Genomic DNA, 72,089 nt, shown 5'->3' with positions numbered 1-72,089 from the left:
AATGCCAATTTAATAACATCCCCCAGAGCAAGCCAATTCTGGAGACAGCAAGAGCAGCTATAATTCTGTCAGCAGAGGAGACCTTTCTTGGTCTCCTCTTGGTACAGTTAATGGCATTTGCTAGAATTATGAAGATATTGGCACAGTTTCCTAAGAGAAATTCTGTTATTATTATGATGGTGACAATCCATTCTAGTAAATTCATTGTGTCTGATCAAACAAAAAAGAAAAATATAGGCAAGCCTTACTTTACTGATTATGATTCTTTATATACATAGATGTAATTGTGTTTGTACTTGACTAAATGTACACTAGAGTTCTTGCTTCATTTAAATCTATGCCAAGCAGAACCCCAGTGTGGTGTGGATAAAGGATGAATTAAACCTCATGTTTATGGAAATTTATATTACCATAACGTCTCTAATTATGTACCTTTGTGCCTGTGCTATAGACTAGTGTATTTCAGTGTTGATATTGGAAGGACACTGTATTCTCATTTGTCAGCAGGCAAATAAATACAAATTCTGTTCCACTGTTGTAAATTTTGTTTCTTCTTTAACCATCCATCAACTGTGATAGTCAGATTTGTTTGTTAGTTAAATTTTAGAAACCAGTATGTAAAAAATGTAAGGGTGCCAGTCAGTATATGAAACTTGGTTCATCTAGAATAATCACCTCTATGGGCTCATTTAGTTTTAATACAAGATTCATGTACAAAGAGTCTCAAATTTACATCTTGAAAGATCCAAGGTTTTCTGAGGAGGATCAAGAAAAGCCAGCATTTCTTTAAAACTCTCTCTGGTAGCAAACACCTGTGTATAACCTGATTCTACATCAGTTCATACAAATGCACATTTATATATGCAAGCATAGATATATACCTTCACACGCATACATGGACACTTCCATGGATGGGAGAATTATTGCCCTGTGGTCTTCAAACCATAAAGTGTACCTCAGGGATGGCACCAATAATTGTAAATCTTTTTCCCCACTTCAATTTTCAGCCCATTCTTAATGTTTAAAAACTCTTATGAAGAGCTTCACAGGGTTACTCTTGAGTTCTGCCCGCTTTCGAGTATTCATTATTTGATTAACCCACACACCTATGAACACCTGATTTTTGACAAAACAGCTAAAATTATACAATGGGGCTAGGAAAGCATCTTCAACAAATGGTGCTGGCACAATTGGATGAGGGTGTGTAGAAGACTGCAGATAGACCCATGTCTGTCGCCATGCACAAAACTCAAGTCCAAATGGATCAAAGACCTCAACATCAATCCAGCCCTATTGAACCTCTTAGAAGAGAAAGTAGGAGGTACCCTTGGACAAATTGGTATAGGAGACCGCTTCCTGAACATAACTCCAGGGGCACAGACACTGAGAGAAAAAATTAATAAATGGGACCTCTTCAAACTTAGAAGTTTCTGTAAGGCAAAGGAAACAGTGGACAAGACCAAACGGCAGCCACAGACTAGGAAAAGATTTTCACCAATCCTATATCCGACAAAGGGCTGATCTCCAAAATATACAAAGAACTCAAGAAACTAGTCAACAAAACACCAAATAACCCTATTAAAAATGGGGTACAGAACTGAAGAAAGAATTCTCAATAGAGGAAATCAAAAAGGCTGAAAGACACTTAAGAAAATGCACCACATCCTTAGCTATCAGGGAAATGCAAATCAAAACAACTTTGAGATACCATCTTACTCCTGCCAGAATGGCTAAATTTAGAAACATCAATGATGACTCATGTTGGAGAGGCTGTGGAGAAAGGGGAACACTCCTCCACTGCTGGTGGGAGTGCAAACTCATACAGCCATTTTGGAGATCAGTATGGCGGTTCCTCAGAAAAATGGGGATTAGTTTACCACAGGAACCGGCAATCCCCCCTTAGGCATATACCCAAAGGATTCACATCCATGCAACAAAGACATCTGTTCAACTATGTTCATAGCAGCACTATTTGTAATAGCAAGAACCTGGAAGCAACCTAGATGCCCCTCAATTGAAGAATGGCTAATGAAGATGTGGCACATCTACACAATGGAATACTACTCTGCAGAAAAAAATAATGGTATCTTGAAATTCATAGGCAAGTGGATGGCACTTGAAGAAACCATCTTGAATGAGGTAACCCAGTCACAAAACGAGGAACACAGTATGTACTCATTCATATATTTATTTTAGACCTAGATCAAAGGATCACCAGCCTATAATTCACACCACCAGAGGAACTAGGATACAAAGTGTATTCTAAGAGATTCATATAAAGTCCCTCACAGAACTGGTAATGGACAAGTCCCCCAGAGCTCAGGGGAAGTGGGGGGGCAGCGAATGGAGAGAGAAGTAGGAGAAAATGAGGAGGAGGAAAGAAAAACATGTGCCACTGGGGAGATTGAGTCCGGTTAGGAATAGAAGACAGGAGAGAGAGACAGAGAGAGAGAGAGACAGAGAGAGAGAGAGAGAGAGAACATAAAATAGGGAGCCAATATTGGTTTGAAGATAAAATTGAACACAAAGAAAAGTCTAGAGAACTACAAGACTGCTGCCAAATAACAATTTGAGCTTCTGTGGAAAGGCTACCATAAATGCCCTTCCCGGAGAGTAAGATCAACAACTAACTTATCCATGGAGCCCTCAACTAATGCCTGTTGGAAACAGGAGCAAACACCCATACATAAACACTGAGTCAAAGTAGAACTCAGATGCAGATGGAGAGGACAAGGCCAGGTGGCAGAAACACATAGAGTCAGCTTACCTGAACAAGGAGGAGATAACGGGCCCCCAGACTGATAGCTGGGATGCCAGCATGGGACTGACTCAGGCCCCCCTGAATATGGGTCTCAGCCAGAAGGACTGAGCAGTCTAAGGGACCTCAGACAGTAGAGCCAGGATGTATCCCTGGTGCACAAGAACACACCCACCATGGAGGGATAACAGCCTTAATCTAGAGACAGGAGAGAAGCCCTAGTCCCTACTTCACATGACCTGTCAGACCTACATGACCCCAACTGGATGGCATTGCTCTACATATGGAATTGGGGTGGGGGGATGGGAGGGGAGGGTGGTTAGTGTGAGAGGGCAGAGAGGGTAAAAGAGAGGAAAGGAGGGAGGGAGGGAGGGAGGGAGGGAGGGAGGGAGAAAGTGAGGGAGAAAGGGAGAGGGAACTGGGATCGTCATGTAAAATAATAAATTAAAAAAAAAAATGCTTTGACTCCAAAATTTAAGTTCAAGGACAAGTTACTGGGGAAAAGGATTTCTACTTTTGTTTCCACAGAAAATGAAAAGCTGTGGATTCCTTCCAGACTAATGTGGTTTGATCAAGCCAGACCACCTGAAACAGAGTACCAGATGATCCTACATTCAAAGCAGCTGGACAAAGCAGCCCTACAGACTACAGCCAGGATTTCTGAATCTTCTTCGAATCCCCCATGACAGCGCCCCTTACCAGCAGGAAGTAGTTTGGAAAGAACAATGCCCAAATTCTCAAATATTGTCTATAAATGTTTGTTTTCATTTAAATGGACTTGGTTATATAAAATAAATAAAAAAATTATTTGAAAGTTTGTAACACTTCTTAGACAAGTAAATAACCTGATTTCCACATTTAGCCATCCAAGTAATGAAAATAAAAACTATACTGAGATTCTGTCTCATTCTAGTCAAAATTTCTGTAATCAAAGAAGTAGAAACTGAGGAAGAGGCAGGAAGATCTCTGTGAGTTCCAGGTCAGCCTGGTCTACAATGTTATAAAGAGAAACCCTGTCTTGAAAAAACCCCCTCTCCAAAAAAAGCAGAAACCAATTTGAACATGATTCCATTGTGATCCCAGCACTGGGGAGGTGGAAGGTAGGGCAATGAAAGTGTAAAAAAGTCATACACATTCACATCTCATCTCATAAAAAGCTGAGGGTAGTTTCTGGAAAAATAGCTCCCTGAACATGCATCAGCTCCTGGTAGTACCCACATCAGCTCAAAACCACCTGTAACTCCAGCTTCATGGTATCTGACACTGTCTTCTGGCCTCTGGTTTTTAGTAGCATTGTTGTTATATTCCATAATCTTACCATAAACAGCCTAGCAAACCTACAAATTGGTGTCTGGATTAATGAATCTATAAGATATGGGTCACATAGTACCGTAATGAGGAACATTACTCATTTATACTGTTCCCTAATCTAGACTAATTCTCTAAAATTTCTGATAGTAAATAAAACATAAAATATAGGTTATTTTACGTCAAATACGCCTAACTCACTGTTTCCCTTGGAAAACCAGTCTACATGTTTCTTAATTCCTCAGAATCAGGAGCACACTATACTCCAAAGATCCCATCTAGTTTAACAGACTCAAATTCATGAGTCCTTCATGAATGTTTATAAATGATAGGAATAAATTATTTACATTATGGTAGGAATGTATGCACATACTAATCGGTGATTGTCAAATACATACCATTATATTATATTTTAAGAAGAATATAAGCCTTAATTGATGATAATATTTTAACAGACTATATCTAGTATGTGGCATGTGTTCTATATTTTAGTTAACCATATCACAATATTTTATGAGCATCAAACTATATCAATTTATAATAGGAACTGAGAGTTATTGTAACTCTGAGTAATAGGCACTCAATACATACATGTTGACTTGTGTATTTAAATCGAATATCAGTTGAATGGCACAATACAGGTTAATAAAATGTGAAAATTTTCAAACACATAGATTCAAAAAGTAAAACAGTAGAAACACATAACTTATATTTATTGTTGGTAAATTTTCAATAAGTTATAACCTTGTTTGTTTATGGAAATGAAAATGTCTTTACTCATAGATAAATTTGTAAAAACATCCATCAAACCGTCAAATTTGACTTAGATATTCTTGTTCATAGTGTTCTGAATTCATCCATATATTCGTAGGAAAATCTGTGTTCCACATTTTATTTCTTTTTTGGAGATATTTTAATAAAAGACAGATTTTAAAAAGTACACATCTGTAATACCACTTTAAAAATACTGTTGTACAATGGGCATGCAATTCCATGGTAGAATATTTCAATAGCATGCACAGGAATTTTGAAGTAACTCATGGGAACAAAAGGTCTTTGTGATACTTATATGGTAGATATATCTATGTTTACTCAGCCTTTACTAAACATACATATTCACAGCAATTACTACCCTGTAAAGCAGTGAGATTCTAAGTTTTTAAGAATTTTAGTAGCTAATGTGTACAGGTGTTGGCAAAGATAAAGGAGTTACCTTCAGAATAGGCAGACACTGTCCTTGATCCAATGAACAGCATCAGCAGCATCCTGAATCCAGGGGACAAAAACAATGTGAAAATAAAAGCAAATTTGTTCTATCACATCAAAAGTTGTCATTTCTATTACATTTACACTGATTTTTAGGTATAAAAAGGATACATGGATCACTGTTTTCTTGATTTCTGACTCAAAAAGTCAGGAGCATTACTGAAAGATCAAAGAAGCTTTGTATTTTTAGCTCCTACTTATGTTTTTTTGTGCATATAGAAGCAGAGTAGCTTCTGTATTTAAGTATGTACTCATCTTACTTTTGACTTCACAATGAAATAATCTAAATATTAAAATACTAAGTAATTGTGATGATAATTTAAATGCAAATGTAGATTGCTGTAGTATTTCAATAACTTCAAGAAGTAAGATTAACAAAAAACATTTTATACAATTACTAAAAATGATGTTAACTTATAACTATAAGCAATAGCTAAGTAGAATACAACATTAGCAATTAGATATTTCTACAGTAATGAAAACTAATAATAATAGCTAGGAAGGTTAGTGCTAATAAGTATTACATTCCATAATTTATTGATATACTTACTTTCATTGAAAAACAAAATTATATAAATAAATATCTGGGGACCGTGGTTCTTGCCTGTAATTCCAGCATTTGGGTTATGAATTTATAATATCTGTTTTAATGTTATCGGGTATTTTTAATATCTGTGCCAGTGTTAGAGTGTCCGACTTTTCTCATTACACATCATAATTCGATATGGTTTTTACAGACCTTAAAAGTACGTGATTGAATGTCCAACAATGTGTATTAAACCATGTTAAATGCTGGCTATTTGTGTGTGTGTGTGTGTGTGTGTGTGTGTGTGTGTGTGTGTGTGTGTGTGTGTGTGCTTGTAGATATCCATCCAAGTTTCGCTGGGAGGTATTTAATACAAGGGAACCAGTAAATTATTTTTTTTTTCTGGTGTTTGAAATAATTTAGGAAATGAAAAACAAATGTTAGATCCAAACATTGAGGGAATACTTTCTGTGAATTCTGGACAATGCTCCATGAAGTACATGATTTTCTGTTACGAATAGTATCGAGTAGATACATTTCCTCACTCTTTATGTCTCAAGGTCAATATTTCCTCCGACTATCCTGGATGGTTAATTCCTGGCCTTAGGAAGTTATCTCATCAGTGCCTATGATTGATGGAAGATGCCATTTGGTAAATATGTTTCTCATGTTGGTTAATGAATAAAGCCCCATTGGCCAATAGGAAGGCAAGATAGGCCGGACTAGGAGACAAGGAGGATTTGGGAAGAAGTAGAAGAAGGTTCAACATGTAGAGACTTGAAGGAGAAGGTCTGGACCCTCTCTCCAGTAAAATAAGACCACATGAAAATACTTAGACTGATAAAAATGGGTTAATATTTAAGACAGAGCTAGCCAATAATAAACGCTAGTAACAGGTAACAACTTTATATCTAATACAGCGTCTCTGCGTGTTATTTGGAGCTGGCACAGCTGTGGGACCAGGCTCATGGAAAACGGCTCCTAACATATGATTATCTCTGCATTTTGGTTCTCTGTGCTATGGACTCCAGCGTCTTAGACTCAATGGTCACATCAGCTCAGGGAATCCACTAGTCTCCTTTTCCTATACCTGGGACTGGGAATGCTCAAGGCTCAGTCACAGGGCTCATGCCATGTTCTTCCATTGCTCAGGTAACAGTACTACTCGCTGCCCAACATCTTAAAAATTTCTCATCATGAGACCTGATGTGCTACATATTTTATCTGCCTGTTGCTGTTTGTTTTATTATTGGTATGTTTCCTACCCTTTAGTATATGAATTGATTTCAAAGTGAACAGAACTTAAATGTACACAGTAATTAGTAATTGGTATATTATTAAATACTTACTGGGGACACAATTCCTTATGAAGTGAATTTCCAATCCAGCTAAAATTCTATGGTTATTAGGAATAAAGACATTCTAACTAATCTCACCAAGCTTGTGTGGAAGTGTTGGAGATTCATTCTGGTAGGTCTGAGACATGTGTTTAATGTGTATGGTATATATTTAGGTGTTTTAAGGTACCCATGAAACAGGAGAGGTAGGTCGTTTGGAGAGGCATTTCCTGGGCAAGAATGAGGACCTGAGTTTAGTTCCCCAGGGCACACAAAAGCTATGAACAGTGTGATTTCCTTTTGATTTCTCTTTTCAGTGTGTTATTTGGGCAACATTAGAATAATGCCGGCTTGTTCTAGTTAGGATAATTATGTGTCAATTGTGTTTACATGATAGTATTTTTATTCATTTGGTCATCTGTTTTGTTGTTGTTGTTTTGTGTTTTCTATTTCTTTTTCTTTTGTGGAAAATAGAATTGGAACAAGTGTCTCCCTTTGTCCTGAGGAAGGTGACTAATGATAGTCTAGAGCAGGAAAGTCAAGAAAAATTAAAAGTTCTTCATACCTGTTCTTTGCATCTAGCTTCTGTTACCACTAGATCCTGTAATATGTCATTTAACATTAACTAAATTAAAAGGAAAGAAAAGAGAATCAACAACAAGATTATGTATTCTAAAGTAAAATTATATTGACAATATATTTTTCCTGAGGTTCTATAAAAAGCAGTATAGCTAATTTCATTTTTAAAATTTATAGATACATCATATAAATGTTAAAGTTGAAATATATGGATTGCAATCAACACATTACATGAGTGTCTGTGTATAAGAAAGCTAAATATATAAACAGAAACTTAATTCTTACCACAATCGTTAAAATGGTCATCTAGGTTGAAAACTAGAAGCTAAGTTAAAGTGGTTTGTAGGTTACATGATTTAACAAAATGCTTATTAAGGAACATAACAAAGTCTGTTGAAAGGTACACATAACTGAAAGTTATTACAAATGTACTCATTATAAATGGCCCAATTCTATGTTTTCAGTAAAATTGATAGCACAAGATTGTACCTCTAGCATCCAAGTATTTAGAAGAATATAAAACATACTTAATTGGTTAACTGTAAAGAAGACAAAATCCTATGTTATAAATGTAGAAGACTAAGAAAAATCCAGGAAATGATAGTAGAAAAAAAGAAAAAGAAAAAAAAAAAAAAAAAAAAAAAGAAAAGCAAAGAAAAGTAACTGAAAACCACAAAGAAACAAGGATGTTTTCAAAGGAAAACAAATCAAACCATTCGGTTTGCTGAATTGAATTTAATTCAAATGCCAATGCCTGCTCTTTGAAAAGCACTACTTCGTGTTTTATGTGTCGCTCAGTGGTAAGCTCTAGCCTGGTGTATATGAGATCCTAGATTTGAACCTCAATAACACAAATAAAACTGAAATCAAAAACAACAGCTATGTAGCACATAAAAAGTTACAGATTTAGTGAAAAGCACAGAATCCTAGATTCCAGGAAAACACTGAGTAGAAAAGGCAGAAAATTTTGAACACAGACCCTGAGATTTCCATTCCACGAAGTCCTTAATTCGTTCGGACAACCGTTCTTAGCATAGTGTAGTTCTGCCCCCTAGTGGACACGTATTGTCTCAGAAAATTCTAGTTGCTAAAATTGGGAGGGTTTTATTGTATGTTAGAATTGGCAGCTCTAGTAAATAAAAGTATAAAAGGTACACGCTTCAATTTTGGCAAAATAATGCAATTTTGCAAGTATTTTTGATATAATTATAACATAAATGCATCATGAATGTAGACCGATGGACTAAAGGCCTCACTATTATGATAAATGAACAATGAATAATTTATTCCTTATCTAAGATTCAAATGGAGTTGGGCATTTTATTTAATCTGCTAACCGTGCTGGGCATATTATTTTCAGTGGTTGGGAGCAGAACACATGCAGGAATTAACCTCCATCTGTATAGAACAATTTTTTTTTTCCCTTGAAGACTTGTGGCCTGAGATGTAGACCCTAACATAGTTCTACTGAGCAATGGTAGATCCTTAAGCATTGGGGCTTAATAAAACGTTATTGGATCATAGAGATGCCAGAATCCAAGATGCCAATACCATTTTACCAGCAAGCCTGTAACTGTATACATTTCCACTCCCACTAGCAGTAGAGGAATATTACCCTGACTCCACATAAGCTGTCCTCGGGTTTTTTGTTTTTTGTTTTGTTTTTGTTTTTGTTTTTTTTTCTTTGTTTCTTTGGTTGGTTTTATTGTTCTTAAGTGTCTTTTGGCCATTTGAGATTATTCTGGTAAGAATTCTGTTTAGTTCTGTATCCCAATTTTCAATTGGGTTGTTTTGTATTTTTATATCTAGTTTCTTGAGCTCTTTGTATGATTTGGAGGTCAGCCCTCTATCGGATGTGGGGTTGGTGAAGATCTCTTTCCATTCTTTATGCTGTCAATTTCTCACATTGACGGTGAGAAAACCTGGTGCTAAGGTAATTCGCAAGAATCTACAAGGATAACATGAGCTAAGACTCCTATCAATAGTGGATAGGATGCCTGAACTGGACTATCCCTGTAATTAGATTGGTGATTATCTCAACTATCATCATAGAGCCAGTAATTGATGGAACTGGATGCGGAGATCTACAAACAAGCACTAAGCTGAGCTCCAGGAATTCAGTCAAAGAGAGTGATGAGTGAATATATGGCAAGGGGGATCAAGATCATCATATATAAATCTACAGAGACAGCTGAACCAAGCTCATGGAAACTCATGAACTCTAGACTGACAGCTATGGAAACTCTAGAGGACCAAACTAGGCCCTCCATATGTGGGAGACAGTTGTGAAGTTTGGCCTATCAGAGGGGCTCCTGGCAGTAGGACCATGACAGAAAGCTGGTACATGAGCTAGCTTGTGGGAGCTCATTCCCTATGGTGTGATGCTATGCTTAATCTTAATGCACGGGAGAGGCTTTGGCCCTGCCCCAACCTATTAGGCCAGAATTTGTTGAATCCTCATAGGATCCTTTACCCATGAGGGGGAGTGGACTGGGATGGGCTGATATTAAGTGAGGAAGGTGGGGGAGGGGTGGGAGGGAGAATTGTGGTTGGAATGTAAAATGGAATTTGAAAGAATAAATAAATTATAAAAAAGAAAGCATTTAATTTGGCTTATACTTCCAGTGGGTTAGAATCCATGATGTGTATGTCTGTTTACTTGAAGGAGAAAGAAACTTCTTATATTATTAAGAGTTTTGTCTCATCAGTTTTTGAGGTATTACACTTATGGGAGTGAAGTCACATGCTTATTTTTTTTAAAAAAAATCTTACTTATGAGGTTATCATCTGAAGAAACAGAATTTTCTCATTTGATAGTTTATTAGAGTACAAAAATAGACTGCTTATCCACCAATCTTATGAAGAATGGAAAAGTCACTGTGATATTGTATTTAATGTGGTCAAAAATAATAAAATGTGTAAACTTTCACAAAACAAGCATTATATCTTGTAGGAAAATCTTGAAAATGCCCATTTTAATTCACTCCTGTCTGTAAGATTGTATTTTCTCTTTACCTATCTTTTTGTCTCCCATTATGTTTATAGTTGCTAAGTACTGAGCCCTGATAATGTTCCCAATCATGCTAAACTAATGATGTATGAACTATAGAAAATCAGTAGCGATCTATCATGCAGACTAACTCATTCAATGCATATGCAGCATGAACTTACATTTAAAGCACAATGCAATGGCCAATCCTCTTCAGGTATGAAAACGTTTAAGGATGAAAATTTATGTTGTGATAAATATGGATGTTCTGACTCTGAAAGAAAAGAATATATCAAATGATGCTCAGGAATGATTATGAATGCAATTAGTTTTAAGCTTTAGTTGTACATCATCATAGTATTCCTTTGAGAACCTGCCATGTACTAATAGAAGACCTTTGAATAACATGGCATTTTTATTATCTAGAATCAAAAGTCATACATCTCTTCAGACGTGCTGTGTTGGTTTTGGCAGTTACAAAATGTGAGTTTCTGGGGAAGGAAACAAGGAAACAAAACCTACACTTCAAATGCAGTATGCCAATTCCCATCATATGACATTATTAAACAAACGACACTACCACACACTTTATCTAGAACACATAATGTATCACCCATACTAATTCGGGGACTGTTTGGTTAAAGAAAATATGGGTGCTGAAATATGACAAGGTGAAGGGAATTTATGATATTGCCACTGTTCTTAAACAGGAGGGGAGAACTCTTAGTTCCAAGAGGGAAAAAAAATTGTGAATTATTCACTAATCATTAGTGCATTTGCACGATCTGCTTTGTGGGAGATCTACATTGGAAAGGGGAACTGCAAGGAGGGACATGCTACATGACTGAGATAGTGTGCTCATAACATTAAAAATGTCACTCACAGAAAATAAATTTCTCAATCCTGTCTGTCAAAACTCAGAAAAAAAACTGTACATTAGGTAGTTTGAAATACAAGTACATGTTCTCATTTACACAATGGAGTACTACTCAGTGGGGAGAGGGGGAGACAATCGAATCTTGAAATTTGCGGGCAAATGGGTGGAACTAGAAGAAACCATCATGAGTGAAGTAACCCAGTCACAAAAAGGCAAGCATGGTATGTACTCACTCATATATGGATTTTAGACATAGAGTAAAGGATCACCAGCCTACAATCCACACCTCCAGAAAAGCTAGGAAACAAGGAGGACCCTAAGAGGGACATGCATGGTCCCCTGTCCCCTGGAGAAGGGGAAAGGGACAAGATCTCCCAAGCAAATTGGGAGCATGGGGGAGGGGAAAGGGAGTTAGGAGAAAGAGAAAGGAAAAAGAGGAGGGGAGAGGAAGACATGAGGGAGAAGGAAGACTGAGTCAGGGAAAGAATAGAGGAGAGCAAGAAATGAGATACCATAATAGAGGGAGCCATTATAGGTTTAAAGAGAAATCTGGCACTAGGGAAATGTTCAGAGACCTACAAGGATGACCCAAATTAACAATCTGAGCGGAGAGGCTTCCTTAAATGTCCTTCCCTGATAATGAGATTGATGATTACCTTATGTGCCATCCTAGAGCCTTCATTCAGTAGCTGATAGAAGCTGAGCTGGACTCCTGGAACCCAGTTGTAGAGAGGGAGGAGTGATGAGCAACGGTGTCAATAACAGGCTGGAGAAACCCACAGAATCAGCCTACCTGAACAAGGGAGAGCTCATGGACGCCAGACTGATAGCTGGGAAACCAGTATAGGACCAACCCAGGCCCCCATGAATAGCTGTTAGTTAGGAGTATTGGGCAGTCTATGGGGCCTCCCATAGATCAGTATTTATCCCTAGTATAGAAACAGACTTTGGGAGCCCATTCCACATAGAGGGTTATTCTTTCAGCCTAGACTCCAGAGAGAGGGCCTAGGCCCTGCTCCAAATGATATGACAGACTTTGAAGATCCATCATGAAAGGCCTCACACTCCCTGATGAGCAGAAAGGGAATGGGATGGTGGTTGGAGGGTATAGGGGGGAGGGGAGGGGAGGGAGAGGGACCTGGGATTGACATGTAAAACAAGCTTGTTTTGAATTTAAATTTAAAAAAAGAAAAAAGTACATGTTTTCTTAACTTAGAAACAAATAAATAATATTAAAGCAATAGAACATAATAATAACCTCTAGACACCAACTTACTTTTATGCTAGCCTCAAACATGGCATGCCAACTGCCTCCTAGACCAATTATTACTTCCGTAACAACATACAACTAGAATTCAGTAAGCTTACCTCCAAAGAGATCATAAAACTAACCACATAAAACAAGCAGGTTGGTTTGAAGGATCAGCTGAATGATCATTGATACTTAATGAACACTCTGTATTGTAAATAACCTTGTTGAGGACAAGTTGCCAAAGCATAAACATTCTATAGTTTGGTAACATATAGTTAGGGAACGTTAAAATCACGTTAAATCGTAGGCACCCACATCATAGTAATGCAGCCAGATTCTGTAGGCAAATCAAGGAAATGCATATGTCTTCAGACCATTGATATAATTTCCAAAACATATCACAAAATTGTTGATTTATTTAAAGCTCACGATGGCATTTCTAATTCAGCTTACCTATCAGGATCTGGAACTGTCCAGAGACAATTCACTTGTTTTGGATGCATTCATTTTTTTCTGATTAAACCACAATTTATTGTTTCAAGCTAATTAATGCTTGACAAAGCTGGAATAAATGAGCTTTCTCTTTTGTTTGTAGAATGTGTCACCCTTCAAGGGAAAGAAGGGAGCTGAATAAAGTGGCACATGCTGTTATTCCAAACACTCAGCAACGGAAGAAGAAACTTGAGTTCTATGCCAGCCTGAGTTACATAGTGAGACTGAAATTGAAAAGTCAAATAAAAATGGCTGGAGGGAAAAACACATAGAAGGGAAAAGAGATCAAGGCAGAGAGAGAGGGGGGAGAGAAGGAAAGAGAGAGAGAGAGAGAGGACAACACGAATCTTTGTGCAGAATAGAAAATGCAATTTATGTCTAATGACAAGTGTAGTGAGAAAACTTTATGAAATTTTCAGTGAAATGGTAATACATCTTCATTCTATTTTGAAAAGATTATCCCGGCAACTTTAAGAACTAATAAAACGTTGAGTTGAGGTCAATAACTTTACCAAGCTCTGCTGGGAACACTAGTAAATCCTCCAAAGAAGAGATAAGCCCTGGAGAGACATGGTATTAGTGTATAGATGGTTCAAGTGGTCATAAGGGGATATTTTGAAAATCAAGCAAACTGTGAATGCTAAAAGACCCTCCTGAGAGAACTTAAGTGTTCAAGTCACTCCTAGGTTTGTGTCCAACAGGATAAAATGGATATAATTAAATGATGAATCACAGAGAATCATCATGGGTGGTATTCTGTTCTTATGTTTTCTGATCCTGTATTGAACTCCTAACCCCTCCAACCATTAAAATATGACTGTATTTGGAAGTGGAAACTGTAATGATGGGATTAAATAAAAATGAAGCAGTTATACCATTCCCAATGCAGTGTGAAGAATATGAGGGCACAGAGGGAAATATAGGGTAGTCGTATGCAAAGAGCAAGCCTGTGTGAGGGCCCAACACAAAAGTCAGCATCTAGAAGACAAGGAGACAGCCACTGAAGGGACTGAATTTCCCACATGCACTAACCTGCCTCTGCAATATTTTAGAAGTCATTCTGTATTACTGTGGTGGAAGCTTTTAGGGTAGAAAAGTCTTAAAGTCTCTTGATGACACGCTAACATTTAAATATGTATTACAAGACAAAGGAATAAATGCTTAAGCGTATAAATATACCTTAAATTTCCATTATGCTTGCTATCATTTTGATCATTGATTGCTTCAACCCTTCCCTTCCTAATAGCTAGCCTCTGTCTTTTAGCTCTTTCACAACCTCCATTTTAGTTTTATTTAGTGGATTCATAAGCAGCACTTTCTTCCATAATACACTAATCTCTTTTAGACATGGCTGACGCAGGAGAAGGTCAGGAAAAGGCCAGAGCTGAGTGATTTTTGGCAGAATCAATGTCCCTGTTAATACACGTGTTCAAGCCCTCAGCTTGGCTGGCTGTGATTTCTGTCCTTACTCCCTGACCTTCCTTTCCAACCTAGAGGTCTGTCATAAGCTACCTCATCAGGACATTTCTCTGACGTGTTCTATTTTATATAGCATCTGAGGAAACCAAGTTGTCATGGCACTAATTAGAAGGGCTTGCCAGGATGAACTGCTACCTACTTCATACAATCAGTGAAAAATCACCAAGTACTGATGGAGTCTCACCTCAGAATATATCTGTGACCATGCCAGAATGGTCAGGTGTAAGGGACCTGCTATGTGGTGTAAACATAGTTGCTGTGAGAACATTATTACATTAGTCAGACACACCCACACAAAGGAGCAACAAAGAAACTCATGTGCCTTGGACAGGTCCTGTTTTCAACAGTTGATGAGGATCCTGACAGTATTTCTAATGATGTGGCCTACCATTTCTTATATCTTACCAAACTGTCAGAAAATTATCATAAGCCCTGCGGAAAAATCAAAATTCATAGGAATACCATATCATTCTGAAGTGATAAGGAAGAAACTAATCTAGATGTTCAATGAGGAAAATAAAACAGTTACCTGAGATTTAACCATTAAATGTAATAAAGAGTAAATTAAAAGACAGTAAGCAACACAATACCCAAAAAGCCCTGATAGAAATGAAATGTTTTATTACCAAATATTTTAAAATCAAAATTGAAACAAGGTAGCAAAGAATGAAATGGATGTTCATTAGATCATTGAAAAGTAGATGCTTTCAAAAAGGTGGAGAAAAGAAGCCAAATACACATGTTGAATAAACAAAGGGGATAATAGATTTAAAATGTAATCTATAAAAACTGGTAGAGAGTAGGGATGAATGAATATCAGAATATTGCAAAGATATTTTCCTTTTTTGTAGGCCAGCCCAAGAATAAAATCACATCTGATTATAAATGACATATACATGACAAAGTAAAAGCAACTAAGATTATTGATGAGGCAACAGGCTACCACGTTCAATTGTATAACCAGAACTAATCAGTGTTTAGTGTTAGTAATTAGCAAACATTCAAAATAACAATTTTCTCAAAGATAAAAGCCCCAAAGTCAATGTCCACAAACATTCTAGAAAAGGGGATGGGGCAGATGTCTGAAAGACATAAGTATCATGTATTATCAGCAAAATTAAAATCTATAATCCTGTGCTGCATGATCTCATAGTGTTTGTTTTAATAACTTAAGAAAGAATACTAATGCAATCAGAATGTTTTAGACCATACCTTCCTTCAACAGCAAGTCTTCCATTATTAAGGACAATCCATATAATCCTAGGCAATCTCCTAGGTTGAGGTAGCAAATATTGTTTCAAAGTCAACCACAGAGACAGGAAGAAATGTCTTCTTTACCACAAAACCCAGAGATGAAAATAATACATATGGGGGGATATATAAAGTATAACCGATAGACTTTGAGTGATAATACTAACCCAAAATCTAAAACTTCTTAAATTTTGGATAAAGGATTAATGACGCAAAACATGAACATATGTACACAAACTTGCCAGTCACCTCTATGCAGTGAATGGCTACATTCACAATTTGCTAAATAGAAAGAAATAGATATAGGAAGGGCAAAATTCAAATATCTAGATTGATTGTATCATATTGGTCCCTCAAAATCCTGCCAGAGTTCCATTCCTCATCACATCCTGTTGAGCTGTAATGCCAAAGAGGAGAGTCAGGGACACAATGCATCCTGTTTGATCAGGAACAAGATCTCCTAGTTGGGGCTCAAAGATGTCATTGTTCCACTACTCCTTATAGAGCCAGTTGCCTTGTTTCCCCCAGCACAGACTTGGGAGCAACTCCAGAGCCTCCTCCAGGATGCTGGTGGTCCTGCTGACAGTGGCCTTGCTGGCCCTGAGCTCAGCTCAACGCCCAAGTGAAGGTATGCAAATATGGATAGGAGGCCCGCGGAGGTATAGGAGACCACACATACACACACACACAAAAAAAAGGGAGGCAAGAGAACAAAACATGACTATAGGGTTTTTAGGTCAACATAAAGACCAATTGAGTCCTTATGCCACTCCAAGAACCTGAATGTTTCTTTTAATTTATTTTGAACATACAATTGAAACTAATATTGCAACTGGTGGAATTAAAAATTGAGATTTGCTCTTACAGACACAACTCTCTGGGCTGCTAAAGGTGTTTAGGCGTCTGGGAAAATTTTGTGACAAAGCTATGACGTGACAGGAGACGTACGTGAGAGACGTCTTGTTACATACTTGGTGGATGCAGGATAAATGAAGGAAAGAAACACACAGGAGGACTATTTCTGGGGAAGGGTTAAACTATTAATTTTAACTTCCAAAGTCTTAGTGGCTTCCTTGTTGATGGAGACATCATATAGAAATTTTCTTCTCTCAGTCTTCAAAGCCTCATAACATATGGCAAGAGAATATGGCCTATACCGTTGTTATTCAGGTTTAAAGGCAAGCTTCTGGATCACAGGAGGTTAGAAATTGAGTGGCACTTTAAAGAAAAGGATAGTGTGGTCTTTGAGATAAAACTTTGTTAGCCTCTCATCACTCAGCTCATCTGTTTATACTCTGTACCCACACAGAATTTGTGGCTTTCAACCACATCACCAGAGAGAGACAACCCTCTCAAGGAAACTTCCAAGGAGCCTCGGGTGATAGTCAAACCCCTGACCTTCAAAACACAGGGGAGCCCCAACAAAAACAGTCTCTGCAGCCACCACAACAGATCCAGCGGCCAGCTCAGCTGCCAAGAGAGTATCTGCGGCCAGCACAACAGTCACAACAGTCTCAATTGCCCGTGCAGCAACAGGGACAGTTGCCCGTGCAGCAGCAGGGACAGCTGCCCGTGCAGCAGCAGGGACAGTTGCCCGTGCAGCAGCAGGGACAGCTGCCCGTGCAGCAGCAGCAACAACAACAACAACAACTACGAGAAAATAACAGGCTCCCTCTTGGAAGTCAGCAGGTTCAAAGGGGTTAGGGATCTTCCCAAGGCTGGTTCATCAGCAATCAAGAAAACATTGTCAGGTATGAGTTCTTTTGTGTGTGTGTTTCCATGACACTCCTAAATTTCAGTATTTTTTAGAAAAAGTAAATTTACCATTTCTTAAACTTAAAATGTTTTGAATGTATGCAGAAAGATTGGGTCTCATTTCATTTATTAATATTCAGATATCCTGACATAGTAGGGGATCTGTCCTATAAAACCTCTAGAAGGTAATGCTTAATTTAAGAAGCATTGTGCCCAAATTTCATTTTGGACCATGACTATCCATCTTACTATGTATTGCTTTGAACCAAAAGAACAATGTTGTCTCTAAGGTAAAGAAAAATGCTGTCTCTAAGTCAAAGAGCAACGTTCTCTCTAAGGTCTGCCTCGACGCTGAGAATCAACAGCAGCTCATCTTACATTTCTGTTATCACTGTCTCATGGAAAATTCAGTTAATAAACCTTATCTAGGTTTCTGTGTATGTTTGCTTGATATACCTGTAGGTGTGTGCATGTTTGAGTATAGAGTATGAATTCCACATGGCTTGCATGTGGAATTCAGACAACAACCTTGGGTGTTAGTCCTCTGAACTCCGTACCAATATATAAATATAAATCTTTAAGCATGTTGTACCTTCCTGCTTCTTTTTCACAACAGCTACTACCATTAATTCAATTGGAAAACTTTTTAAAATACTTGGTTTTACACAAGTATGGACAATCACCTTTCATTAACAATATATTATAATGAGATATGTATGTCATAGATGCATGAAAAATTTAATTCTTCAGAAATATACACATCAGTTCAAATATGTATATATACATACATATAGATACACATGCATATATGAATATGTATATATATATATATATGTTTTCTGTGTTGTATGTTTGCTCTTATTTTCAACAATGTTCTTTTCAGTTTTCACTTTGCTCTTTGAGGTTGTAAGGGTTTTCATGGTGTGGCACTGCCACTCTTTCCTTGTGACCAGACATTTTAGATGTTTCAGTGTTTTAATATTAAAGGGTACTATTTCACAGACAAGCCTTATAAACTCATTCTGGGATACTTTCGATCACAATCAAAGGATACCCCACTGAAAACTACTCTTTCTTCATCTCTTATGTAACAGCTGAGGTCAAATCACATTCGCCAGAGTGAACACAAACAAATCAGAATGCAAAGACACAAAGACAGGAACAGCAGAGAAAGGAGATGGGCAGTCACCTACCACATTCACCAAAAAAAGATCAGAAATTTATTTGTCACACTTTCCTTAAAACCTTTTTTGTTGGTTTCTTTCAGAAAGTGAATGAAAGGATCATGAGCTAAGAAGACAATGTCCTTAGAAGATTATCATGCAGGTGCAATGTAATTATATCATTATCTCCACTCTACTAATAAAATGATGAGCATGTAACTTCTGACTGCCACCTCTCTCTTTGGGTATGGGTGAATCAAAGGCCTTGAACTCAGCGTAAGAACGCATAGCATTCTGTCTTATAGATACTACTGCCATTCCCCCTCCCCACTATTTTACCTACTAACATACTGTTAGATGAAAAAAAAGTGCAATTGCATCTTAAGCAAAAAAGAAAAAAAGTAAATGTTTAATGAATTTTCAACACACACATATATATTTAAGTAAAAGATGTAGAATAAAAGTAAGGACACTTTAGACACAGGCATTTTTAATATTTTCAAAATAATTTATTTCTTCTTCTCAGGGAGTTAATAAGTTTGATGCATGGGATTTTTAGATTCGCTATAGTTCTATCACATCTTTTCATGTTTGCAAAATTGTCTTCATTATATAACAACCACTTTTAATAATCAGGTAGATTTCATAAAATAGATAAAATAGTAGATTTTAAGAAACAAGTCACACAGAAATTATTTTAAGGTCTACTTTCTTTAACAGTTTTTGCTTGTTTGTTTTGTTTTTATGATTCTTTGTTTTTTGAGACATGGTGTTTTCATGTTGTCCTGGCTGTCCTGGAACGTGCCGTGTAGATCAGGTTGGCATTGAACTCACGGAGATACACCTGCCTCCTAAGTGTTAGGACTAAGGGACTTCACAATCATGCTTGGCTTCTCTTTTTATGGCTAGTGCTAAACTCCCAACACACTAAAGCTATAGTTGTAGTTATAAGGGATAATAATATAACATGTGATATTAGCTAATTAGAAATTTCACACAGCTTCTGGGACACATGTGTATTGGTTGCTTTTATACTTGCAGAGGTCAAATAGCTGTGAAGAAGCATTTGTGAGAAAGAAGGATCTATTTTTTTAACTGAATATAATTACATCACTTTCTTTGTTTCCTTTCCTTCTTCCAGCCCCTCACAGGTACCATTCATTGAGTGCCTGGCTTGCCCCTCCCAATTCTCAAGTCAAGTTGATATTTTAAGGAAACAGTTGAACTTGTTCGGGAAGACATGGTGATAGAAAGTGCTTGTTGTGACAAAAGGAGTTTGGGAGAGCTTGTCACCTTATAGAAGCAACCTTGAAACAGAAGGAGCTGAGGCAGGAACAAGGGCCGTCCTGTCCCCAGAAGGCCTGTCTGTAAGGAGTTTTTCTGCCCACTGCTGGTCTTGTCCCACCACCGTGCCAGCCCCAAATAACGCACCAAGATTCTGTATTTGATATAATTCTGTTGGCCAGGTACTATTTTCTTATCGGCTAGCTCTGTCTTAAGTATTAACCCATTTATATTAATTTAAGTATTTCCATGTGGCCTTATCTTACCGGGGAGTGGGGCTACCAGTGTTCTGCTCTCTCCGTCTTCCTTCTTGACTCCTCCTTACTACTTCCTCGAATCCTCCTTGTCTCCTAGTCCCACCTATCTTGCTTTCCTATTGGCCAACAGTGCTTTGTTCATTAACCAGTATGAGAAACATATTTACAGAATGACATCTCCCATCATCTCCTCTTTTCTGTCTATATAAAAAGAAGGGTTTTAACCTTAACAAAATATATCACACAACAGTTATCAAATAAGAATCACATTTAACAATATTTAGTCCATTAACATTTAGCAAGACTTGAAGAAAATTTCCATCATCTATCCTATCTTTGTGTGTCTAAAGTCTATGTAACTTGTCTTTAAGCCTAACTAAGGAAAACTATAACCATGACTATCTGTCTTCAACTCCATCAAAGACCACAGAAGGACAATATATAAACTCTAGAAATGACAGAGACAACTCACTGCCTGGTCAGTCACCTGAAGTTCTTCTGTAATCTTCCATCTTCAGCCAATAGGCCATAGTGTATCTAGCAGACTCCTCAGCAAAGCAGGAAACTTTAAACTGTCTTCTTGTATTGGCAGTTTATCAGTTATTTTTCTGTGTCCTGCAGACTGTCTGGCAGACTTTTCCGTGAAGCAGGAACTCTGTAGCAATGTCCACCTTGACTCAGCAGTCACTTTTCTGTTGGTCCTGCATGTCCAGTTTACATATCATGAAGTCAAACAGTCCAGACAAGAACAGTTTATTGCCCAAATGGCTAGTCTTGCCATATTGGAAGCAAACTCTATAATGAGTTTCTTCGATATCCATCTTCCTTTCTGACGCAGGTGGTGTTGCCAGGAGCAGTTGTGCCTCATTGTTAAGAAAAACCCTAAACCACTTTGAATGCCATATTCTGTAGGTCTTTGAAAGGTTTTAAGAATATTTATCCATTTCATATATATCTCTTTTTATCTAGAAATCCTAACATAGCTATAAGTTTTGACTATTATAGGTAACTATCTATAACCTGTACTAAATTATACATTACCTTTTAAATGAGTTATACAAACACAATACTCATAAACAAGAGGAGAAATATACATACCACAAATATGACCTTAAATTGTATCAATAAATGAAAATCTATTCCAAAACAAAGTATTCATTTCTATACCATAACCCCCTTTTTACCTTTAGAAAGAGATTGGTTGTGGTCATTAAAAATTTATAACCAACCCCATTTAGATGAAAACAAATATTTATAAACAATATATGGGGATTTGGGCATTGTTCTTTCCAAACTGCTTCCTGCTAGTAGGGGGCATTGTCTTGGGGATCCTAAGAAGACACAGAAATCCTGGCTGTAGTGGTCTGCAAGGCCTCCTTATCCCAGCTCTTTTGAATGTTGGCTTATCTGTGACACTGCTTCAGGGGTTCTTGCTTGATCAAATTGTGTTAGTCTGGAAGAAATCCACAGCTTTTCATTTTCTGTGGAAACAAACATAGAAATTCTTTTCGCAACTTATGTGTCCTTAGACTTAAATTTTGAAGTCAAAACATGACTAAAATGTATAAATTGGATTAATCCAGCAGCATTTCTTTTAACAGTTGTTGCTGTTTCCTCAACAGTCAAACAAGTCAAAGACAACATAATAGTAAACAGTATTCAGACTCTGTGTGTATTTTCCATCTTTACATGACTTTTTTATTACTCTATTTCTTTTACTTCATTTCTTTTTTATTTTTTGAGACAGGGTTTCTCTGTGTGATTTTTTGCCTGCCCTGGAATTCACTCTGTACACCAGGCTGGCCTTGAAATCATAGAGATCTGCTTGCCTCTGCCTCTTGAGTGCTGGGATTAAAGAAGTGTGCCATCATATCCAGCTACTCTCTTTCTATTTTTTTTAATCACTTTATTCTGTTTCTTTTTCTCTCCCAAGCCTACCTACGTGTATTTTAAACACACTGTAAACCTTCAGAGGTTTTTCTTTATCTTAATCTGTCTTTACTATAAATCTGTATCTTTTTCTGGCCCTGAGTCTTTTATCTGCTAAACAACAACATTGATTTCCAAGATGGCAGGGGTATGTTTACCACCAGCACTGAGAGCTGTGCTCACCTCCTTGATTTATGCTGCCATCAAGTAGAATGCTGCTGGCTTGGAGATGTGGTCACTGCCATTGCCAGCTGCTTGTACACACCATTGAACTGTTAGCAAGGCCTCTTAAAAGAGCTGTGCATTTTTTTGTTTTGTTTTGTTTTTTTTTGTTTGTTTGTTTTGTTTTTTGCTGTTTATGCAGAGTCAGGAAACCTCCCTTAAAGGAGCCGCACAAGTCCCTGCTTGTCTCTAGCAAAATAGAGCCCACCTTAGAAAAATGATGCTACCAAGAAGCCTTGCTTGTCTGTGTTCTTTTGTTTTTAAAATCCTTCTTTAATCTTTTGTTAAGTTTTAAGTGAAGTGCTTCTTCTTCTTTTTACATTTTATTTCATTTTTTTTCTTATGTTACATATCGATCCCAGTTCCCTCTCGCTCCCTCCCCCTTCTCTTCCTCTCTCTTTCCCTCCTGTGCCCCATACCACCCTCCCATTCCATCCTCTCCCTACTCCACAGTTAGCACCCATATTGCAGGCCCCATTTTGTTACATGCACCTTCCTATCAGCCTGGTCCCAGAGCCGTGTCAGCCCCAAATAATGCACAGAGACAGTGTATTAATTATGAAACTGTTGGCTGTTTACGTGCATTTGTTATTAGATAGCTCTGTCTTAAATATTAACCCATTTCTATTAGTATAAGTGTTCCACGTGGTCTTATCAGAAAGAGAGTCCAGACCTCTTATCCTCTCATGGCCTACATCTTGACTTCTCTCTACTACATCTCCCAGAATCCTCCTTGTCTCCTAGTCCCACCTATCTTGCCTTCCTATTGGCCAACAGTGCTTTATTCATTAACCAATGAGAGAAACATTTATAGAATGACATCTCCCATCACTTCTCATATATATATATATATATATATATATATATATATATATATATATATACAAATTACTGAGTCTACTTAGTGTTGATCATATATTTATATTTTTAAAGACAGAATTGGATAACTTATCAACAAGTTCATCCCTGGAGAAAACTAATTTGTTCTCTCTCTCTCTCTCTCTCTCTCTCTCTCTGTATCTACCTACCTACCTATGTATCTGCCTATCTATCTCTTTCTCTGCAGCCATTGATGGCCTACAATTTTTCAATTATTCATAGTATTTACCACTCTAAAGTGTTGTGACTTGGGAGAATTTCATGCAGTAGCCAACTTTATTCAGAATATTAGGTAATTTATGCTCTTGGACTTAAAAAGCATCACATGAGTAAAATGTATGGTCACAAAGATAAGGCCACACATGGAAAAAACTTGTTTTCCATAGAGCAGTGGTTCTCAATCTGTGGTTTTCAACCGTTTTGGGTTATATATCAGGTGTCCTGAATATCAGATATTTATGATTAATAACAGAAGTAAAATTACAATTATGAAGTAGCATCAAAATAATTTTAAGGCTAGTGATTTCCACATCATCAGGAACTATATAAAATTGTCATATTAGGAATGTTAAGAACCACTGCATACAGGCATATACATAAATAACAATAACTAGTTATAATGAATAATCTAAAGTAAACTCACTCCTAGTCACTACACGTGGAATGTTCACAAAAGAAAATTCCAAGAACAATTCTGTGTTTCTGAAGAAACTGAGGTCCCAAGAGTGTTGTCTTGTTTTCTTGGAAGTTTCAAGGACTAGAAATCAGCATTACATTGTTAAATGAGCTGGACAGGTACAATACCTTGAACAAGATTAGAAATGCATGTACAGTATGTTTAACAAAATTAATCTCAAATTTGAATCAACATATAATATATAAAAGTTCAATCCAATGTAAAGTATTTTAGACTACTAATTGCTTTTCAGAAGTAAATTCAATTCAGTTCAATAATCTACATTTTTATCTTATCATATGTATATCCTCTATTTTTTCAGAGTAGATTCAATATTCTATCCTTTTATCCTATCATATCTGTTTTCTCATTTTTTTCTTTCAAAAACAAGAAACTTAAATCTTATCTTCTTTGTTTAGCTTTTTTCCTGACCATTACCAATAAGAACTTGTAGTCAATCCCCCTAAACAATGACAAGTATCCATAACCTATTGAGTGACCCAAACCCACCCACCCCAACTCTTGGGGATGTGGGTATCATTCTCATAAGTTTACTTCCTGCTGTCTTGGTACAATACCATCTTTAGGGGATCTCAAAAATCAAAATTGTGTTAATTGTCAAGCTGTATTATTTGTTGTCTGGTGCCTGGGTAATGGGAAAGTCCAGGATTTGCCTCAAATCTGGACTAGAGTAGTCTGTGAGGCTAGATAGATATTCTCAGCTAGACATTTTGAAATTGTTACGAGAAGTTGTCTGTGAGGCTGGAGCATCTCAGCAAGTCACCTCATAATTGTTATGAGCAGTTTGTATTCTAGAGCCAATCTTTAGTTGGTGTTGTTCAGCTTACTGGTGTTATCATAGTCCTGGTAGTATTGTTGTTGTGGGGTTCCATCTTCTTTTTGGAGCCTTCAGAGATTACATTAGTTTAGGTTATTTCTTTTCTTGGTAATTTTCTTTTTTTTTCAGATTCATCTTTTTATTGAACATTTTTACAAGAGGCTTAGTCAAAAAGACCAAAACCCATGTTATCATCAGACTCTTCAGACTCTTCCTTCTCTTCCTTCTTTGCTTCTACTTCCTTCCCAGGCAGTTCTCCCTTCTTCTTTGGATGCTTATTTGTCCAAAGGTCCTTACATTCCTCAAGATGTTTGTTTTTACTTTTCAGAAAAAAATAAAAGAAAAAAAGAAAAGACAAATTTTTTCTAACTCTAAGTTTGGGGAGGTTCCTAATCTAATCTTTATCAATCTTGATTTATGGTTTCTCCTGAAATTTTTGTTTTCTCTTCTAAATCTCTTCTATCATCCAGGGCGGTATGATTTTTTGCAATAGATATTAGGTTCTTTAATTGCTCTGGGAAGGAGTTTGCTCCATGATGAAAGGAAATGACTGAACCAGATTTGGCTTAGGAGCCTTTGAGAGGCCCCTCAATGCATTTCCCAAAGTCAAAGGACTGCCTTCAATTTGTTGAGCTACATTCTTCAGCCCAATGCCTGCCTTTGCTACCCCTTCTGCATAATCCAGAAGGGAGGGACATTCTGTTTAGATTATTTCATTAAAAAAAAATTATCTCTAGAAATGCCCTGTTTACAATCCCTTTTAAGGTGATCTTGTCTGCTACAATTAAAACATTTGGCATTTCAATTTTTCTACAGACTTTTTGAAACCACCTCTCCTACCCATGCATCATCAGGGTCATGAGCTTCAATATTAATTGTATCCCAAATTGATTCCTCCAAAGTTGTTGACCTTACCTTTAAAGGTTAATTATCCTTTTGCATTTGGCATTAGCATTTTCAATAGTCATAGTTTCAATTATTATTTTTTTATTTTCTGAATCTGATTTAATTTTATTTACTGCTGAAGTCTTTGTAAGAAATCTGTTAAAGATTCCTTTGGGCCCTGTTTAGCATTTGTAAATGATTCAATTTTCTTTCTCCAATGATGTCCCAAGCATTCAAAGCTACTTCATGACTCAAAGCCAAGAGGTGATCATCATATAGACATTGCCATTGTAAAACAGCATTATCTCCTTCTCCAAGAAGTGGATCTTGGGAGATATCCATGCCTCAAGGTTTAGCCCTTTGTTCAATAGTCTTAGCTTCTCCTCTGAACCAGGGTACCCCATTGTAACTTGGGACCAGGCTCTAGAGAAGCTTTAACCAAGTCTACTCAGCCTATAGGAATAATGCTATTACAAACTGACCCGGTGTTTAACATCTGCTTCACAAATGGTGAATGGATGCCATATGAGACTACTACTTCCTTGAATTTTCCTAAATCTAACATTGCCACAGGAGTCCAGTTGGCTCTTACAGAGTCTCTCTCATTTTGTACTTCCTGTAAAGTTATGGGATTTATTAATGTTGCTTTTGTTAAGATCTTCTACTGTTCCTCTGTAACTGTATAATGCACTACTGAACTTGGTTCTCCATTGAATTTCTCTGACTGATTTTGAATATCTCTATCATCTTCTTTGTTAAGTTTTTCTAAGGCTTCCATCTTAGCACTCATACCAACCAACATTTTAGAGATAAACCGAGATTTATCAAACTAACAATGAAGATTATCAACGTCATCATTAATAGTGTGTCAATCCCAATTAAGTTGATTATCCTTTCATTTAATTGTTCCATTTTTAAATCATGCATTACCTAATCATACACAGACCGACATCTCTTCATTGTTACTGTGTCTGCAATTTTTAATGTGGGAAAAACTCTCTCTTTGAACCATTCCTTCCTTTGAGAATTCTCACTTGTCTTACAAAATCTACCAACAGTGTCAATGAACTGTGAGGCATGGGACTTCTAAACCGAAAACTAATGTGTGGCTGTGAATTGAAAGTGTCAGCCTGAGGAGAGGGGCTGTAGGAAAAGCCTGGAACCCACATGGGAGGGATAAGGGGAGAGATGTGTAGAGACAGAGACAGAGAGAGAGAGACAGAGAGAGAGAGACAGAGAGAGAGAGAGAGAGAGAGAGAGAGAGAGAGAGACTGCTGTCTGAATAAATCACACACAGGATTGTTATGAAAAAACACATGTGGTGGGAACAGCCTAAAAGCAAAGTCTGCTGGTTTTTAGAGGCTTGAGGAAAAGGCAAAAGAAAACCTAGCCAGCCGGACAAGGACTCTGGTGGGAGTCTGGTGTGTAGCTCTGGCCTGGGCCAGTGGCTTCAAAGTCACAGGCAAAGTGCTTTTGTGTGAATTCATACTTTTATGTTAGGCAACAATATGTAGCACAAATAATAAAAGCCTAGACATAGATATTGAGGTTCAAGCTAAAGATCAGAAAAGCAAAACAGCCAGCCACTACCTCTACCAATGCTCAGACCATAAGGATGATCCACCAAACCTCAGATTGCATCTCCAGTCTGCACTGCTCCACACCAAACCTCAGACGCTCCTGAGACCGTATTGACCTTATATTCTCTCTAGTGCTGGGATTAAAGGCATGATCTCTGTGTCTCTTTTAGACTGATTCACTCTCATGTAGCCCTGGGTGGCCTTGAACTCACAGGGATCCATCTGCCTCTGTCTTCTGAGTCCTGAGATTAAAGGTGAATCATGAGACCCCAAAATAGACCACAAAGGAGCTAACTCTCGATGCAAAATCAAAGGTTTCTTCAATAATTAATGAGTTAACTGTATTAACTTGGGCCCTCCATCTGTCTGACACAGTGGGTAGAGCAAGAAGGACCCAAAGGGACCACAGGTCAGAGGATTGTCTGGGGTCAGCAACAGTCTCAGGATTGGAGCACTTCTGGGCTTGAACGACCTGACCTGTGTTGATTGGTCAACTGGTTTCTATGGCCTATAGTCCCTCCCAGGGCAGTTGCTATGCTCCATATACCTCTGTTGCCATAAAGCACATCCAGAGCCTGCCAGCTAACTTCTGATTGGTTCCTTGCCACATGGAAGGTATCTGGCTTCCTCGTGACTGGGCTGAGGTCAGGCAAGGTGAGAAGCTAGTAGAAAGCTTAGCAAGTGTTGCTGAGTCAAAGGCCTACATCTTGCTGTGTCTTTTCTGCAGCCTGCTACAGCTGTTAAAGCAAGGGGCTGGGTGAGGGTCTAGTCCGTTCATGACCACTGCCTGGCTCTATGGCTGTGACCAGCTTTGCATTCTGATCACCAGGCAAGGTTTATGAGATCATAAACTATCAACACACACACACACACACACACACACACACACACACACGTGTCTGTGTATACATATATGTGTACATACATATATACATATGTTAAACTAATTGTGTTATATGTGATGTCAAATTTTCTGGAGCAAAAAGGAACACTGTTTAACCACCTGTGAATTAGGGCAATATAAGGCAGTAGTGGCATTGCCAGAAATTATGAGATTCCTAAGAGCCTAGTTTGCCATATTGCTGTATTATCATATATATATGTGTGTGTGTGTGTGTGTATGTGTGTGTGTTTGCAATAATACTGAGAGTCCTGGGCAAGAAAAAAAAATCATAGGCTTTAAAATAATTCTTGAAGGGCTAATGGTATTATATCATCTAAAATCTAACATATTTCTTTGTCAAGGGTCATGAGAGATACAGCAGGATTACTAATGTTCAACAGGCCAGCCTTCCAGATGAGTGATTTTATAGTAATGAGCCCATGGCAAGGCCATGGAGTAACTTGCTGTGGGATTCAGTTGCTCCTGTCTATAATTTCTCTGGTGAGTCACTTCATCTCTTCCCTAAGAACAGCTTTGGGTGTTTGTTGGTTTATCTCATGAAAATATTTCACCTACTGAGCACATATGTTTTGGCTACTCAGGAGGAGGACTATTAATTTTGCTGAATAATTTTGATATATAGGATATGTACTTGGTGCCTTGAGTTCTTGAGATGGCTATTGATCACTTAACTAGCCTGGAGAAAGGAATTCCTTCTCAGGAATAGGCACCCTGAAGGCTGTAAGCGTCAGCCTCTGGATTTTATACTACAAAGCCATGGTTTTTGCCTTTGATCTAGCCACCTTCCATGTCATTTCTACAGCTGAGCAGTCCCCCTCAATGGTTTAACATTTGACAAAAATGCTAATGTGGATCAAATATCACCCATTTCCCTTCAGCAGTTTCAGCTGGCTGCCATGGCTACCATGACACTGTGTTTCCAGATAACGAGAAAGCAAAACCAAGTGCTTAGAGCTAAAGCATCTCTTTCCCCTTTTCTATGGTTAATGATTACAAACTTCTAGCTTGACTAGACACTTAAGAATGTAAGTTCAGCACATGAAACAACCCCCCTGTTTTTTCTATCCTGATTTATTCTAGGATCTATTAGTTTAGAATTCTATACTGATTTAAAGTTGTCTCCATAATTAATCCTCCCAGTATCTGCTGGAGAATCTTACAGCCACACCCTGTCTGAGACATAAGATACAGGCAAACACTTTGTTAGCCCCTATTTGTTTTCATGGCCCTGAGAAATGCATTCAAGTATCCTTGCTATTGCCAGAGAATTGCTGATTGTTTCTGTATGTGTATATAAAGTGGAAAATTTGGAAGATGGCAGAAGAATAAAGTAATTGATGCAGGAAAGTGCATAGTGGGGAATTCCTTTTGACTTTAGGTCCTAGTTCTTTGCTTATGGTAGAGCTTCTTTGGACCCTGAGCAGAGGTCTACTTTATGAAATTATTGTCTACTTTATGAAATTATTGTCTACTTTATGAAATCTGTGTATGCTTTAATAAAAAAATGCTGGCTCTGGCTATACTTTGGAAGACAACATATTGTGAACACGAAGGGGGAGAGAGTGAAGTATATTACAAAATATACAAAATAATGTGGAAAAACGCATTAATAACTGAAGAAAATGTAATCATGTATTTTGGAAATATTAAGAATGTCTGTTTCTAAACTTTCTTCACAATTATACTATATTTTCCCTTTTCCTAAAATACAAAAATATCAGTTGAAGATTGTATTTTTCATAGAGGATAGTCCATTGTATATAAAATGGAATTTTTTTCACCTGACAGCTGGTTTGTGGATATGGGAAGATGGAAAGGTAGAAGCATCCATGGCATAGGGTCCTGGGTACTAGTAAATTGTGTCTAAGGTAGTCAAATTCCAGGGTAACTAACACCCATAAGTAGAGACGAGTCAGAAATTACATGCATGTGTGATTTTATTCGTATAATGAAGACAAATCATGGCCACGTTATTCCAGTTACACAATCCAACAAGGTCATTATCTTCTTACTCATTTTCTGAAAGAAACAAGTACAAAAAGAAGTTATAGGAAAAGTACACTAAGATGAAGTTGGTCATCTTTTTCTAGCATCTATAAATGATACAGATAGAAGCCCATGACCTTTTCCCCTTTATCTGATCTTTGTCCCTTCCCATTCTGTTTCTCTTTACTCATTCTTGCTAATAACCTAGAACATAATATACTCTGAACCACTGCTGAAAAGATGAAATTATATTTTATAGGTTATATGGCTTTACTAGGAAAACATTCCATGTTAAACTGGTAATGATGACCCATGCCTATAATCAAACCACTTGTGGAGTAGAGGGAGGAAGATCAGGAATTCAAGGGCATACTGGCCACACAGCAAGTTTGAAGACAGCCTGGTCTATATGAATGCTGTCTCAAGTCCTTAGACACATTTGAAAAATTGTTACTAGGCCATATCCTTTACTAGTGCAACACAGAAACCAGCTTAAAATTCCACGGACAAGATAGTAGCTGGTCAATGGCAGCAAAGGCACAGAATGTAATTGTTGAAAGCATCAGTGGTAGCCTTTGAACATGGTGGAGGTAAGGAGGGATGAGAACACTTATTTATAAAATTTAATTTGATTCCTGGATTTCTAGTTTTTCTTATTTTGGGCATATGGGAATAAGAATGCATTCTAAAATGCAGATAACATTTACCGGCAATGCACTAATGTTCCATGTACCAGATGTGTAAGGAATGAATATTCAGGTCGAACTAATAAAGGTGGGGCTGCTGGCATGTGAAAGAAGGAAGCATAATTTAGTCAGAATATTGCTCTTCTTGCAAAATCAAGACAATTATTTTGTTAAGCACGTATGAGCATTGCTCCTCACAATCATAATAACTTGAGGACTATACAAAACATAAATAAATCATCTTCCTCTACCACCACATAATACACAAATAGAGAGAACCCAACGTGTATATTGTAAAGATGCTAGAAGTTGAGTAAGTGCAGCTTGTGCTTGCAAAACTATAGGATAGGAATTAAGATATTTCATGAAGATTAAATTCAGATCTTACTATCTGTTCTGCTGTGGGCCTCCTGGTGGGGGTGGGCCTTGTGGGTTTCCAGGTGGAGGTGGTCTGTTCTGCTGTGGGCCTCCTGGTGGGGGTGGGCCTTGTGGGTTTCCAGGTGGAGGTGGTCTGTTCTGCTGTGGGCCTCCTGGTGGGGGTGGGCCTTGTGGGTTTCCAGGCGGAGGTGGTCTGTTCTGCTGTGGGCCTCCTGGTGGGGGTGGGCCTTGTGGGTTTCCAGGCAGAGGTGGTCTGTTCTGCTGTGGGCCTCCTGGTGGGGGTGGGCCTTGTGGGTTTCCAGGTGGAGGTGGTCTGTTCTGCTGTGGGCCTCCTGGTGGGGGTGGGCCTTGTGGGTTTCCAGGTGGAGGTGGTCTGTTCTGCTGTGGGCCTCCTGGTGGGGGTGGGCCTTGTGGGTTTCCAGGCAGAGGTGGTCTGTTCTGCTGTGGGCCTCCTGGTGGGGGTGGGCCTTGTGGGTTTCCAGGCAGAGGTGGTCTGTTCTGCTGTGGGCCTCCTGGTGGGGGTGGGCCTTGATGGTTTCCAGGCAGAGGTGGTCTGTTCTGCTGTGGGCCCCCCTGTGGGGGTGGGCCTTGATGGTTTCCAGGCTGATGGGGATGGTGCTGTTGCTGACCTTCCTGGGGTGGGCCTTGCTTAGGACCAAAACCATGGTTGGGAAGGGGTCCTTGGGGGAATCCTGCAATAGATGGTGTGTGCTTTGGTATGCAGTCTGAAGTACTTTATTGGTACATCACAAGAAGAGATAAGTTTAGTGATGAAACAAATGCCCTCCTACCTTTTATTAACAACTCAATGGCTACTACATAGTTCCTCTTATTCATTTGTCAATCACCCTCATGATCACTCCCACTTGGGTTTTATGGAACTTTTCTCTTACTCCATGTATTGATGGTATCACACACTGCATTTTGATGCTTGGAACTAACATTTGAGGTCTCAGATGACCAATTTTCCAGGCATGGAAAGAGAGAAGCAAGGGATAGGATTTTCAAATTAATTAATTGAGTACCCCACCCAGAAATGGTCCTATATCCTTTCTTTCTTGTGTTCTACATTCACTAAAGCAAGATGACTCTTAGCCACTGGCTACTGCATTACAGTATCACTGCTAGACTTTCTTCTGTGAACCTTCCTGTTTGATCCTTCCTAACACAGACAAGTGAATCTACAAATCCCACCCTTCCTTACCATCCTTTTGTTTAAATACTTTATCAATTTCTAGTGAACACAACATCATCCAAATTCTCTGTGTGGAATGAAGGTTTAAATGCCCTACCTTGATGCTGATTCTATAGTCCTGCCTTTCTGATAATCCTCTTCTCTCTGCATCTTCCAGGAAGGACATGTGTGACCGGTTACCCACAAACAGATTCACTGACCAAGCAACCATGCTTTCTTACCTTCACAGAAGTGTTGAACAGAGCTCAGGGCCAGCAAGGCCGCTGTGAACAGGACAACCAGCATCTTGGAGAGGCTCTGGAATTTCTTCCAAGTCTGTGCTTCATGTAGTGGGGTAGCTGCCTTTATAAGACACAGAAGAATGGTGCCTTTGATTCCCATCCTGAGTGACCTCACATTTGCAAACTAGGATACACTGCATCCTTGACTCCTCTTCAGGACTTCTGCCAGGTAGCATGACATGAGGCATTGGCAGTGCAACTTGGACTAAGAGTTGATGAAGTATAACTATGACGTTCATCTCTATTTTAGAGTTTTGTCATTACATGGATTTCATTGTTTGGTAGGATATATATATATATATATATATATATATATATATATATATATATATATTCACTAATACTTTTGTAAACATGAAGATGGCCCATATCTTTAGCTCTCATTTTTACCCATAGAGCACTGATCATCCTCTAACTATGGGTGTGATATTTAGCTGTATTTTCCATGTTTGGATAAGATGGAATCCATACAACCTCATCTGAATCAGGTCCATAAAGACTGGCCAAAGTTCCTATTTTGTTGTTTCCAAATTGGGACTACTTGGACCTTTACACTACCAAAACATTCTATTTGGGTGTGTGAGTGTTTGGATGAGACAGAGAGAGAGAGAGAGAGAATACATTTTTTTATATGCATGATAAACATAGACAGAGGGTAACTTTGGTTCTTGGTGCTCTGATGAAACCTTCCACTTTATACATAGGATTAGAAAACTCATTGGCCTGAAGCTTTCATATTGAGAAGAAAGTTGGCTTGCAAGTCTCCAGAGACACAGGAATAGCCATTCTCCAAATCATAAGTGTCAGGATTTTCACAATGTGGCCTCTCTCCTGGCTTTTTTGGGGAGATCAGAGCTTGGTTTCTCATACTTAAGTTGAAAGCTCTTTAGTAACCAAGCCATCTCCTCACTTCAAAATATTCTATTTCTGGTAAGAAAAGTGTTACAACACTTAAGACAAATATACAATTCCTTCACAAAACTATGCCATTTCTGAGATTTCCACAGCCAAATCCTCTTCCAGAATGTTCCATGAAACTATTTTTATACTTTTTTACTTTTAGGAAATGTTTTCCATTACTGCCAGTAACCAATGGTTGGCCATGATTACACAAGAGAATTAAGCACTTGGCTATCAGCTGCAAATTTCAATCATATTGCATGTATGCTCTCGCTTGTAGTCTGATTATATTCCATTTTCTTAGAGTGGCCTTCAAAACAGAATATTTTCTCTGCCACCTGTTAATATTAAGTCATCTCCAACCTCTGTATTAATCTAAACTGCTGTTATTAGAAGTTGTTTTATGTATTTCCTGTCATTTCTTAGTATGCAACTAGACATTACATTTTTTCAGACATTACAGGATAATTCTAAAACACCCCCAAATCATTATCATTTCTATTCCTCAGTATCTTGCTCTATTTTTATTTAAAATTTGTTAACAGCATGTCATTACATTTCCATTCATCAGTCTTAGTTTGTTCCCTTTTATTGCCCTAACTGATAATAGACAGTTGATCTACTTCACCTAAGATAGAGGTTTATTAGCCTAAGCAACTGTTCTTTCACATCACACTTCTATAATGCTTTTGTTATTGTTGATTTTAGTACAAAATTACTTTCAATATTTGTGAATTATTTTGTTGAAGTAAGTTAGTGTGGTGGTCCATGAAACTTGAAATTAAAAGACAAGCTCCTTTTTGAATGCAGATAAGATTCATCTCTCTCTCTCTCTCTCTCTCTCTCTCTCTCTCTCTCTTTCTCTCTCTCTCTCTGTGTGTGTGAGTGTGTACATACATGTACAGATACAGATATAGATATATAGAGAGATCTGGTATTTGTCCTTTCCTGATATTTCAGGAATGTTTTCTCAGTATGGGGTTTTATGGGAAGAGTAGCCTTGGAAGGGAATACATTGGGATTTGGCAACTCTTCCTTGCTGTATGCAAGTCTTGTCATTTGACTTATTTGAATGAAGGGTATAGTTACTTGTTCCTCGACAATACCACACTTTATTATCATAACTGTCTGTAATTATGCAGGCAAAGTACAAGATGTGAGCCACCCACATGCTTACTTATAATTAACCTTCATGTAAGAGAGAAGGAACAGAAGAAAGGCCATGATCACCTGTGAGTGGATATGAAAGTGACATCTAGGGAAAAGTCATCTTTGTCCTATGCTCACCCCACTATATAGCACAGAGTTGGTGCCTTTTCACTGACCTTCTTCAGTGTCAGAATAGTGTGAAAGAGATTAATTCATCACAAAAGAAAATACCACCTATGCACAGAGGAGTTGGAAGACCTATGAGTCACTTAAAGGAGGCTCTGTCGAGCTGTCAGTAAGACTGTGGCAAGCTCCAAGGTACATGATGTTTGAAGAAGTTCTTAGGCATCTACTGGTCTTATAATTCAGACTCAACAACTAGTATACAGCAAAAGTTCTTGACTTCTATACACTGAAACTTCTGGTCTTTATAATAGTTTCATATGACTCCCAAAATAACTTACAGTCTAGGCTAGTAGACACAGCACGTTTGGAAACTATAAGACCAACTACATGTGGGAGCTGGATTAGCCATGACTATGATTTTGTGTACACATCCTTCAGTATTGTTTACCTGTGGGTCCATATGTTCTCTATTTCTTTTCTTAATTTTTTTTTGTTTTAACATTTTGAAAATTTCATACCCAAATACATCATTTGTATATGTTCTGTATTTATAGGAATACAAACCAGGCCTTATCTCCAGTCCCCCACCCAATGCTGATACCAACAGTCGAATACAGGTCCCAGATGACTTTGTCCATTGCCATCTCCTGGAGCCAGGAGAATGGAGTTAGGTCAGTTTGCAGTGAAGAAGGCCAAGAAACCATAGAAACTTCAATGTCCTGTATCTGCACAGAGGAGCAGTACTGTAAATGCAGTGACTTGGGTCTCTGCAAATGCTCTTCTACTCCCTAGGCCCAGAGCCAACTTCCAGCAAATAACCATCAGACTGATGGATTCTACCTTAATTGTATCCATGCCCCATCACTGCTCTCCCAATTGGAAAATGTGTCAGAAGACAAAATGAACCAATTCATAGGACCTGTGTTGGTTGTGAATTAACTCTTTAACTGAATCTACAAAGAAGAAAATTCAGGCAGCAAACAAGTTGATTTATCAATTTTCAAGTTCTTGAGAAACTCTGGTTTACAAAGAGGAAAACCTGTGAGGCTCCTCTGAGAAGAAGCTCCCACTTGAAAAGCCTAGTATTGAATAGATGTGAATAATTTTATACAGTTCAAATTTAGTAAACTCCTGTCAAAAGAGTTGCAGACAGAACTGGCAAAGATGTCCAAAGCCACATGATCTACTTTCACCAGGAGGTTCTTCTACATTGAAGACTGGTGTCTCCACCTGAGAGATCTCCAGATACAAAGGGAACTCTCCAAGTTGGCTTTGTTGCTGCAATGTACCCCAGTTCTGTGACAGCCTACTTCAGCCTGAAATCACCAAGACATTTGGGAGATTGTTGCTATACTGTGTCTTCATCATCATGAGACAATGGCTAGAACAAACAAGAATGAAAGAGAAAAACTGTGTTTGAGAAACAAAATCCAATCCTCTCACATTTCCCAAATTATTTGTCCTTGCTTGAAGAACTGTATATTCAAAGGTCTTCCATCTGGATTCAGGATTTTCAGCCTCTTACAGAACCAGCCAGCTGTGACACAGTGATATTTTCCTCCTGTGGGTAAGACCTTGTCCTATGAATCAAACTCATCTGCCGTCCTGAAAACCAATGGGGGCTGCCAATTTGTTCAAAAATCAAAAACAAAAATAAAAACAGGAGGAGGCCAAGAGATCCTGAATGCCCAACCATATTCCTGTGAATATATATATATATATATATATATATATATATACATACAAAGTAAATTTTCATTTTTAAGAGTTTGATATATAATTGCACTGCATGACTTTAAAATGTTTAAATGTGTGGATGCTATTATTCTAATTCATAGGACCTCATTGACTTAGGTAGGGTTTTTGTTGCTCTGAGGAGATACCATGACCATGGCGACTCTTACAGATGAAAATATTTAATGGAGGTGGCAGCTTACAGTTTCAGAAGGTTAGTGCATTGTCATCGTGGCAGGGAGCACGGCTGCATACACACAAACATGGTGCTAGAGGCAGAGTTGCTACATGTTGCTATTCAGGTACCAACTTGTCTTAGATAAGGTTTTTATTACTGTGAAGAGAGGACATGACCATGGCAACTCTTTAAGGGAAATGTGTAATTAAAATGGTGGCTTACAGTTTCAAAGGTTTACTCCACTACCATCATTGCAGGGAGCATGGCAGCATGCAGGCATGCATGGTATTGAAAAGATAGTTGTGACACTAGGTGGTATTTCGATAAATATTCTCATAAAGGGCCACACCTGCTCTAACAAGGCCATGCCTCTTAATAGTGCCAATCATTTGAGGGCCATTTTCTTTCAAGCTACCACACTCCTCCTAGGACAGAAGGACCTGCTACTATTCACTGACCTCAGCTCAAGGTTGCCCACATTATGGCTATAAATTATTCCTAGTAAAAGTAACTTTAGAGATCTAGGCAAAGAGAGCCAGACAAGTTAACAAAGACTGTTTTCCTGAGAAAATCAGGGAGCTAGACTTTCCTCCAGGAAGCACATAGCTATTAATAGACTAAGGCATGAAAGATATATGTTATTATGGAAAAGGGAAAGTGTTAGTAGATTTAAAGCCATGTAGTACTCTGCTTTACTGAAGAGTCCTGCAACTGAAAACACTAATAAGGGACATGCTAGACAATATGTGTGTTTTAAAACTTGACTGAAGACAAAGACCTCCAAAAGAGACATCAGCAGCGGGGAGTACGTGTGCTGCAATGATCATAATGTCATACACTCTGAAATAGTGTCACATGGATCTGCTAGTGACAGTAAGAAGTGAGTATCCTAAAATAATAGCTATGTGTTGGGAAATTTAAGTACTTGTCCCTTACAGTTCTTTTTCTCCCCACCCAGCTACGAAATGGAATCAGATTAGGCATCTATCGACTGCTAGATGAATAATTACTATGTGGTGCATGAAACCAATGGAAATCTCTGTAGCGCTAAAGAAAACTGAAATAAGAAGTTTGCAGTAAAGAAATGGAACTAATAAAAAAGTATCCTGAGTGAAATAACTTAGGTCGGGAGACAAGTGCCATGCTTGTTCTATTAAGTGGTTCAAAGCTTCAAAGTGCCTTTTGTATTTAACTTGGAATATCTATTAAGAGCAGAACATTGGAAAGGGACTTTGGAGGAAAAAGAGGCCTGAGGTAGGGCAAATAGGATGAAGAAAGCACAGATTCTAAATTAGTAGCATCTTTAGATACATATGCCATGAAAAGTTACATAAAGGTTACGATCATCAAGATCTTATTATATGTAGTAACGTCTGCTACATTCTTACTCATGGTTTTAAATACACATTCAGTACTTCTATAATTTCTGCTTCTGTTGTGTCTGATGAGGTCACAGGTGATATTTTTCTTTCATGGTATACTGCTCTTTTTCACACTTGCTGACACTGAGAAGGTCAGGGAAATGTTGTGAGCTGAGTGACATTTGGAAGAACTTACTGCTACGTTCTGAGATTCAACAAGCCAACGATAAGGCTGACTTCCACCAAGAATGTCACTACTGGATGCTAGCACATCACATGATTCTTGACTATGCTCCTTTTTTGTGACTGCCTGAACAACACAAATTATTTTCAGGCTCCCTTGTTCTGTAGTTTCTTGGGAAGTTATAGGGCAGGATATGTTGATAAAAAGAAAGACTTGTCATGGATGAAAAACTCCTTTTTCCATGAAATTTTTAAATAAAAATGAGACATGAATCACAAAAAAATATATTTTGTATATATTTAATCATGTGATAAACTTTGAAGAGTTCTTTCCTTCTAATGCCTGAAAAACGTCCAAGCTGAACATGAAATACAAAACTAGAGGGCTGAGTAATAACATGCAATATGAAGAAAATGCCTTCAGAAAGAGAATCTTGAGATGCAGCTCTATCAGAAAATTACACACAAACTGTAGGTTATCCTGAGGACACAGCCTATCACTGACTTTGAAAAAGATTGTGAGTTTATGCAGTTGACCCTTTGAGGGAAATGAGCAGACTGCCATGCTCAACTCTCTAACTGTGGCCTTTAGTAATTTGGAGAGAATATTTTGGACAATGGAGCTGTGTACATATCTTATATAAAATGGTAACATGAACTCATCAAGGAATTACAGATTCATGTAAATCCCAAATGGTTCTGTGGCCACTTCTGCTGGAATTTTAGTGATGCTTTAGGTCATGTGGTTTTACCAACCAATGTTTCTGTTATTGAGTCAGATCAAGACAATGGTGGGAAGTCTTGATGAGGCCTAGCAAGCTAGGAATTCCAAGTGTGGGGTCCTCATTAATTCTAATTAGTATAAAAAGAGCCTCAACACTATCAGTGTTAACTAAATATAATGTATATCCCTGTATGTATTATACATATAATGATAAAGTTTCAGCTATACTACTGATGAGAGACAGTGACCATCTTCAATTTGGTTATAGATCATTGCTGACAATAAACACATGTGTTCACACACTACTCTTACTACTCCCATGCACAATGATGTACAGACGATCCCATCAAATAAAATGAGATCCAAATAGTGACAATCTTTCTACTTCAATATCTTGGCTATTTTCTTGCATGTGATTTCTTTCTAATTTACTCCAGTCATCTGTCTTACCATTTCAAAAAGAGACACTGGCACCTCTTCCCAACCTCATCCTGCTGGGCAAAAGTCCCAGTGTGGAGTCAGGGATGCACGCTTCCCTGCTTTGTTCAGATCAGAATAACACAGAATAAAATTCAATGGCACCATTCTTTTGCTCCTCCTTATAAAAGCAATTGCCTTGCTTCTTCCAGAACAGACTTGGGAGCAACTCCAGAGCCTCCTCCAAGATGCTGGTGGTCCTGCTCACAGCGGCCTTGCTGGCCCTGAGCTCTGCTCAGGAACCAGAAGGTAGGAGATTATGGGTGTGGGTGCCATGACTCTGCTTAAAGAACAGGAGACACCAGAGCAGGGGAGGAGAGAGACAGGAGGGAGGACAGGAGATGAAAGGTAAATGGAGCCACAAAGTGTATAGGGACAGGAGAGGCTCAGTTTTGAAGACACTAGTAGTTAAAATAGACTGAGGGTGCCAGTAACCTTGTTGTGCTGTGTATTAAGGGAAGACGACAGAGAGAAACACAGACCACCACAGTTTAAGGACAGAAAATGAAATGACAAAGTTGAAACTGCTGGACATTAAAATATAAGCATCCTCTCGATTTCCAATTTTTCCCTCACTCTCATTTAATATTCCAGTGTGTTATCACTTGTGTCTGTGTAATGCTTTGCTAAAATGATTCTCACACAGACAGGCAGGTGCACATGCACACACATGTACACACACACACACACACACACACACACACACACACACACTTTTTATCAGTGTAAGCAATAAGATACTAGGTAAAAGAAGGAGCACCACAAGGGAATTTCATGTAGTGAATTAGTGGTTGGTACTCAGAATAAGTCACCACGGATATTGTAAATTTCTGCTTTCTGGTCATTTCACAGCCAGTGGCTAAAGTTCCCTTAGGGGATGTACAGATTGTGGCTAAAAGTCACTTGCTCCCTGGAGGATGCTAGTTGCTTTAGCAAAATCACTTTTGATTCTGTCTGTTGCTTTACAACCCAATGGCTTTCTGTAAATGCCCTTCCCCGCTAATATCAACACATTGTCAATCTCCTTTTCTGTACTTAGTAAGGAGGGTGTTTTGGGTTTGTTTGCTTGCTTTAATTCTACAATGCCTATCACTTCTACTTTTACTAATTAATTAATGCAAATTTCCCAAATTTACAGACAACTATTCCCCAACCTTGATACCAAGGACCATTATCAGGAAGAATAATAACACGCATAATCCAGGCATATCCAGGAAAACAGGAGTGATTTACCTTTTTTATCACATAGCAGTGATTGCTAGGAGAAGAAACGACCCGATTCTGACTCTTCTATGACACCAAGCATTTGCCCATGACTTCATCATCCCCTTGTTCCCACTTTTGCAGTATTTGATTGCAGCAAGAAAAGTGCACAATATGCAACTGTTTTCTCTCTGCCTCTGTATTCAAACAATATATTGAGTCCACAGCTGATAACATTTCTTGAATTTACACAGTGAATAGTGTGTTGACTGCTACTCTTCTCCTTTCTTCCCCCTGCTGGTAGTCATCAACCTGAGCCAGGATTCTGATCAAGTTCCTTTAGCTTTAACACAGAAATTAGCTCCTAGATTTGGGGAGGTCATAAAACAAAAACAAAACCAAACAGTTGTGCAATACAATATAACCTGAAACAGAACAATCATGTGTGAGATGATTTCTTTGTTTTACTTTTGTCTGAGAAAATTGATTCTGAATAATAATCTGTGAGGTTAGAGAGCTCATAGGCTTATTCTGGAATCTACATCGTGAATACGTGCAGACCATCAAAGACCTTGGGTTGACAGGAACTCTTCAGGAAAGCATTAGCAAGATTGCTGTTGAATGAGAGGTTCCTGGAAAAGATGCTGTGTGAAAAGGCCATTGAGATAAAGGAGAAGAAAATCACCTGTCACTAAACTCATTTATTATTTGCTTTACACATTCAGATTTTCAGAGCCAAAACCAGATCCCCAATCAGAGACCACCTCCTCCCGGATTGCCACAAAGACACGAACCACCAAACGGAGGAAACCAACAGCAAGGTGGCCCTCCTCCGCCTGGAAACCCACAAGGCCCACCCCCACCAGGAGGCCCACAGCAGAACAGACCACCTCTGCCTGGAAACCCACAAGGCCCACCCCCACCAGGAGGCCCACAGCAGAACAGACCACCTCTGCCTGGAAACCCACAAGGCCCACCCCCACCAGGAGGCCCACAGCAGAACAGACCACCTCCGCCTGGAAACCCACAAGGCCCACCCCCACCAGGAGGCCCACAGCAGAACAGACCACCTCCGCCTGGAAACCCACAAGGCCCACCCCCCACCAGGAGGCCCACAGCAGAACAGACCACCTCCACCTGGAAACCCACAAGGCCCACCCCCACCAGGAGGCCCACAGCAGAACAGACCACCTCCACCTGGAAACCCACAAGGCCCACCCCCACCAGGAGGCCCACAGCAGAACAGACCACCTCTGCCTGGAAACCCACAAGGCCCACCCCCACCAGGAGGCCCACAGCAGAACCAAGGCCCTCAGCCTGGAAACCAGCAAGGCCCTCAACAGTCTTCCCAAGGGTTTAGACCACTGGGACGTCCCCAGGGTTTTGGTCCCCAGTAAACTAGAATTCGATGACAGGTATGACTTATATTTATCCTCCTGAATAAAAGCCAAACTGCTTTATTTCTCAGAGCATATGAAATAACCAATCAAAATGCTTAGAAATTACATAGTCCTGGATTCAATTTCAAATACTTTTATTAACAATGAAATGATTTATTCACGAGAAAGATCTATTTTTAGGGGAATATCACCTCCAAATTTGTGTTTCACAATTATTTTATGTCTTCTACTTCTTCTGGAGGTCCTTTGCCCACTTGCTTAGACTCATCAGTTCATACTTATAGGAAGAACTCATCTTAGTTTTCTTTTGGCATGTTCTTGTTTATTTTTGGAATGTCAAGTCCTCTCTGTAACCTGCCTTCATGATTGGTTTATTTCAGGAATTGTGTAAGAAGATGGCTCCCTCACAACTTTCTTCCACGGGCCCCGCAGTATCAGAACTATAGCTTAATTACGTTAATAAAATGATCAGCATACAAATTCTGGTTGTGGTCCTTCTTTCTGAGTGTCCTTGAGCCTGGAATTTCAGGGCTGGCAGCAATCTAAGAGCACCAGTACTTACTCTCTCATGGATTCTTCCGTCAAGCTTCCCTTCTCATTTGTCCATAACCCAGGTGCCAGACACAAGCGTTTTCCACTGTTACCACTATTGCTTGACCTCTACAACATAATGGACTTAAAAAATATTTCCACATTATTGAATAATTTTGGGGTACTAGGTACACAGAACTGAAAGACCCCAGCAGACCTCAAGAGTTTGGAGCCTGTCAGGGGGAAGGCCCTTGCCCCCAAGAGACGAGACCGGACCACTGGATGCAAGTGCAAGAGGTCCATAGGTACCTATGGACGCCCCAGTCTTTCGAGAGACTGAGAAAGCATGCCTGGTTAAAGCATATGCAGTTTATATAAAGTTGGCGTGGCAAGAAGCAGGTTTACAGAAGCAGAAGCATGGTTACAGGGACTTCATTGTTTTATCTAAATGTAGCAGTGGTAGTTAACCAAGGACAGTTGGTTATTCGGGTTGGTCACAAAGAATAGAAAGAATTCAGTTATGACTCTCTCAACATACTGGACACTCTCCTGCTGACCTTGCTTTAGTCCAAGCTGCAGACCACAGATACCTGGTTGGCGTTGGATGAGAGCAGCACCTGGTTCCCTCCTGTGCTTTTCTCATAACTCGACCTTGGCAATTAATGAGAGCAGCTCAAACAGGCAATAAGCATAGTGGGGGTCTTTCAGAACAAAGTGCAAACATCAGCATATGTTGAGGAATCACTGACAATTTTAGCCATGTGTGGTAGTATTTGGAATTAGGAAGTTATAGGCAAGAGAATTAAAGTTTGGCGTACCTTGTGATCTCCAGGCAAACTGGGGACTGCTGGCTTCACTGGTCCCACTATATTCACCTCTCTTTCCTAGTTTCCCTGCCATTTTTAACACCAAGAAAGGTGCCTAAGTAGTGCAGCAATGTCCTTCCTTAGTCACTGATGGAGACTGGAACCAGTCCATAGTTACATGCTCTTCTTCCTCCCCCATCAAATCACTGCATGCCTTTGGTCCTTTCTTTTTCAAAGGTCTTGGAGGACACAACTTCCCAGAGCTCTCCAGACAGGAACATAACTTTATCCTCCTTGGGGATGGCCTTGAATTAACTTCCTTTCCTGTCAAGACTCATCTCTCAAACACCTGCACTTAAACAGCAGGCAGCTGCATCCCCGACTATGATAACATTGATTTGAAATCTACTTCTGCCCCCCCCCCCATGACAGCGCCCCTTACCAGCAGGAAGTAGTTTGGAAAGAACGACGCCCAAATTCCCAAATATTGTCTATAAATGTTTGTTTTCATTTAAATGGACTTGGTTATATAAAATAAATAAAAAACTTAAATAAACATATAAATAAAGCTGTAGGACTGACATACTAAAAAAAAGACATTGCGGCAGTGAGGGTGTATTGAGATGTTTTTGTCGAAGCATTGCAAGCAGAAATGTAAAGCTTTCTTTTTAAACCGAGGTGTAGTATTTGCACATCTTCAATATGGCAAATAATACACGTTTCCACATCTTCTAACATGAATCCTTTTTATAACTGGAGATTTTTATTCCTTTACTCATTTTTTTTAAAATATATCACACAATGTTCTAACTAATCGTTACCCCTAGTCTATTTTAAGAATTCCAGAACTAATTTCTCCAGTGTGACTATGGAACCCTTATTAACATTCTTCCATCTCCCCTCCCACGACCCTTCCCAGTCCCCAGAGAGCTTTATTCCATTTCATTCTTCTATCAGAGTTGTAAAATTTTCACCTAATAATTTTATTTTTAGAATTCTCTAAGGAGCAATAACTAGAAGTACAAAAATATTTATTTCAGCATTATCTGTAGTATCAAAACTTGGCAAGCAGCAAGGTCCATAACAGAAAGTATCTCCAAAACAGTGTCACTCTTAATGGACACTGTTCCTACAGTCATCTCAGTGGAGTTTCCCAAGAGTTTGCAGATGCATGAATAAACATTTAATGCTATTTCCAGCCTAACCATATACTGGTAAATGAAAACAGAAGCACTCAAAGCATGTGAGAAAATTATTATAATGGGAAGCAAGGAGCTAAAAACATTAACAGGAGAAGGTATTCATGCTTTGGGCACCCTCTCTCTTTCTCTCTATTTTGAGACAAGGTCTTACTCTGTAACCTAGACTGATCAAACATTAGAGTTTATATTGATTTTCCTTTCAAGTTTTAGTTTTTCCTTTCTTTCCTTTCCCCCCCCCCTGGATCTGTTTCCAAATACTCAGGAATGAGTGCACATTCCACATTCATTCAAGATGTATTAATTGACTCCCTATTATAAGCTAGAAATTGTGCTAGCTGCTATGCATGTGAGAACAAGACAACTCAGTGCTTCAAGGAGCTTACTGTCCAGTAGTCAGACAGGCTAGTAAATACTGGCTCTGGCAGAAGATGGGCCAGGTATGGTAGGAGCAGGGGAGGAGGCTGTGTAATCATATGCTGGGCCAAAGAAGGTGCGTACCGTAGGGTACACTGTCTGAACCCAATCCTAAGAATGATCTGTGCTTTAGACAGATGAGAAAATGGAATAATTGTTTAAGTAACAGTCACAGTGTGCACAGATGGCTGGAAGTGATGGGGACTGTTGGGACAGGCAGACATCAGCAGATATTTAAATATGCCTGGAATGCACAGCATATCAACCCCAGGTCTCTCTCCCTCCCATCCTCCCATGTCCCCCCCGCCCCCAATCCTAGCATTTTGACCCCTTTGTTCATCAGTCCTCCTTCTCTACAACGGATTTCAGGAGTTTGGCTCGGTGCTAAGCTGTGGATCTCTGCTTCTGGTTCCATCAGCTACTAGATGAAGGCTCTAGGATGGCATTTAAGATAGTCATCATTCTCATCAGGAAAGGGCAATTAAGATAGCTTCTCCACTATTGCTTAGAATCCTACTTGGTGTCATCCTTGTGGATCTCTGTACAATTCCCTAGTGCCAGATTTCTTTTAAACATATAATGGCTCCCTCTATTAATGTGTCTTTTTTTTTTTTTTTTTTTTTTTTTTTTTGGTCTCCTCTATTTATCTCCTGACTCAATTTTCCTAATCCCTTATGTTCTCCTCCCTCCTTCTCTTTTCTTCTCCTGTTACTCCTACCTCCCTCCCCTCCCCCATGCTTCCAATTTGTTCTGGAGCTCTTGTCTTTTTCCCTTTCATCATGGGACCATCATGTCTCTCTTACTGCTGTGCTCCTTGTTACCTAGCTTCTTTGGAGCTGTGGATTGTAGGCTGGTAATCCTTTGATCTGTGTCTAATATCCATATATGAGTGAATACATACCATGTTTGTCTTTCTGTGACTGGGTTACCTCACTTAGGATGTCTTCATCCAGTTCCATCCATTTGCCTGTGAATTTCAAAATTCCATTGCTTTGTTTTGTTTTGTTTTTCCCACTGAGTAGTACCCCACTGTGTAAATGTACCACACTTTCTTTATTCATTATTCAGTTGAGGGGCATGTAGATTGCTTCCAGGTTCTGGGTATTGCAAATAATACTGCTATGAACATAGTTGAACAGATGTCCTTGATGTATTAATGTGCATCTTTGGGTATATGCCTAAGAGTTGAATTGCTGGATCTTGAGGTAGACTAATTCACATTTTCTTGAGAAAACTCCATACTGATTTCCAAAATGGCTGTTCAAATTTACACTCCCACCAACAATGGAGGAGTGTTTCCCTTTCTCCACATCCTCTCCAGCATAAACTGTTCTTGGTGTTTTTGATTTTAGCCATTCTGACATGTGTAAAATGGTATCTCAGAGTTGTTTTCTTCTATGATTTTGTTGAATATTATTTTCTCTGCCTTTGAACTGGTGTTCTTCTCCTTCTTCTATCATTATTCTTAGGTTTGATCTTTTCATGGTGTCCCTGATTTCCTGGATGTTTTGTGTAATGACTTTGTTGGCATTAATTTTTCTTTGACCAGTGAATCTATTTCCTCTATATCTACAACACCAGAGATTATCCCTTCCATCTCTTATATTCTGGGAGTTATTCTTGCTTCCATAGTTCCTGTTTGTTTACTCAGATTTTCCATTTTCAGAATTCCCTCTGGGTTTTTTTTTTCTTTATTATCACTACTTTCATTTTTTATCTTGAACTGTTTCCTTCTCCTGGGTGATTGCTTTTTTTCCCCCTTTCTTTGAGGAATTTATTGATTTCTTCCCATTTTTGTCCTTTCCTCAATTTCTTTAAGGGATTTTTTTCATTTCCTCTTTAAGGACATCTATCATCTTTATAAAGGTACTTTAAGGTCATTTTATTCTGCTTCATCTGTGTTGGGATGATCAGGTCTTGCTGTTTGTAGAACCACTAGGTTTTAGTTGTGCCATATTATTCTTTAAGTTGTTGAATGTATTCTCGCACTGCTGTCTACCTATTTCTTCCTCCAATCAGTGCAGGTGGTGCCTGTGCTTCCAGTGGCTGCTTATGCCATAGAGGGGTTGAATGGTTGAGTTTGTGCAGTGGAACAGGAATTGTAGATTATAGGGACCAATGGGAGGCAGGGGCTGTAGGGCAGTCAGCCCACAGGAGTCTTTCCTACTGACTTGCTAGTGGTGATGTGATGGGTGGAGGAAGGTGATGGGATGTGGCCTAGGGTCTAGGGCTTAGAGATGGGGCTGTCCAACAAGGACACCAGTCACTCACACCTTTCTTCAAATGATGCAGGTGATGTCTGTGCTTCTGGGGGCCACTGAGGCTGTGGGAGGTGGTTGGTGGTGGGGAGAATTATGGGTTCCATGAGTTTGTGGGGTAAGTGAGGCTTGAATACTGTAGGATCCAATGGGAGATGGGGTGGTGGAGTGGCTTGCCAGCAGGAGTCTTACATGCTGACTGGATAATGGGGCTGCAATAAGTGGCAGAGGAGCACTGGATGTACCACATGGTCTGAGGCCTAGAGATGGGGCTGTACATCGTGGATGCCAGTTATTGATCTCTTCCTTTAATTGGGACAGATAGTGTTTCTGCCTCTAGGAACAGCTTATACTGGGTTTGTGGGGTGGAATGAGACTTGTGGATTACAGTATCCAATGGGAGGAGGAGCCTGCCCACAGAAGTCTTACCTGCTGACTGGCTAGTAGGGCTGTGATGGATGGGGGAAGGGCATAGGATGTATATGGGGCCTAGTGCCTAGGGCATAGAGACAGGGCTGTTCAGCTAGGACACCCACCACTTATCTCTTCTTCTGATCAGTGCAGGTGATGTCTGTCCATAAGCCTTTTCTTGACAGTGAGACATGTCTGCTGCTGCAAACACCTACTTATTTAAAAGTAAAATGATGAGCACTGAAGAACCTCCACATGGTGTTTGCTCTCTTTATGCCAAAAGCTACCCACTGGCCTTGCCTTAGTTGGTAAAGTATGCTGTAAAAATTGGACAAGAGGGTTACAAAAGAAGGTAATTGCTGAACTATGCCAAGACAAGGTAGGACAGTCCTTCAAAATTCCTGCTTCACAGAAAAGTCTGTCAGATATTTTAGGCCTGTATGCCAAAGATAGAGGCCCCAGTATTACAGAAGAACATTTGGGTGACTGTCCAGGCAATCAGATATGTCTGTCATATATTAGTTTTAGAAGTAACTTTCTCTGCACTTCCTATTTACTCAGATAGTATTGTATCCTTCTCAAGTATGATGGGGTTAAAGATTAGATAGTTATAGTTTTCCTCAGTTATAATAGAAATTAAATTAAGTACAAAACTTTGGACTTGCAAAGATAAGATAGATAATAGAGTATTTTCTCTGAATTTGCCAAATACAAATGGAATATATTTCTTTCTTGATAATTGTTCTTATTGCATATAATTTCACATTGTTATATGTATATCATAAATATTCAATTGATTCAATTGATGGTCTTTTAGAGAAACAGAAAGCATGGAATAATTGTGATGGAAGTTTAGAAATAGATACTCTTAAACTTCCAAAAGTAATTATTTTATTTTCTTAGGTTATTAATGTGTTGTCCCATGTTATTTTACTTTGATACACTACCCTCTAGACACTTGATTTTTGACAAAGAAGCAAAATCTATACAATGGAGGAAAGAAGGCATCTTTAACAAATGGCGCTGATATAACTGGATGTCAGCATATAGAAGAGTGCAAATGGATTCACATTTCTCATCATGCGCAAAACTCAGGAAAATGGATCAAAGTCTTCAACAGAAATATAGTTACACTGAACCTGATAGAAGGGAAAGTGGGGAATAACCTTAAACACATTGGTACAAGAGATAACTTCCTTAACAGAACACTAGTAGAATCGACAATAAGTAGGACCTCATGAAACAGAAAAGCTTCTGTAAGGCAAAGGATACAGTTAGTAGGAAAAAAAAATGGCAGCCTAAAGAGTGGGAAACCTCTTAACATCTTCACCAACACCACATCGAACAGAGGGCTGATCTCTAAAATGTATACAGAACTGAAGAAACTAGACATCAAAAAAAAAAAAAAACAAAAAACAAAAAACAAATACTGCAAACACAAAGTGGAGTACAGGCCTAAACAGAAAATTCTCAACAGAGAATCTCAAATGGCAGAGAAACATTCAAAAGAATATTCACCATCCTTAGCCATAAGTGAGATGAAAATAAAATTGATTCAAAGATTCTGTCTAACACCTGTCAGGATAGCTAATATTAAAACCACAAATGACAGCTTATTTTGGAGAGGATATGGAGCAAGGAGAATACTCCTAAGATGCTGGTGGGAGTGCAAACTTGTACAGCCCCCTTGGAAATCAGTATGGCAGTTTCTTAGAAAATTTGGAATCATTCTACCTCAAGACCCACCTATACAACTCTTGGGCATTTACCCAAAGGATGCCCAATCATACCACAAGGATACTTGCTCAAGTATGTTAAAAGCAGCTTTATTTATAATAGCCAAAACCTGGAAACAACCTAGAGGCTCCTCAATTAAAGAACTGATGAACAAAATACAGTGCATTTACACAATGGTTTAATACTCTGCTGCTAAAACCAATGACATCAGGTAATTTGAAGGCAAATAAATGGAAAAAAATTCATCCTGAGTGAGGTAGCCCAGACCCAGAAAGACAAAAATGGCATGTACTCACAATTGGATATTAACTCTTAAGTAAATGATAAACACACTACAATCCACAGACCCAGAGAAGCCAGGTATTCAGGAGGGTCCAAGAGGGGATGAATGGATATCCCTGGAAAGGGAAACTAGAGTCTCCTTTTTGGACTGGGTCTGAATGGGGGTGGGAACTTGACAGATTGAATTGAGGGGAGTGTAGGGGAAGAGTACGAAGGAAATGACTAGAAAGTAGGATGTTGAGGGTCTGGTAGAAAACTAATACAAGGAAAATTTCCACAAATCTACAAAACTGATACCAGCTAAGACTCCCAGCAATAGTGGATATGTAGTTTGAACTGGCCACCTCCTGTGATCAGATTGGTGCCTACTCCGATTGTTAACAGTGAGCCTTCATTCAATAACTGATGAAAACAGATGCAGAAACCACCATCCTAAATGTGAGTAGCAATATAGTCTTGTAGTCTTAATGGAATGAAAATACTGGAAGTGTCCATGAACAGAACATCAGCTTGCTGGCTGCTGGGATCTGCACTATTACAGATCATTAAGAGATTCACCAACCTAACAATGAATGCTACTTTGAGAAGAAAGGGCTTTTATTTAAAAATACTGGCCAGGACTGCAAGTGTTCCAACTCTCAGGTGAAAGATCCAATGGAGGTATTGAGTCTCTCAGGTAGAGGGTGTCTCCTGTGAAAGTATTGCACCTCTCAAGGGAAGGCCATCCTAGCAGCTGGGAGTCAAGGAATTCAACCATGTCACACCACACAACAAATGTTTGGGGAAAAAGATGCAAGACAATGATGGCTAGCAGGGAACTTGTCAGGAGGCAGGCTTTATATAGGGCTTCTTGGGGGCAGAATTTTTTAAGGTTAGAGATTTCAAAGGTGGTGATTGATGGGATATCAAGCCAAGCCTCATGACTGGTAGGAGTTTGAGCTCAAGGATTGGTGCTTTTATTGTGTTTTCAAACCTGGAAATTGGCTCAGACCTTTTGTTATACAAGGACCGAAAAAGAAACTTGTAATTTTCTAGGTAAGGCCCTGGTTATTGTTAATCCAAGGATTTTAAAGACAAAAACAAAAAACAAAAAAACAAAAAAAAACCAAGCAAAAAAACAACAACACACACACACACACACACACACACACACACACACACACACACACACAAAGTTGTAATTTTGGGTGGTTGAGTTAATTCATATCAGGCAAAGTTTAATCTTTATAATGGATGTGTGACAGATACCTCAGTTATCTTCCTGATCAAGCAATAATTTCATACAAAAGCTGAACTAGTAGTTGGCTTCTCAGTTTTGAAACAATTGTCCTGTAAGAATAGCAGAGTCAGTGCAAGATTTTATGACAATCAGAAGTTTTGAAGAATAGTCCCACTGTACCAAGAAGCAGTCCATCTTGGGCAAGTTAGTTGACAGGGTCCATTCAAGATAGGAAGAAACTTCTTCATAACTCACAACCTAAAAACTATTTTGTATTTATGTGTCTTTCTAACACAATACGTTGCCCTCTAAACATAGTATTTGCCATCACAGAACAGATTGTTTTCTATATCATATCCCATTACCACAAAGAACTAAAGCCCATGTCAAATTAACTGATAACTAATACTCATGGTGTTTTTTTTTTTTTTGTTTGTTTTTTTTTTTTTTTTTTTTTTTGCTATGCCAGTCACCACTATAGAAAGGCCTCATAGTACTGAGAAAAATGTTGCTGTGACTGTCTAACAGACTGTCTCACTGTCTCAGGAGCCTTTCTAATGGAGTCACAAGGGAAACTGGACATTATCAATGCAGGGGAGAAAAACTCTAGAATTCTATAAGCAGAGCTTAATGGGGAGGATTAGCAGAAATTCAAGAATAGAATTTCAGTAGAAATGTAGAAGGCTGAGATGATTCATACTGCTTCACAGAAGCAAAGAACCTACTTCCTATTTATTCATGGTCTGAAATTTTGTGAGAGGCTAACTTTAAAGATAATAGATTAGTTAATATGGTGGCATTTCAAGGTGATCCAGAATTCAGCCCATTCATAATTATCGATTCTTATTTTAGAACTGCTTACAGTGAGAATTCATGATCAATAGTCAGAACAAGAAAGTTTGAAAAACTCAAACCAGACAAACATTGCTACAAGAAATAAGTTTCTGTAGATATTGCTTCCCTTAAAAGCCCATGAAGTTCAGAAGAGAGGGGCATGAGAGTACTCCAGAAGATGGCTGGTCTTCAGCCGCACAGAGCACAGCACAGAGATAGAAAATCACATGGAATGTTTTCCCTTAGGTAGAACAATGCCTCAATCAATCCTCTAAGAAGGTATTTCTCAAATTCAACTTCCCAATAACACAATTTTACATGTGTGGTTTCACAGTCCCAGGAGCCTTTACTTGAAAAGCTGAGCTTGCATCATACATGTGATGCTGATGTTGTAGACATGCAAAATGCAAGTTTACATGGTCGGAGACTTATACCCAGACTTCACAGGGAGCCCTAGGAGGACAGACAGTGTAGGTGGTATCACAACTCCTATCAGCAGTCCTGAGAGAGTGGTAATCCAAAGAAAACTAGGAAATGATTAATTCTAGGAACTTGGAATGTCTGTCAAAGACAGCGGTAATTCATGTGAGAAAAAATCATTACAGAAGAGGAATTTTTTGTGTGTATACCAGGTTGTAATGAAAGGGCCACTCATGCATCTAAGATCCTCCAACAGTCCTTTGCTCACTCATGTTGAAGAACCATACTTACACCAAGTTGTCTTCACTAGAGGTAAGAAAAGCAGGTAGGAAACCATGTGCCTTGGTTTTAGTAAATTAATAAAAGTACATTGGACATGCCCTTTTTATTTTTCTTATTTTACATATGGATCCCAGTGCCCTCTCCCTCCCATCTTCCCATGCTCCCCCCATTCCCCTCCCATCCCATTCCCCATCCACTCCACAGGGAGTGTGGGGCCTTCCAGGAGGGATCATCAAAATCTGTCAAGGCATTGGAGTAGGGAATAGGGCCTCCCTCCTGTCTCTAGGCTAAGGGAGTATCTCTCCATGGGGAATGTGCTCCCAAATCCTTTTATGCACCAGGGATATATCCTGGTTCCACTGTCAGATGTCCCACAGACTGCCTAGGCTTCCTAACTGAGACCCACATAAAGGGTGTCTGGGTCTGTCCAATGCTAGTTTCCAAGCATGAGTCTGGGGTCCATGAGCACCCCCTTGTTCAGGTCAGCAGTTTCTATGGGTTTCTCCAGCTGGTCTTGACCCCTCTGCTCATCACTCCTCCCCCTCTACAACTGGATTCCAGGAGTTTGGCTCAGTATTTAGCTGTGGGTATCTGCTTCTTTTCCATCAGGTACTAGATGAGGGCTCTATGATGGCATATAAGTTAGTTATCAATTTCATTATCAGGGAGGGGCATTTAAGATAGTCTTTCCACTATTGCTTAGGTTGTTAGTTGGAGTCATCCTTGTAGTTCTCCAGATATTTTTATAGTGTCAGTTTTCTCTTCAAACCTCTAATGGCTTCCTCTATTATGGTATATCTTGTCTTGCTCTCGTCTATTCGTCCCCCAACTCAATCTTCCTGGTCCCACATGTTCTCCTCTTCTCCCCTTCGCTTTCTCTTAACTCACTCTCCACTTATGCGCTCCACCCCCTGCTCCCAATACCAATATGCTCAGGAGATCTTGTCCCTTTCCTCTTCTGTAAGGTCCTTGTATGAATCTCTTAGGTTCGTCTCTGTATCCTAGCTTCTCTGGCAGTATGAACTGTAGGCTGGTGATCCTTTGCTCTATGTCTAAAATCCATATATAAGTGAGTACATACCATGATCCTCTTTTTGTGACTGGGTTAACTCACTCAGGATGGTTTCCTCAAGTTCCATCTGTTTGCTTGTGAATTTCAAGATTCCATTGTTTGTTTTTTTTTTTTTTTTCCATATTGTGTACCACATCTTTTTCCATTCTTCAGTTGAGGGGCATCTAGGTTTCTTCCAGGTTCTGGCTATTACTAATAATGCTGCTGTGAACATAGTTGAACAGATGTCTTTGTTGCATGAATGTGGCTCTTTTGGGTATATGCCTAACAGTGGAATTGCTGGGTCCTATGGTATACTGATTCCCATTTTCCTAAGGAACTGCCATAGTGATCTCCAAAATGGTTGAACAAGTTTGAACTCTCACCAGCAGTGGAGTAGTGTTCCCCTTTCTCCATATCCTCTCCAGCACAAACTGTCATAGGTGTTTTTTATTTTAGCCACTCTGACAGGAGTAAGATGATATCTCACAGTTGCCTTGATTTGCATTTCACTGATTGCTACCACCATGCACAAAACTTAAATCCAAATAGTCAAAGACCTCAACATAAACCCAACCACACTGAATCTCTTAGAAGAGAAAGTGGTGTGTACCCTTGAACAAATTGGCACAGGAGACTGCTTCCTGAACATAACACCAGTAGCACAGACACTAATAATGACAATTAATAAATAGGATGTCCTGAAACTGAGAGGCTTCTGTAAGGCAAAGGATACAGTCAGCAAGACTAAATGGAAGCCCATGGAATAGGAAAAGATATTCACCAACCCCACATCTGACAGAGGGCGGATCTCCAATATATACATTGAACACATTCTAAGAAGTACAAATGTCAGAGATGCAGGAAGTCATTGTCAAGAATGACTAAAAATCTAAGAAGCAAAGAAATGCTCATGTCACTTCTTCCCTAACAACACACAGCTCATCTGAGAAACACTTTCTACATGAGGGAGGTAAACATAATTAGATGCCTTGACAAATCTGGCTTCAAACCTACTGCCAGGTCTGATTTTATAAAAACTAACTCCACACAGATCCATGACATCCCTGGCCTTAACCTATACTGCAACCTACTACTGAAACTGCATAAGCCTAGTGGCCAAGGGTCTGCCATTACTGTCACTTCCTCTCTCTTCCCCAGTATAGGATAAAGGAAAGAGTGTGCCTTCTACCTAATGGAAAACAGCATAAAAGGGAGCACTGGAAGTTTATTTGAAGCTCAGTGTCAGGATCAACAACATGAGACCACTTTACATAGGCCAGATCTTTTAAAAAGAACATTAGGCTTGCACCCTCTTTCCAATGGGTTAGAATCAGTTTTTGCCTACGTTATTCCCAGGTTTGGGGAGTATTAACCTTTAGACTGTGCAAGTTTCTGAAACGCTGGGACTCAGATTCAACCAAGGTGAGCATCAACCACATAGGCTTAGAGACTTCCTTCGTTAACAGTAAATTAGAACCTTGTTCAGCAGAGTTTTTAACAAGACTCCACTGAAGGCAGGATATAGCACTTGGCAAAATATTGTATTGGCACTTGAAGTCAGGATGGTCAAACATGGAACAGGGCAGATGCTAAAACCGCCCACTGTGAACTACAATGTGTGTTTGAGCTGTTGGAACAATCTGAATGGCAGGCATAGTCACAAGCCCCATTCTGTGAATTTTTCTTTCAGTCATTTGAACCAGGGATGGTTGTAGTCCCTCACTGCTGGGGTGTTGTTTATTGAGGAAGTAGCACTGTGTTGGGGCCCTGTAGCTATAGCAATGCTATAGCAACCCAGAGGTAGCTGTTTCCAGTTGATTGCTACCAGAGCGGAGGAGAATTTTGCAATGCTGCATTACAGGGTTACTGGTGAGTGTGAACCCACTCCAAACACAGAGTGTGGCAAGGACAGACTATCTAGCACATGGAAATGCCTCCTTATCCTTGTCCAAATATGGCTTAGTGCAAACCTAGATTTGGAAAGCTTGCTAGTGCTGAAATAGCAACAATGCAGCAATTTGCTCCCCATTATCTGGACTTGGGACAACATGTAGTGCTGACATACTAGAAGAGACTGAAAACACAGAAAAGAGAATCTGGCTTGAATTTCATAAAATATTGTTATTAAGGAAATTAGATCATGAGGATGGTACTAGGAGAAATCCTTAGAAACAAAAAAAAATATATATATCAAACATAACGATGAAACCCCATATAATTAATTGTTTTATGATTCCTTCATTGGCTGTGCATTGTTCTAGGTTGATTCTAATTGTGGTCTCATAATGATGCTCTGCATATATTCAAGGTTTCTATACAACTCTCTTCTGGACTGGAGTTACAAGAGATTATGAGTCATCCAATGTGTTTGCTGGGAACTGAGCACTGGTAAGAGCAACAGTCTATGAATATGTAGCTTTTAGGAAAATCAAAATTCTGAAATAAACATTGGTATACAAGTAGTTGATTAAGTATCTGTTAATATGAAAAAATTAAATTAAATTATATATATATATATATAGTTATATAGTTAAAACACAAAATACCCTTTTGTCTTTTAAGTAACATCCACGAATGCTTATAATATCTTGACATTTTGACATAGTTTGACACCAAGCCATGATTTTATTAATCCAAGTGTTTCCAAACTTTTGATAGTTTGATTACTTTCAAAAATCAGTTTCAAAATTCAGATATCTCTTTTTTTTTCCCAAAGTAACTTTGGAAAATTTGGGAGGGCTCTTGGATATCCCAAAGGAACTAATCCTCTTTCCTTATCAAAAGGAAGAGATTCAGCTAAGATTATTGTATGTACTGAACTTTCATAGGAAACAGGAAATAATGTCACACCTTCATTGAGTTGCATAGATAGATATGATTAATATATGTTCAAGGAATTGTATGAAACACCTAAAAATCTAATGTATCTGTGTATATTGCTATTATTCATAATTTTAACTCTTAATAAATAAGCAAAGACTATTAGGAAGATAAATACCAAATCATATCAGAAAGACTCAAACTACACCTTAAAATCCATCATGCTCCATCTTATGTGGAAATCTGCCCATATATAGATAAGATGTTAGAGATACCAACCTAAATCCCAGAAATTGCAAGATAGAGGCAAAGTGTGAGTTTGATACCAGCCTAGCTAGTATACATTGAGAATTCTAAACCACAAGTGAGACCGTGTGTGTGTGTGTGTGTGTGTGTGTGTGTGTGTGTGTGTGTGTGTAGAATGAAAGGGAGATGGGGGAGAGAGATAGCAAGACAACACTAACCAAACTAAACCAAAGAAAGAAATAATCAATAAGAAATGTTGAATGCCTATGAAGTGTCAGAAGTGAGAATCAAGGGCACAATCCATAAGAGGATCAGCTTGCAACCACTTTCATATCTGAAACCTAGTTCAATTATAGTAATTGTAAGGATAATTGCCTTGTATCCTGTTTATTCCCTATTTCTTTAAAATTATAATGTATTAATAATAAATATTATAAAAGCAACTTATGTAAAGTTTTGCCCTGTAGAGTTCAGAAAATCTCAAGTCTTTCACTTGAAACTTGGCTTGTGGGTAAAGGGGGAAGAGAAGCTTTCCAGAAGCACTCATGAAAAAGAGCCATGGATGCTCTGATTTTGGATCCACAGCCTGTCACATTTACTATCCTCCATCCATCAAGAAAAGATACAACACAAGAAATTGTATTCTAGCTATTTATTGTGAAGCTGAAGATATAGTTATGGTTTCAGCGGTATACCTCCTTTTATTTATTTGTGCATAAATGAGATGGAGTCTTGATGTGTAGCTTGGGCTCGTTTTGAATTCAGTCTCTTGAGTGTTGGGAAGACAAAGGAACATGCACAGCTCTAGTACCATAACTTCTGAATGATATTTTCTCATCTCCTGTGTACAAACAAAAACCCAAACTGAGAAAGATAATAGATATGGACTGTTATAGCAGAAAGTTCCTGACTATCATTGCATTCACTGACAAGAATAGTCGGGAGCCTGATTTTGTGGCTTTTTCTCTCCTTCCATCCTTTTTTTTTTCCTAATAGTGTTTTGTTCATTCTTGTTAGGCACATAGCACACACATTATGTTCTTTAAGCTGTAGCTTATACCATGAGGAAATGAAGGTTGTTCTTAGTTAATTTATCTTTTAGCTATCACTGAAAATGAAAAATGACATACTTACAAAGTGTTCATTGTTAAATGCAAAGTGACATTGAAAGGTAACCAAACATCTATGAACAGGATGCAATCAAGATTATAATGGAATGGTTACATCATGTATGCTGTAGAATTAGGAGAATGGTGAAGATGAAAGAAAAAGCAGCAAGAGGTTGAGAGGAATAGAAACAAAGAGTTGGAGGAAAAAGAGTGTTGGGAAGGCAGAAAAATGAAGGAAGAAAATACTGATAAAAGAAATATATTGTTTGATGTTACTCTTACTGGTTGATGAATAAAACAATGCTTGGCCAATAGCCAGGAGAGGCAGGAAGATAGGCAGGACAAGAAGATGAGGATGATTCTGGGAATGGTAGCCAGAGATACTTCCAGGAGATATGCCATTTAGCCGGCCAAAGAAGTAACAGGTCCAGGCATTCTCTGGTAAGCCAAGACCATGTGGAAATGCATAGATTTACAGAAATGGGTTAATAAGACAGAGCTAGCCAATAAGAAGCCCTAGCCATTGGCCAACATTTTAATAATTAAAAATAAAGAAATATATTGTTTGAAATGGGAAGCAAAAGGTTTTTACCTATAACTTACAGGGAAAACTGTTGTTTAAACATTTCCAAGATGATACCAAAAGTGTCATTCCAAATGAGGTTTCCAGTGAGAAATGTGGAGAAATATAAAATGAGGCAGACATTTTAAATTTAGCAGCATGTCGAGGTATTTTGTTGTTAGATTACTATTTCACTTTACTTTTAGTTTTAGTGTGCTGGTTCAATGAGCCAAGTAAGCATTTGAAAGTCTAGAAGATATATAGACATATAGACTTGAGTATCACTTAACAGGAGCACTGAGCCTGAGTACACATCTATAATGAGTCAAATAGTAGCCTGACAGGGGACGTCCTTGAAGCTGAAGAGGAAAGCAGAGGGTCTCAGGGAAGGAAGATGACCCCAAACCAATGCAGGTAAGAGAAACGATATTACTGCAGAAAAGAACATATTGAAACAAAGCTCCAGAAATATCAAAATTATTTGGAATAATTTTTTAAATGCAAAAAAAAGTTGAAATAAAACACTTATAAATATGCTCTGTGGACATGTTGCTTCACATATCCATTTAGGGACTTTGTAAATGTGGAAAGTGTAGGAACTAAGGTGTTTGCTGCATAAATAAAGCACAATTCTAAGGAATGCTGAATTTAGTCTAATGAGGTAGTTGGCTTTGTGCCTTTACATTTGACCCACTGAAAAAATAATGGAGCTTTTATAGATTGAAATTGATAGGGTTATATCTGATTACCTTTTATTGCCTTGGTCAGGGCTAGGAGGTCAAGGGTGTGTCTGGTTGCCTTGGTCAGGGCGAGGAGGACGAGGGTATGTCTGGTTGCCTTGGTCTGGTCGAGGAGGTCGAGGGTGTGTCTGGTTGCCTTGGTCTGGTCGAGGAGGACGAGGCTGTGTCTGGTTGCCTTGGTCAGGGCTAGGAGGTCGAGGGTGTGTCTGGTTGCCTTGGTCAGGGCGAGGGGGTCGAGGGTGTGTCTGGTTGCCTTGGTCAGGGCGAGGAGGTCGAGGGTGTGTCTGGTTGCCTTGGTCAGGGCTAGGAGGTCGAGGGTGTGTCTGGTTGCCTTGGTCTGGTCGAGGAGGACGAGGGTGTGTCTGGTTGCCTTGATCTGGTCTAGGAGGACGAGGGTGTGTCTGGTTGCCTTGGTCAGGGCGAGGAGGTCGAGGGTGTGTCTGGTTGCCTTGGTCTGGTCGAGGAGGACGAGTCTGTGTCTGGTTGCCTTGGTCTGGTCGAGGAGGACGAGGCTGTGTCTGGTTGCCTTGGTCAGGGCTAGGAGGTCGAGGGTGTGTCTGGTTGCCTTGGTCAGGGCGAGGAGGTCGAGGGTGTGTCTGGTTGCCTTGGTCAGGGCTAGGAGGTCGAGGGTGTGTCTGGTTGCCTTGGTCTGGTCGAGGAGGACGAGGCTGTGTCTGGTTGCCTTGGTCAGGGCTAGGAGGTCGAGGGTGTGTCTGGTTGCCTTGGTCAGGGCGAGGAGGTCGAGGGTGTGTCTGGTTGCCTTGGTCAGGGCGAGGAGGTCGAGGGTGTGTCTGGTTGCCTTGGTCAGGGCGAGGAGGTCGAGGGTGTGTCTGGTTGCCTTGGTCTGGTCGAGGAGGTCGAGGGTGTGTCTGGTTGCCTTGGTCTGGTCGAGGAGGTCGAGGGTGTGTCTGGTTGCCTTGGTCTGGTCGAGGAGGTCGAGGCTGTGTCTGGTTGCCTTGGTCTGGTCGAGGAGGTCGAGGGTGTGTCTGGTTGCCTTGGTCAGGGCGAGGAGGTCGAGGGTGTGTCTGGTTGCCTTGGTCAGGGCGAGGAGGTCGAGGGTGTGTCTGGTTGCCTTGGTCAGGGCGAGGAGGTCGAGGGTGTGTCTGGTTGCCTTGGTCTGGTCGAGGAGGACGAGGCTGTGTCTGGTTGCCTTGGTCTGGTCGAGGAGGTCGAGGGTGTGTCTGGTTGCCTTGGTCTGGTCGAGGAGGACGAGGCTGTGTCTGGTTGCCTTGGTCAGGGCGAGGAGGACGAGGGTGTGTCTGGTTGCCTTGGTCAGGGCGAGGAGGTCGAGGGTGTGTCTGGTTGCCTTGGTCAGGGCGAGGAGGACGAGGGTGAGTCTGGTTGCCTTGATCTGGTCTAGGAGGTCGAGGGTATGTCTGGTTGCCTTGGTCTGGTCGAGGAGGACGAGGCTGTGTCTGGTTGCCTTGGTCGGGGCGAGGAGGGTGTGTATGGTTGCCTCCACCATGGGGTGGTCTGTGTTGGTGGGGTGGAGGATGGTGAGAATTGGAGTGTTTGTCTCCATCATGGGGTGGTCTTGAGTGTGGCATGTCCTCTTGCCTTTCACTGCTAGCAGAGGGTTGGAGTGGATATGCCTCAGGAGGTGGTCTCAGAAGTATGTACTCATCTTGCTCCTTAGTCTCTGTTTAAATATGATGCAGAAATATGATGAAACTAATGGTGGAAGACTTCCTTTTGTATTTCTCTGGCCTCATCACACATTGCCTGTCTAGAAGTAATTCCTAGCAGCCAACTACTATCATGTCTATTTCCTGGTCTTGAATATTGTTCTATATGCTAGTGATATGGTAGAATTCATTTCTAAACTATTGGGACAAGAAGTTTACCTTAAATTCATAAAAAAAGATGAAATTTTAGCTCATATGCATTACAATTCCAAGAAACCAAGTGGGATGGTTATAGCTGACTTATGAGACAAAGCTAGTTATTCAAGGATCTAAAAATGCACAGAAATGCAGCATAACCAGAGAAAGACAGAAATTTCCCCCAACAAATTCTCTGAATAGTCACACTGAGTATTGTTTCAAGAATGCAGTTGGTTAGGGAAAGGGGCATGGAAAAAAATTCTGTTCATTTCTAAAAATAAAACTGTAATTCTTGAGAGAAATATTGAGGAAAAAAGAAACAGCTTAACAAATCTTAGTAACATGGAAGAGTAAAAATAAGTACACTTTGCATTTGGGAGTCATGTCTCAACAGTTATTTCTCCTTTGGGGAACAGGAGAGCTGTTCAAACTGATGGGTCCCAGTAGGGGTAAAGAAGATTTGTCTAAATTATTAAAATTAACATTCCTAAGAAAAAAGACAGTGGAAGATAAACTTATCTTTAAATATAGGAAGGAAATACCATCACAGTTGACTTCTATGAAATAATATGCACTTTATCACCAATTTCATTGAAACAAGGTACTGGATTTCTCAAGAAAGTAAAATTACAGGAAAACTTAGGTATCAATTTTTTTAAACTCAAAAACATCTGATAGGAGATTTGATTTCCACTGGTAACCTCTACTATCTGTAAGATCTTGTCAGCCACACTCTGAAATGTTCTCATTTAGGCAGGTGGATGAAATGAATCACAACCACCTGCCTAAAAAATAGAGCATATCTTTATGTCCTCCTAGAATTGCTCCAAACTTATTGCTAGTATTTGGTATGTTTAATTCAAGGCCAAGTTTTGCTATATTATTACCTGTTTTCATCATTTCCTTTACTTATGTTAGCAAGCTTCCCCGAGAAGAAAATAAAAGGACAAACATCTATACCATGTCATATGTGCTACAGTTGCACACTGAAATTCTGAATGGCTGTGGGAATAAAAGCCCACCCCTAGGCAAAGATCAAACAGCTGCTGAGAAAGGGAGACTGAGTTTTCTTCAAAGGTGAATGTCCTGATCAGTTGTCCAATGGTCAACCCTAAACACATCTACATCATGCAACACTAAATAGACTCAGGTGTGTGTGTGTGTGTGTGTGTGTGTGTGTGTGTGTGTGTGTGTGTGTAATACAGAAGTCATGAACTTGAGAAAGAGTGGGGGAGAAACATGGGAGGAGTTGGAGGAAGGAGGGTAGGAATGGAAACAATGTAAATAGAGTGTTCATGTATGAAATTCTCTCCTCAATTTTTAAATTAAATATGTGCAAATTGAGCCTTAACATGTCTATTTTTACATATAAGGATCAAGCTTGCTATCTGATTCTCTGTCTCTCCAGCAGTTTGGGTGCATACTTACCTCCTTTATCTGTCTTGAACCCATTTTATGACAAGACTACTTCTCCAGTATATATAATACTTTGATTATAATATTGCTGTCCTCTATTCCCCTCTTTTTCTTACATACAAAAATTCATTCCCAGCATGTTTTCTAATACCTTCACTTGAGTGCTGAGCTGAGCTCGGGGCCAGCAAGGCCACTGTCAGCAGGACCACCAGCATCCTGGCAGAGGCTCTGGAGTTGCTCTCAGGTCTGTTGGAGTGAACACAACAGGGGCACTTCTCTTATAGGAAGGAGCAGAACAATGGTACTTTTGAGTTCCCTACAGGGTGACCTCACACCTGGCAAATAGGGTGCCTTGCATCTCTTATTTTTTTTTTTTTTTTTTTTTTTTTTTTTGGACCTGACCCGTATAGTAGGGTGGAAGAAAAGGCTGTCATTGTTTAATTTGGGAAAGGTATAATGGGTGGCTTGAATAACATTGTTGAAGGAGTACTGAGTGAGATACCAGCACATGTATTCAAAGTTAACTGTCAACATACTTTGAACTTCAGTCTGTTTGGTGAGACTGAGCCTGATCTTCAAATATGTGTTGTTGTGGGGAAGGGATATTAGTCAACAGTATTCTCATATCACAAAAGGAAGACAGCAGATACTTCTGACATTCTTTACAGCACAGATTCCATCAGCCATAATGTATGTGTTCCGTGTGCATGATATTATTCACAGTTTTAATTAATACAGCAGTCACTTCAGCTTAGGTCTGAAATTCACTGGGTTATCACCCTTGGAAACATGGTAAATGAAGACAGACATTCATTCTACTCTATATATTCAAGATTATACAAGATTTCCGGGCTGTATCCCTGATCAGTGAAGCCTTGGTGCTACAAAGCATTGGTAATGTAGAGTATCCCAACTTCTTAATATCCATGGGGCTTATGGTAGCTGAAACAGCTACAAATACCGCCACTGGGTTTCCACAGAAGTCCTTTTTTCCTTTACAAACAGCACTATTTAATGTCTCTAATATTTCAGTGTCCTCCCCTTTAGGAGACCATGCTATATACATTTCATTTTGGTCCCATTCCTTCTAAGAAATGTTTTAAATAAGCAGCACTTATAGTGATCGCAATTTCACAGATAAACACAGTGCTCTGTTACCTCCTAAAAAGTTCACTTGCATTGAGTAGATACTCTAATTTGCAGTAATATTCCATGCCATTTTCTCTAATTGGCCTGCAATGAGTAATTCTCTCAGAAATATCATGAAATGTATTCCCACCCTCCCATGCAACTGGCTCTTTCTTCCTGAGGTTGTCATATAATTCCTAGTATTGTTATGTGTAGTCTTTAGAGAATTCCTTTACTCATATGCTTTGCTATCATCTCACTAATATAGGCCTAGCACTGAGATCCACAGCAAATTACAATGTTGCGTTTGAACCTTGCTTTCTCAAGCACTGGAATCCTCATCTCAACTCTTTTTTCCCAGCATTTTGAGGAGGAGGGACAGCAGTCTCTCAACTGTTAACACCATTAATAAAGCCCAGAGACAGATATGGGTGTTCAAGCTGAAGACCAAAGAAGCAAAGCAGCCAGCCACTGGAGAATTCTCTCCTCTACCAATGCTCAGACCAAAAAGAATCCATTGAACCTCAGACTGCATCTCTAGACTGCAGGGCTCTCCACTAAGCCTCACAATCCTGGACTGCTATGTTCTCTTCAACATGGCTAGAGACTAATAGCCACATGAGACCCTTTGCTTATTCCTTTCATACCTCTCTAGTGCTGGAATTAAGGGTGTGAGCTGTTACTCTTTTTGACTAATTCATACTTCTGTAGCCCTGGGTGGCTTTGAACTCAGACAAATCTATCTGCCTCTGTCTCCTGAGTCTTAGGGTTAAAGGTGTGTGCCATCACTGCCTCAGTGGCTGTCTAGTGTGGCTTTGCATTCTGATATTTCAGACAAGTTTTATTAAATCATAAATAATATATCACCACACTCAACACCCAGATACTGTAATTCCATCAGATCACATAGCAGGTACTGGTATAGAGATGTGTTCAGAAGTTGTTTGCATCCAAATAGGGTTGGCTCTTGATTTTCAGTCCCAAGTTTGGATTTAGTTCCTTCTCCATCCTTCAAGAAATAGGGGTCCTTGATGTGGCTGAGAACTGGGGAAAGATTCATGTGATTCTTTGTTCTTAAACTATCAGACTGCCATCAACTTAGCTGATATGTTAAAGAATAGAAAACAAGAATCTTTCAAACCTTATAAACCAATGCTTCTCTCCCACCATTCCATTTAAATAGCTTATGTCAGAGAATATCTGACTATGATAGACAAGTCCTCACTAGACACTGTATGTGATGGGTCAGTGATCTTTTACTTTAATAACCCTGAAATGTAACAAATACATGTTTATTATTTGTAAAGCAGTCTGGCTTCCTTCTTATTTAACCTAAAATGAGCCAGGTGAGAAATGTTGCTAAAAAGTAGAGTATAACTAACTCTAGTACCTTTTAACACAGACATGGTTTTCAAAGGAGGTAATGATTAGAAGGGTTTGGAAGCAAATGTGACAAGTTTATAGTGCTAGAATTTACATGTGAAAGTCAATTGCAGTATTTTATCTGAGCAATGTACTGTCTAGTGGCTATTTATTGGAATAAAGAAACTGACATATATTCTAATATACATGTAATGATGTATATTTTCAAGCAAATAGATGTAGAAGTTGCACAATGTATTTAGCAGAAAGAAATTTTCAGCTCTTATGGAAAATCTGCAAATGCACATGGGAGCTATTCATTAATCATCTGAGCAAAATCTCTCTCTTAAGGTAATCTGTCTATCTGACTTTTGAATAGCTTTGTAAACTGTTAGGGGGTGATAATATGATTTAGAATGTTATTTAAAAGAAGTTTTTTCATTGTCTTTCTCTCTAAGAACTTATAGGAAGAGTAATCAAAAATTTATAATGCTCTTAATGTTCCTAAAACTCTAGTGGTCTAAGACACCAATCACTTCTCTAGCAAGAAAGGGAACAACACATTATTCTCTAGCTCTAAACTTCTAAAGATGAAGATGCCTCAAGACTTGAGAAAGTGCTCCTGAGGAACAAAATAAATGAAGGAATATACAAATATATTCTCTAATAGAAACCTTTATTTTTTTTTACTGGTGTTGCTACTTGCTAGAAATTCACATCTACTGAAATTAGAAGAATCATAGAGCATCAAAGGGCTGGGAATAGTGGTACATATCTATAGTTCTGGAACTCAGGTCGTGAAGGCAGGGAGATCCTAAGGATTGCACTACATAACAAGTTCAAGCTCAATCTGAGCAGTAAAAAAAGATCCTTTCTGAAAAATAAAAATAAAAGAAAATGAAAAAGATGATGAGGAAAGGAAAGACAAAGAGGGATAAGATATCATAGATATGGGTGAACAAAAGAGTTATTATTATTCAAGAGCAAAGCATTTAAGCTTGATGTGGAATCACATACCTTAAATCCCAGCACCTGGTAGAGAGGGGTTGGCAAAAGCAGTTTGTAAGCCTGGTCTACATAATGAGTTAGAAGCCAGTCAGGGCATCTGAATAAAACTCCTTACTCAAAGATTCAAAGATCTGTAAGAGCCAGAGGGAATAGGTACCTGTAATAGAATAGCATTGCTAGAAATGATAGAAAAGTTGCACACACAACTTATCGTTGTTATCACTGTAAACACAAGGCCTGCATAAGACCAAGCCAGTGGAAAAACACAGAATGGATGAAAGATGGAATTATGAAGTTGTACCACTACCTGAGGAATAATTGGTGGCTGCTCTTGTACAGTTTATTCAGGGATTCAGAATTTTGGCCCAGTAGATGCCCCACATTCTTGCATATACAAGCAGAATTAAATAGACTCAGTTGGTAATTTTGAAAAATGACATGGAAGGCATATGAAGTTAGAAGGAGACAAAGATGATTGTTGGGAGGACAGGCAAGAAATTGGAGAGGCAGGAATAGAGGTTTAGATTTGATAATAGTACATTATATGTGTATATGCAAATTAAATAAAATATAAAATATTCCATTAAAAATCTGATTCAAAAGGCATTGAATAAAATTAGTAAGTGCTCATGTGCTCTCCCAGAAAAAAAATCATTTAAAGGTAAGATATACAGACATGACATTCATTAATAGATTGCTTTTGTAGTACATCAGAAGCCTGGTGAATATGCTTATGATTTAAGAAATGCAATTATTATTAAAGCTTAGGAAGTATTTCTACCTTTAAAATATAGCCTACTATAAACAATTTGTTTGTTTTCTGGATGTTATCCTGCCTCTCCTTCTATGTGAATACATAAGAGAGAGAGAGAGGAAGACAGAGACAGACTGGGGCACATAGCTAGAAGGATGCAAGTCCTGGAACTTGGTGATACCTGGACAGTCAACTCCCTTTATAAAAGACTTGGCTTGTGCCTCAGTCCTCTCATACATAAAACTGAGACGGAAGTGATGTTTGCTATATTTAGAGTAGGGTAAAGCTGAGGGTTAAATGTCACAAGATAATTAGCTGATAGATGTAACATGAATAAATAAATGACCTAGAGACTGATATTGGGGTTCAAGCTTCAAGCTGAAGTTGGGAAGAGCAAAACAGCCACCTGCTAGCTTTCACCTGGAGCTCAGGCTGAAAGGACTGATCCATGCATGAACTCTTCACCAAGTCTCAAACCAATGACTCTCCTCAGTGTGGCTGGAGAAGGAATGCCTCATATTGAATCCTGATACTGACCTATATACCTCTCACGAGGTCTTGGATTAAAGATGTGAGCTATAATTCTCTTTTAGACTGATTCAATCATGTATAGATCTGGCTGGCCTGGAACTCACAGAGATCCATCTACCTTTAATCCTGAGTCCTAGATTAAAGGTGTGTATCACCACCTCCTAGCTTTTGGCTTCTGTGTGTGCCTAGCTTCTATATTTGTGCATGAATTTTCTTTCTGAATCCTCAGGAAAGCTTTCATAAATCATAAATAATATATAATTTCAGATAGATGCTGCCTTCCATGATGAAAGGTGATCATGTGGTAGGTTGGTATGTTGTTGACTGCACCAGACTGTTTAAATAGGTATTATGTGAGTAGTCATATTTAGAATGTGACTACTAGAATTGAAACAGAGACCCAATTGGGTTTGATAATTGTGTCATTAAGACAATATAAATTGCCTTAACTGAGTGAAGATTTGGAGGTCCTTAGACTGATTTTCTCCTAAAGTAGATCCTATGTGTAAGACGCATGCCTGTTATCTCACAGTAGAACTGGATGTAGGAACATGAACCTTAAAGAGATGCTTGCATCATAAAGAGGTTGTTAGACTGGGACCCTAGAGAATCTGACTGGGACAGTACCCTTAAAGAGGAAGACATGTGAGCACACAGGGGGTTACCAGGGTTAAATGTCCATGAGCAAAGCCCTATGCGAAGACCCAGCAAGGAACCTATCATCAGAATCCAAGAAGAGGCACCCAGAGAAAACGAATGCATGGCCAGTGATGTTAGGCTTCTGAAAACTGTGATTTAAATTTCCGTTGTTAATTATATCCAGTTCCTTCCTTTCTTTCTTTTTGTTTGTTTCTTTCTTTCTCTCTTTCTCTCTTTCTTTCTTTATCTCTTCCTTTCTCCCTTCCTTCCTTCCTTCCTTCCTTTCTTTCTTTCTTTCAGACAGCAAATTGAAAAGGACAAAGCTATGTTTGAGATTTGGAAATTGTTAAGTGTATGTTTCACACATGTTCGCTCAAGGCTGCTTTCACATACACAGACCTTCATGCCTTGTGGCAGGCTGCACTGCTTTGCTCTGCCTTTCCTGAAGGTCTCCCCAGTCAGCTCCTCTAGAACTGGTTTCATTTGTATTTGATGAGTTTCTAGGTGATATTTTTCTTTTGTAATACACCAATATCTTTCACGCTCTGCTGACATTGGGAAAGGTTAGGGAAAGGGCAACAGCTAGTGGATGTTTGTCAGACTCAGAGACTGTGTTCCAGATTTACCAAATCAAAGACAAAGGGAACTTACCCAAGGACAGCAGTTTCCTGGGCTGCTTACTCGATGCTCGGTGTATAAAAATCAGAGGCAGTCATGGGAATTAATATAGGAACCTGCAGGACCAAATGCTTACAGTTTCTTCTCATAAAAGAAATAAGCCCTGAGAAAATTATTCTCATTTTTGTTTGAACAGAGAACTGCTCAGTTCTAATACATTCTCCATTCAAACACTACACATGAGAAGTTGGTTAAAAACCACCAGTCTGGTCTTCTTGTAATTGTCACAGTATATGTTGGAAGCCTCATTGTTTAGGAAGTTTTTTGTAATTGTTTCTCTACATGAGAGAAGGACAGAATAGGGCCTTGCATGCAGAGCATGGAACCCTGCAGAAGTCTGCATTAGATGGGAGGCTAACTCAAGAATCATAGTCATATGGCCCTCTCTACTTTAATTCCAAAGAAATTCTCTTCAAATCTCCACCAGCTCAGCACAAAAACCAACTAATCACAAGGACCCCAAGCAGGCCTGAAATGAAACAACAGATGTTTATTCATTTTGACTCTCCATAATAAGAATGATCAGATAATTCATATATATAACAAGGAGGGGAAGAGCAAAAGAATAGAGAGCAAGCATTATAGGCAACATATATTAAGTGGTTCTAAATGCTTAGTTTTGTGGGTTCCATAGAATGGAAACAACTGCTTAGCAGAACATACAGCAAACACGCTGTTTGATAAGGAGATGAATGGATAGAGAAGAGCAGATGTTACTGCTGGATGTAGTGGAAAGTTGGAACGGAAAGCATTTCAGAATGTTCATAGGTGAAAATCCATGCTGAAGCCTAGGGTTCAAGAGTAATGAGGATAAGGTTTTTGTAGGGATAATCCCAGTTTCCTGTCTGGCAAAAGTATTTACCAAGCAGGACAAAGAGAAATGTGCTATACACATTCTACTGCAGGAGTCCTTAGGAATTTCAGTAATAATGAAAGTGGCCCTAGGTTGTGCTAGAACTCTATATCCACAGGATGAAAAGGTAGGATACATTCATGTGCCTATAACTTCTGCCACAATGGTTAATCTAATGAGAACCTGTTCTCCTGAGCCCTAGAAATATTCAAAAAGAAGAAGGAAGTCCATCTAAGTGATTCTTAACCCTCCTCATACTGGATACTTTTATACAGTTCCTTATGTTGTAGTGATGCCCAGCCATAATTTTATTTTTGTTGCTTCTTCATAACTTGGATTTTGCTGCTGTTATAAATTGCAGTGTAAATATCTGTTTTCTCATGGTCTTAGGAAACCCTTGTGAAAGAGTTATTTGACCACCCAAAGGGGTAATGACCCACAGGCTGAAAACTGCTGATCCAAGGGAATGGCAGAGGAAAGCATTTTGTTTTATCAGTAGATGTCTTTTGGTCGTGAATAGTGTGTATCCCCTATATCACTTAATTGTTAATAATTATGCATTTGGACCTCCCAGGTTCATTGTCCCTTGTTTTCACAGAAAGAACATGCATCTTTACATGCATCTTTCTCAATTATTTCAAGTGAGAAAATATCAGCTTATCACAAAGATGCAAAGATCCCAGACTGTTATTTGACTCTTGATAGAGAATCAAATGCTTTCTCAGCTCAGAATACAGTCAACTCACCTAAGAGATGATTACACACAAGTCTATCTTGGTGAACCAATGAGATGACATATGGGAACCTTGTTTACTCAGATGCTGATGATCCCATCTCAACATGGGTGATGACTTGTGGAAGCTACTGGCCTGATAAGTTTAAGAAAACAGAGTAAAATTCAAGAGTTTCTTCTATAATATATATATATATATATATATATATATATTATAAATTAATAATCATCTATAATAGTCAAATGTATAGTTGTGTGAGGTTTTCTAGATATGCAGATATATATATATATATATATATATATATATATATATATACATATATCAGATGAACAGGTAATCTTCAAACACTTCAAAGATACTGCATTTACACTGTTTTAAGAACTTAGACTTTTATTGACAGTGAGACACCTCTGCTCCTGGCAGCACCAATTACTTCAAGAGGATGATGAGCACTGAAATATTTCCTTACAGAGTTTGCTTGCAATGTGGCATGGCTAGTCATTTAGGCAAGAAATTGTTTTTGCCTTGCTGCTTGACTATATGCTGCATAAAATGCACATGCAGAACCCTCAGGAAGGTAACTGCTGAACTTGCCAAACCAAGATGGGACAGTCCTTTGGTATTCCTGCTTCACAGGAGAATTTTCCAGACATTCTACACGATGCAGAGAAAAATGACTAACAAGCTGCCATTATAGGTGGCACAATTTCAAATTTTGTGCTTCACTGAGAAGTCTGCCAGTTACTCTAGTTCTGTGGGCTGAAGATATATGCCTCAAAATAACAGAAGACCTTTGGATGACTATCCAGGAAGACAGATATCTCTGTCATTTCTAGAGTTTTGGAAGTTGCTTACAATACACTTCCAATTTTCTTATTATAATATTCTCTCCTTCTTGGGTATTTTATGAAGTTGAAGACTTAGTTATAATTAAAAATAAATTAGATATGAACTTTAGACTCACAAAGATAGCATAGATAAGAGTATATTCTTTAATTTTGCCAAATAGAGACTAAATATTGTAACTGTAATTCTAGCTTGATACCTGCTTTCATTATATGTAATTTTACACTATTAAAGGTAAATACTTTTTAATTAGACAAGAAAGTGGGAATAAGGTATGCTTTGTATGTTGCAAATAAGTGGTGATTTTATTGGTTTATGAATAAAGCTGCTTTGGCCTATGGCAGAGAAGAATGTCACTAGGTGGGATATTGAGGCAGAGATACAGGAAAACAGGGTCAGGAGAGACACCATGAGCTTCCAGAGAAGCAAGATATGAGATAATACCATGGTCATGTGGCAATACGTAGTGTAAATGAAATAGGTTAATTCACAATGCAAAAGCTAGTCATTAGAAAGCCTGAGTAATTGTTCAAACAGTTATAGTTAATATTAAGCCTCTGAATTATTGATTTATAAGTGGCTGTGGGACTGTGTGGGATGTAGAAAAGCTTTCAGCCACAGTACACATGCTAGACATGGATGACTGAAGGGCTCAAGCAGCCTACACCATTGGGAGCCTTGGGCATGCTGCCCATCACTTAACCTCACCTTCACTGCTTGTCTTCCTAGTGAGCTATTCCATTACTTGTTTGTATTACACCTCATGAGTTCATATGTAACATTTTGGGTGGAGTTAAGAGAATGTTCTCTTTTACACATTGCCAACACTGAAAAGGTTCAAGGAAGTGACAAAATGTTTGCAGCATTTCAGAGAATCTACTGTTCTTTTCTAGGATTCACCAAGCCAAGGACAAAGCTGCCATCTCCCTAGAACAGCCTGTCC

General features: G+C 39.1%; 4 protein-coding genes across 4 annotated transcripts in view; 1 reads left to right on the top strand and 3 right to left on the bottom strand.

Annotated features, from left to right (window-relative positions):
* The window catches only part of LOC127212904 (taste receptor type 2 member 120), an 894-nt gene extending 689 nt beyond the window's left edge, over window positions 1–205 (bottom strand). Inside the window, exon 1 of the mRNA XM_051173096.1 lies at window positions 1–205. This exon is cut by the window's left edge and continues 689 nt beyond it. Coding sequence (XP_051029053.1) covers window positions 1–205 — 205 coding nt within the window.
* A 31,340-nt stretch (window positions 206–31,545) lies between these two features.
* LOC127212903 (acidic proline-rich protein PRP25) lies at window positions 31,546–33,112 on the bottom strand. Its single transcript, XM_051173094.1, has 2 exons — window positions 32,953–33,112; window positions 31,546–32,228 (listed from the first exon to the last, which is right to left on the bottom strand). Exons 1-2 carry the CDS (start codon window positions 33,110–33,112, stop codon window positions 31,546–31,548), a joined length of 843 nt encoding a protein of 280 aa, XP_051029051.1.
* Window positions 33,113–40,032: 6,920 nt separating this feature from the next.
* Window positions 40,033–42,444, top strand: LOC127212902 (acidic proline-rich protein PRP25-like). The gene is given in 3 exon segments (XM_051173093.1): window positions 40,033–40,093; window positions 41,773–42,143; window positions 42,145–42,444. Coding segments are annotated over 3 exon segments (732 nt in total).
* A 16,968-nt stretch (window positions 42,445–59,412) lies between these two features.
* On the bottom strand, window positions 59,413–62,828 carry LOC127212901 (basic salivary proline-rich protein 3). Its single transcript, XM_051173092.1, has 2 exons — window positions 62,765–62,828; window positions 59,413–60,569 (listed from the first exon to the last, which is right to left on the bottom strand). Exons 1-2 carry the CDS (start codon window positions 62,826–62,828, stop codon window positions 59,413–59,415), a joined length of 1,221 nt encoding a protein of 406 aa, XP_051029049.1.
* Between the last annotated feature and the right edge of the window lie 9,261 nt (window positions 62,829–72,089).

This window comes from Phodopus roborovskii, unplaced genomic scaffold (assembly GCF_943737965.1).
Source record: "Phodopus roborovskii unplaced genomic scaffold, PHOROB, whole genome shotgun sequence".
Taxonomy (NCBI): Eukaryota; Metazoa; Chordata; class Mammalia; order Rodentia; family Cricetidae; genus Phodopus; species Phodopus roborovskii.
This window is presented reverse-complemented; position numbering and strand designations above follow the sequence as displayed.

Excerpts from the sequence above, each read along its gene's own strand:
- LOC127212901 (XM_051173092.1), bottom strand. The coding sequence starts at position 62,828 with ATGCTGGTGGTCCTGCTGACAGTGGCCTTGCTGGCCCCGAGCTCAGCT. Across the intron at positions 60,570-62,764 it reads AGCTCAGCACTCAAGTGAAG|ACCAAGGCAACCAGACACAC; the intron begins GTATTAGAAAAC and ends CTCCTCGACCAG.
- LOC127212903 (XM_051173094.1), bottom strand. The coding sequence starts at position 33,112 with ATGGGAATCAAAGGCACCATTCTTCTGTGTCTTATAAAGGCAGCTACC. Across the intron at positions 32,229-32,952 it reads TGTTCAACACTTCTGTGAAG|GATTCCCCCAAGGACCCCTT; the intron begins GTAAGAAAGCAT and ends CATCTATTGCAG.